At 36.3% G+C, this 72,089-nt stretch overlaps 1 protein-coding gene and 2 pseudogenes across 4 annotated transcripts; 1 reads left to right on the top strand and 2 right to left on the bottom strand.

The window, feature by feature from the left end:
- Positions 1 to 5,647: 5,647 nt before the first annotated feature.
- Positions 5,648 to 6,594, bottom strand: LOC124962311 (serine/threonine-protein kinase Nek3-like; annotated as a pseudogene).
- An 11,862-nt stretch (positions 6,595 to 18,456) lies between these two features.
- Mysm1 (Myb like, SWIRM and MPN domains 1) lies at positions 18,457 to 58,711 on the top strand. 4 transcript variants are annotated; one of them, XM_047549774.1, is made up of 20 exons: positions 18,457 to 18,553; positions 22,498 to 22,576; positions 24,189 to 24,259; positions 26,032 to 26,109; positions 26,200 to 26,223; positions 27,512 to 27,590; positions 30,340 to 30,438; positions 32,401 to 33,155; positions 36,162 to 36,292; positions 37,525 to 37,628; positions 39,042 to 39,119; positions 43,007 to 43,095; positions 45,867 to 45,921; positions 46,259 to 46,309; positions 47,002 to 47,076; positions 47,672 to 47,860; positions 48,518 to 48,650; positions 52,440 to 52,545; positions 52,723 to 52,780; positions 54,133 to 58,711. In XM_047549774.1, the coding sequence occupies exons 1-20, from the start codon at positions 18,480 to 18,482 to the stop codon at positions 54,283 to 54,285; spliced, it is 2,481 nt and encodes an 826-aa protein (XP_047405730.1). In that variant the 5' UTR covers positions 18,457 to 18,479; the 3' UTR covers positions 54,286 to 58,711. The 4 variants fall into 4 exon arrangements, with proteins under 4 accessions (XP_047405730.1, XP_047405725.1, XP_047405734.1 ...); XM_047549769.1 differs by having other exon boundaries at positions 18,480 to 18,553; positions 22,477 to 22,576; XM_047549778.1 differs by lacking the exon at positions 26,200 to 26,223 and having other exon boundaries at positions 18,480 to 18,553; positions 22,477 to 22,576.
- LOC124982914 (S-adenosylmethionine decarboxylase proenzyme 1-like) lies at positions 40,939 to 42,358 on the bottom strand (annotated as a pseudogene).
- Positions 58,712 to 72,089: the final 13,378 nt, after the last annotated feature.

A 72,089-nucleotide genomic window follows, 5' to 3' on the forward strand; every position in this document is an offset into this window, starting at 1 on the left:
AACAGCACCTGCATCCCTCACGTTGCCCAAGCCAAAAACCTAGGAGTTATTCTTGCTGCCTCCCTCTTCCTCACCCCCACAGCCAATCTGTCACCAAATCCTGTTGATTATACCTCAAAAATACATTTCTATTTCATCTGTTTGCTCCAATACCATTAACCATATTCAAACACTATCATTTCCCATCTGGACTCCTTCTCCCCCACTTTCACAACAGTTCCACTAAATCACAGACACACACACACACACACACACACACACACACACACAAACTCCACAATACATTAACCATCCAGAACTCAGAGTAATATTTTAGCAAAGTATACTAGATCATGCCACCATCTTGCTTGAAACCCACAGATGGCTTTCCATTGCTGGCAAAAGAGCCTAGAAATCTTCCCTAATGTTTCCAAGGGCTCCATGATCTGGCCTCAGTCTACTACCTATTGGCTTCATCTGACACCAATCTCTACCTCATTCATTGTATTGAAGCCTCAGTGGCCAGCTTTCAGTTCTTGCCCACCATGGCGCTCCCATCGTCCACCAACCAGGAATATTCCCCCTGCACTGCCTCTCCTCCTTCTCATCTTATTTGACCAGTTTCTACTCATAATTCACATGTCCACGTAAATATCACTTCCTCAGCGAGGTCTTCTATGACTTCCCAGTCCACCTTAGCTTCCTGAGGAAGCTAGGGTTATTTTCCTTCATATATCAGAAACCCAGATCTAGTTGATTTCGTTAAGTAGCTTCTTCATTGAATAAACAAAAGGAAATGTATTGGCTCCTGAAACTGAAAAGTCTAGAATTAGCCTTTCTTTAGACACAATGGATCCAGCACTCAAAAGATTTCAACAAATAGTTATCCTCTATTACACACCAAGTAAGCACTGTTCTAAATGCTGGGGATAATCAGTGAAGAAAAAAAATATATAAAATACTTGCCTTTGAGGGGCTGTCATTTTCGCAAGGGAAGACACACAGACGCAGACACACACATATGCAAATCAATAAAGAGAGTAAATAAGTATACCATATAGAGTTGATCCTCCATATTTGCAGGTTCTACATTCACAGATTCAACCCACCATGATAAAAAACAATAACTGGGATAAAAAGTTGTGTCTGTACTGAATACATGTAGGTGTTGTGTTCTCGTCACCATCCCTACACAACACAGTGCAACAGCTACTTATATAGCATTTACATTGTATTAGGTATTCTAAATCATGTAATGATTAATTAAAGAACACAGAAGGATATTTGTAGGTTATATGCAAATTCTACACCCTTTTATATAAGCGACTTCATCATTCACAGATATTAGTATCCCCCATGGTTACTGAGGGATGACTATATGAGAAAATGTATCTGGCATGAAAATGAGAGATGAGGGGTTAGACTGGCAATTTTAAATAGGGCAGCTGGGGTAGACCTCTATAATAAAGTGATATTTAAGTCAAGATTTGAAGGAAGCAAGGTTAGTGAGACCAGCAACTATCTTGAGATGGAGAATCTTCCAGGCTGATTGGGTGGCAAGTCAAAGGTTTTACATGAATGTGTCCATCATCCTGAGGAGCAAGAGTGACTGACTCCAGGGAGTGAGAGGGGAGAGAAGGAAGGCCCAATCCCAGCGGTCCTCACAGCCACTTTGAGGGCTTTGAGCAGAAAAGGAAAAAAAATCTGACTTCCAACCCAGAAGAACCATTCTACAAGGCGTGTTAAGCAAAGACGTCAAGAGCAAGCGTAGAAGCAGGGGAGCCAGTTAAGTGGCCATTGCAGTCATCCAGGGAAGAGTGACCGTGGCGCTAATGATCATGAAATGAGGAAGGGTGGTGAGAAGGGGCTGGGTTCTGGATGTGTTTTGGCAGACAGAATGTCCATGATAAAGACTTCCTGGCCTTCCCTGAAGTGCAGTCATCTAATTCTAAATTTGGGTTCATAGGACATAAGCAGAAAGAGGGAGACGACTTCTCAAAGTGAAAAAGCATGCCCTCGTCTTTCCCTCTCGCCTCTGTCTTGCAGGCTGATGCCAGGCTGTAACTCTGGCAGCCATTTGAATTATACAGCAGGGCAACACCTAAGGGAGCCACCAAGTGGCCCAAGGAGGAACTGCCACAGCAGCCCTGCTTTGCTAATCCATGGTTTGTTAAAATAAGACACATCTACCATATTTAGGACATGTTCCTTTAGGTCTTTTTAAACGAAGTCAAATGTACATCATACTTAAAATAATGGTTGCATGGTGACATTCATCTCATTAGTTCCAACAGGATTTTATCATGCAACTTAGCAAACTGATCCAACCCAACAAGAACATTTTGATGGCAGAAATTAAGTCATTTCAGAAGTTAGAGAGTCAAAAGAGTTAATATCTTACTTTTCATAATACAACTTTTTTTTCACAAAATGTTTTTACCTGCAATACTTTACTTAATCCTTGAAACAACATTGTGAGCTAAGTACAATTCTCTACTCTTCTCTGACCATCCTGGGAGTGGTGACCATATTTTAACCATCCTTCTATCCACATGTCTGTATCTCTCATTCAGGGTCTGGCAACCAAAAGTCTGATTTGATTAGTAAGTGATAATTCACTTACTAATGCAAGTGATAATTCACTTGCAAATGCTTGGATAAGTGAAAAATACAGTTCTTCACAAAAAGATTCAAAGGAGTTAAGTGACTTGATCCAGTTAACACAGTTACCAGGTAACACAGTTATCCTCTGGGTTGAAACTGTGCTTTTAGAGTTTTCCAAGAGTAAAGGGAAGGAGGAAAAAGATGAAAGATGAGGAGAGAGAACCAAGGGAAATTAAAGCAAAGAACAGCAATAATAAGCAGCAATCCTACCATTTTTCCAGGGTGTATTTGTTGGAGGGGAAGGAAACGTGTGCACACAGAATCTCCTCACCCCTGACTCCCTGGGGTGGAGCATGGTCAACACCGTGCAGCAGGTCTTAGAAGCCCACCCTACTCCACAAGCCAGCACCCAGCAGAGCAGACATCTGAACCGGTGGTTAGCAGTTAACAGATGTTTAAAAATGCTGAATGATAAAATCCAGAAATGAACAATTCATAAGTTTTAAATTACATATAGTTCTGAGTACCATGGTGAGATCTCCTGCCATTCTGCTGTGTTCCTCCTGGAGGAATCACGCCTATGTCCAGAGTATCCACACTGTGTATGGCTACCCACCCATCAGTCACACTTAGTGACTACCTTGATTTTCATGTCAACTGTGGTGGTATTGTAGTGCTTGTGTTCAAATAACCTTTATTTTACTTAGTGATAACCCCTGTTTTAGTCAACTTTTTCACTGCTGGGACTAAACGATCTGACCAGCGCAATTATAGAGGAGGAAGGGTTTATTTGAGGGCTCACGGCTTCAGAGGCCTAATAGAAGGCCAGCTCCATTCCTCAGGGCTTCAAGTGAGGCCAAACATCATGGAGGAAGAAAGTGGCAGAGGGAAGCAGCTTGCAACATCAGGGATCAGAGAGAGAGAGAGAGAGAGAGAGAGAGAGACCTCACTCTCCAGGTACAAAATATATACCCCAAAGTCATGCCCCAATTCCATTCTCCTCCAGTCACACCCTACCACTTCAGTTACCACTTAGTTGATTCCATTAGGGATTAATTCACTGATTAGGTTTAGACTCTCACAACCCAATCATCTCTCCTCTGAACCTTCTTGCATTGTCTCACACATAAGCTTTTGGGGGACTCCTCATATCCAAACCATAACCCCAAAGTCTAAGAACAATGTTCCTGGCAATTCAGATACAGTAAAGGAAAGCTGCAAAGTGCTTCCTTTAAGGAAAAGGGAAGACTTTATCATAGGTATACATACAGGAAAAAACACTGTATATATAGGGTTCAGTGTGATCCATGCTTCCAGCCATCCACTGGGGTTCTTGTAACACATTCCCTGCTGATAGGGAAAGACTACTGTACTTCTAAAGACACCCCAACAGTAAATGGCACAGCCAGATTCTAGACTGTTCACTCCCACTCCACCACCACTCACTGTTCACTCCAGCAAACATCACCTTTTCCATTCTGAGAATCTGCCTAAACTCTAAAGTTAGAACAAGCCCTGAGTAGACAAAACTGAAACAAAGATGACATTCCTGTAGCAGAGTATGAGGAGGTGGTGTGTGTCTAACAGCCTCTCCTGGGAGGCATCTCAGATGACTTTGTGCTGTGTTCCCATGGCCCAAGCAGCCTTGGCCCCAGGCCAGGATGGGAAGACACAGAGACCCAAGGGAAAGGAGGAGGGGGGCCCTGCTCTGGGGCTAATGAGGTGTAACCACTGCACCCCAGGCGCTGGAGCCTTCCACATCTCTGGATCCTTTTATGCCAAGTTCAGACTAAGACTGAAATTTCCTAGTGGTCATAGTATATTTTGAAAGGCTTACTTGGATCAGTAAGAAGAATGCCTCGGAATCTTCACTAATGCAGTATGGGCTGTTTCCAAGACATGGAGCTTAGAAGCCAAGAATCTTACCAAATATCATCTGCTTACTAAGCAGAGGAAAATCACAGCAAGTTCAAGGTGCCGGTGACTCTGATGGAAATGGGCTTCAGTGAGCATGAAATTAAATCAAATAAAGGCATGGAAAACTTTGAAAACTCCCTTCCCATCCTAAATGAATACCACAGACAATGTTTATGAATAATTCCTTGATGTCCAGTGATTTTCTTCCACAGTAAATCCTTTCAAAGGATTAGAACAATGAGGGACATCTTGTGATCTTCCAAACACACCCTCTCATGTAAATAATTAATACAAAATCTATACTTTCAAAACTATCTTTACTACCACATTTACCTCAACAATGATTTTTTCAAAGGAGTCCTTTTCTTATATATGTGATAAGAATACAATCCATGGCATGGAGACAAATGCATATAAAATACATTGTGAAAAATCTTGCACACTTTGAGTTCTCAAGTTGGTATAAACAAAAATAGCAATGTGAGATTTTTTATACTGTAATTAAATGTATTTAGAACTACAAACCTTTCGGAAAAGTAAAAATTGTTACATAGTAATAAACAAAAGTTGTAGCAATAGGAATAAACATATGAGCTATGGTCAGTATTCCTATGGGGTAGGCATCATTATCTTCATATTATAATTAAGAAAATTGGGACTCAAAGAAGTAATTTCCTACAATCAATCACACAACTAGTTAGTGGTCCAACTAATATCCAATCTCTGTTCTATCAGACTGCAAAGTTCATACTCATCTGTTATACCTTCTCACTTGTGCTCACACATAGGAGTTCTAGATTTTTTTAAACTGTGATGCTAGGTAGGAGCAATTTTAAGTATTAGCAGGAATTCATGTTTGGAAATAGAATGAGTATGAACTTTGAAGGGAGGCACAGCTTATGGGTATTATTTTCACTACACTTTATTATAGAACCACCTCTATCATCTCTCTGCAGTTAAATGGAGGTAAGTATGGGTGCATTTCCCAAAGCTCTAAGAGTTGTACTGGGTACATTTTTCTCCCACTGCTGCCTCTGAGGACTTGGTGAACTAGTGTTCATGGAAAGGACTGACAGATTACCTGATTCGTTTTTTCCTCTGGTTACTCTCCTCAATGCCCTTTCACCCAAATTTGTATTAGTGCTTTCTAACCTGGGATGGTCACACTTTCTTTTTCTCCCTTTTGCATCATGCTCATTTTATTTCCCAAAGGTATTATGATTCTGCTGGGGTCCTTTTCTCTTGGTGTATTATGCTTACACATCTTGGTTTCATCTAATATTTGTTCTCCATATTCCATGATGATCTCAAGGGGTAAGTACTTCCGGACTAGCTGAGCTAAACTCCCTCGGGAAAGCAGGGTAGTAGCTGAAGGGCACTATGAAGGATTCCTTTTAAACATCTGCTTGACAAGGTATTAAAATTCAAAAGAATAATGAGATGGCAGTGAGCTGATGGATCTTTGACATATTTGAAGACAAGACTTTTCCAACTGTTTGCCTGAAATGGATGCTTAAAGGTACAGAGTTCATACAGAATGCATCCCAAGGACCAGATGTCACTTTTATTGTTATAAGGCAGGTTTTCCCAAATTTCTGGAGGCACATAATAAGGTGTTCCCACATACGTACAAGCAAATGCCATGAGATTGGAGAGAAGATGCGCAGATTCAAAATCTCCCAATTTTACTTTTCCATTTTGGGTGAGGGAGACATTCTTGGACTTGATATCTCTGTATAGCACATATTTCTTGTGAATATGGTTTACTCCAAGACACATTTGTGTAAACCAATTAAGTATTGTATCTTTAGGAAATGACTGTCCTCTTTGCTGTTTAAGCTTTTGCATTAGCTCTCCTCCATCACAATATACAGATGTCCTTCAACCTCCAAAGATTCTTTAAAGGTGACAATATTGGAGTGTTTCATTTTGGATAACAGGACAGCCTCTTTCCTAGAATTCTGTGTATCAGAGAGAGACTCAGGAAGCCTTTTTCCTTAATGGCAAACATCTGATTGCTGCTTTCCTGCTGAACCAAAGAGCTCTGTCAAAGAAGCCCTGCTTGGTCACTCCCAGGGTGGTGTAGTCATCCATGCTGGGCACCCACAGCTGGGCTCCAGTCATGCAGTAACCACAGGCTCTCCCAAACTGCCGCCCAGGTGACTGGCACACTTCTGCCAGGAGGGCAGTAATGTGAGATTTTTGTTGATTCTGACAATTAATGGGTATATTTCCTTATACTACACATGATTCTGAGATGGGTGACAAAATTCTCATCCTGTGAAATGCCCTCTATGAGGTAAGATATTAGGAGTTATGTCAAAGTGGGTAAAGATAGAGATCTGCTCATTTTAATTCAACAAATATTTGAACACTTGTGAACCATACATGTATCCAAAATTGTACTAAGTATTAGAAAGAGTCAAAGTTAAACAAATTAGATCCCTGCCTTTCAGAATTCATTCAGGTGGGGAAAAAGAAATAGTAGGCATCAACTTTAAGTTTCATATTTTCTCAAATCTCTGAAACCAGGATGCATCTTGCAACTGACACTGTGTGAAAATGTAATCAACAGCTTTTTCTTTTATAGTGGCACATAAATAATAGAATAGCTTAATATCCATTACAACGAAGTTTCTATTTGATTAAACATGGTGGTTATTACATAAAAGAGAATAAAATAAAGAGTTCACCATTCTCTCTCAAACCTACAAGTGTCAACTTTCCTGAGAAGAGTATTTGTAGTGGAAGAACTTAAGTCCTGATGGGAAAATTAAGTAGTAAAATAAGGAATGATTACACAAAAGCACTTATACAATTTTTGTGCATAATGATAAAATGATGGAAATGTGCTGCTATCTTTCATAATTTTAATCGATAATAATAGGTATTATAAATTTCATTTCCATTTTCTTTACTTAAAATATTTGTCACAATAAGACAATCATACATTCATCTACTCTTTTGAAGATAATATGCACACTAATAGCAGTTTTATTCTCTAGCATTTGATCTTTCACCCAAATATTTCATTTTGTCTTGATTGCATGGCCTCAAGCTATTGTTCAGTCCACAGGCCCCTAATTTCCCAGAGGAGAAGAACAATATAGAAGTCTGAGATGAAAATCAAGAAGCAAAACTTTGGGTGAACACTTTCTCAGCATTCTCAGCTCAGTGTTTTTGGTACATCTTTCCAGTGATTCCCTCCTCCTCATGCCTTCCACTTACCCATTCTTCAGTGACAGCAGACATTTAGGGCAGCAGAGCCTGAGACAGAATTTAAGATAGTAATTTACTGGGGAAGTGAACACGAGGATTAGAATGGATAACTGGAAAGTGTGAAAAATAGTGAAGGAGGAAAATATTGCACAATAGTAAGAGAAAATATTGCACGGCTCCTTTCTGTGGGCAACTGGGTCGCATCCTATAGGGACCATTTGAGGATCTGGTGGGATGAATTTCAGAGTTGTTACCCAAAGGATTATGATTTATTCATCACCTCCCGCTCCCTATAGGTCATAGGTTGCCTTGTGGAATGTTAACACTCTCGCTTTTCCAGATTGTGCATGAGTTAAGGATGTCCTAGTATAGAAAATGAAAGATACATAGTGCTGTCAGGTTATACTTATACAACGTGGTTGCCATGGCAATAGTTATAGTAAGAGGTGGACTGAGAGGATGGGAGGCAGTACACAGAGCTTACTTTCCTAACATGCAGAGTTAACCTTGCCTTATCAGACTTCTATGGGGCCAGGCACAGCACTATACTGTGTGGCATCTGTCCTGTTCTTTTGGAATGATTTATAAATTTTATATTGAGTATGAACTTCTTAGCAGTGGTGACAATATCTTGCTCACATCAGTGGCTACTGTGTCCAGCACAGTAATCAGCATCAGCATGTAGTCTTAGGACCTCTCACTGGAGTGAAAACACACACTTTAAATTAATGGATAACTTTATGGCAACCACTCTATTTCTCAAGGAGTTAATTGAATATTCAAGGGAAAACAGATGACAGGAAGAAATGCAGTATGAAAACCAAAGTTGACACAAAGATGTGATCATCTATGATTTGGGGACAAGTTCTCATTGTAACCAAATTATCAGTTATACTTGGTGGGATATTTTTTCCCTAAAGAAACCTGATGAAAATAAACATTGCATGTATCATACTATGACCCTCTCAGTATCACTTATGTGTTTATAAAATAAGTTTTATCTTTCCAGTTTGAAAAAATCCTAGCCATATTGATCCTAGCCTGTTGATTCACACATTTAATGACAATTCTTAAAAGCCAGATATTATGCTAGAGATTGTGGATTCCAAGGAGAGAAGAGGCACGTTCCCCAATCTTAGGATGCTCATAATAGTGGGACAGACAGACATGTCAGCCAGTAAGAACAGTGATACACTACATGTGGTAGAAGAGAAGGAAGTAGGCCAACAGTCAGCAACTATGGGGGATATACAGTCACATAAGCATTTGTTTGATTTAATCTTTTTTATTTTTTCAATCTTGAATTGATTTTTACAGATTAATCTTGATTTCTGGCTTCCCTAAAAAGAAAAATCAGAAAATCTAGCAACTTCAAGCCAGACTTCCAGCATGGTAATAGTGGGTCAGAGTTGAGTCAGAATTCACTGCCCTTTTAGAGATAGGGAGGCAGCCAGAGCCTCTGAGAATGTGGATGGGCTGGGAGTGGGAGACAGGTGTGGACTTCAGGCAGAGGGAATATTTTTATTGTGTTCCATACTTTAAGCTACAAACATATACAAACCTGTGTAAACTCCAACACTCCCCTAGCCATTTATACCCATTACGATGTTCAGTAGGTATCAATGAGGTACATAAGAGTCAAAAGAATTTTACCCTGGGAAAGATTTTTTAAAAAATTTTTTTCATTTTTATTTTCACAGACTGCATTTTGATTCATTGTACACAAATGGGGTACAACTTTTCATTTCTATGGTTGTACATGATGTAGATTCACATCATTCATATACTCATACATGTACATAGGGTAATGATGGTTGTCTCATTACACCATCTTTCCTTCCCCCAGTCCCTCCACTCCTCTCATTTCCCTCTACACAATCCAATGCTCCTCCATTCTTCCCTTACGCCCCCACCCTCCATTATGTATCATCATCCACTTATCAGAGAAAACATTCAAACTTTGGTTTTGGAGGCTTGACTTATTTCACTTTGCATGATATTTTCTGATTCCATCCATTTACCTGCAAATGCCATAATTTTATTCTTCTTTATGGCTGTGGGAGAGATTATTTTATAAGTCATTTAACCATCAACATTTAACCTTACAAATAAAGAAATAGGAGTCTACAGAGGTTGAGTAACACTAAGTGTCTGTCATGGTAAAAGACTGGACCAACGTTTTGGGGCAACAGAGAGGCATAACAACACAGAATAGCATAGTGAGCACCTGTTGTTTTTTAGCCCAAAATTCTTTTTCTGCTTTCTGAAAAATAAATCTTATTTTGCTTGGGGAACCCTGTTCCTCTCTATTCCATATGGTCCTAATGACACAAAGTCCTGCTGGCTTCAAGGTTGGCATGTGACCCAGGTCTGGCCATTCCCATCCACCTGGAACTGTCAGGAAGAAGGTAAAATCCAGCCACCAGGGTTTGCTATAAGAAAAGATTTAAGACTGAATGATGATATTTGTACCTAATTTAAGACAGAATGATGTAATAAAAAGATGATAAGCTACACTTCTTTGGGTAAGTTGCTTAGCTATTCTGAGCCTCAGTTACCACATCTGTAAACAGAAATAGCACTTCCTACCTCAAAGATCTGTTGTCTGGCTGTAAATAAATAATATATGCAAAATTCCTGGCTCACAGTAGGAGCTCATTAATGCTGACATCCTTTTATTTTTCTTCCAAAAAATGTCAGATGGATGTAGCATTATTGTAATTAAAATGTAAGAAGTGCATTGGCAGACTTTCTTTACAACATATTGAGAACAGCTTTTTCAGTAGCTACCTTATGTGATTTCAGGGAATGGGAGAGGAAAAAGAAAATAAAATGCAGCTTGATTTCCTGGAACAATTCAAGCCATATCCAGTGCCTGCCAAGTGAAGACCATAAGTCTATGTCTGCATTCATCTATTATCTCACCTCTATATAGATAAAGTGGTTTTTCTCCCCACTCACTAGCTATTGTATTTTTTAAGTGGGAACTCTTTTGAATCCCTGGCAATCATTTAGCTGACAGTTCAGCTAGTAAGGTAATAATAACTTTGGGAGCAGTTTCATGACACTTCCTGCTTTTAAAGCATTTTACAAATCTGAGCTAATTATCAAGAAGAATAACATGCCAGATTTTTCTAGATTAATATTACAATTATACTTTGCTTTTCCAATAAAAATGCAGTGAAATGTGGAAAAACAAGAAGTAAATAAGCTGTTTTCTCAATGCATTCAAATGCAATGTAGTTGATATATAACACAGGCACCTTATTGGTTGAATGTTCCTCTAACAACATCCACAAGGATTTACAAGTATGGTACTTCCTTCTAACTTTGTTTTAAAATCAACAAAAGAAATAGAGGGTATTGATGATTAGATGAAAAGAATTTGTAAACCCACGACCAGGTTTTAACCCTTCAAATATACTTTCTACTTATCTTTAGACTTAAAAACTTCAAAGAAACAAGAAAATCTTCTACTTCTGATTCATTCTTAAACCAAATGAGAAAATACCAGCTCACATCATATTGCAAACACCCCATTGTTTCTATTATAATATTGTATTAGTCAGCTTTCCATCACTGTGACAAAATACATGAGAAAAACAACTTACAGGAGGAAAGATTTATTTTGGTTATGGTTTCAATCCAAGATCAGCTGGCTCCATTGCTTCTGAGCCTGTGGTGAAGCAGGACATCATGACAGAGGGCATGGTGAAACAAAACTGCTTAACTCATGGCAGCCAGGAAGTTGAGAAAGGGAGGAAGGTGCTGGGAATGAGACACAACCTTCCAGGGCACATTATCAGGAACCCACCTCCTTCAACTGTGTCCACATCCTACAGTTTCCAGTACCTTCCGGTAGGCTACTTAGTTATGAATCTATTAGTGAATTATTCCTTTGAAGAGATTAGAGCCCTCATGATCCAGTCACCTCCCCAAAACCCCATCTCTGAACATTGCTGCATTGAGGAAATGCAAACTTTCAATACATGAGCCTTTTGGGGACATTTCAAATCCAAACTGTAAAAAATATGAAAGTACACTTGAACCAGTATAGAGTCAGATAGTCATGGTTGGTACTTACTAGCTGTGTACTCAAAACTCTCTGAATTTTAAGTTAACCTTAAGTTACCTCTCAAATGGGATAATAATACTTTCTTGGCAGGAATCCTGGGAAGGTCAAAGAAGATTCTACCTTACATGATATCTGGCATATGACACGTGGTCATATTGGCCCCGACACATCCTCTCTACCCATAATTCATGTTTCTCCCCTTCCAATCTAAAATTACCCCAATATTCATTCAGTTTGCAGGAAAACAGAGAACTATAATGAATAAAAATATTCTTTTCTACATAAGTGTTATGCATTTTTAAATATATAATGACATTTTAAGAGGATTAGGAGTAAAAATAAAAGTTAATTTCAAGAATAAAAATCTAAATATATGGTCTCCCTGAAGACTTACTTTTAACATTGTTCAAAGGAAGTAAATTATTAAATTGTAGAGATAATTAGCTTGAATTTGACCATTTTGCTCTCTGTTTTTTTTTGTAAACAAACAAGAATAAATAGTAAAAGTGATGTGACAAGGTCAGATAGTGGAAGGGATGCTTGGAACACACCTGAAGAGCCTACGGACTGGCTTGTTCTCTCCGTGAGCAGAGTGGTCAGACCCCAGTGACTCACACTAGTTGAAAGGCTCACAAGACTGATGTGGCCATCAGCCTGCCAAGTTGCTCTTTGCATTGAGAATTGTAACTGCCAAGTGTCTATAAAGCTCATATCAGTATGATCTATCCATTCTCTTGCTTTGTGAAAAGATAAATCACAATATATGTAAGTTGGTTGCTTTCTGAATCTGGAGTTAGAACAAGGAAAGTTAACCGTGTTTCCATGTAAGGGATCCATGCAGGGGTGAAACCACCCATCCTTGCTTTTCAGAGACTCCAAATGCATCCATACTAGGGGGTGCTTGAACTTGCCTTGCCACTCAGTGATTCTCTATTCATTTTCAAATTTTCAAAATTTCTCTGTATGTTCATTTTAGTTGGTCTCTTTTTTGTTCATTTATTCATAGTGTTAGTTGCTATGAAACTAACACTGATGTAGTCCATAGGAATAAAGCAATAAAAAGAAAAAAATCCATTATGTCATAGAGGTTATCAAAGCATATATGATTAGGCTAAGAGGACAGAAAATATTTGGCTCTTCCTCCATATTCAAACCAGAAACCTGTAACACTCCACCTTCCTTTTTCTTTTTTACTTTTTAAATTGTAGATGGACACAATACTTTTATTTTATTTATTTTTATGTGGTACTGAGGATCAAACCCAGTGCCTTACAAGTGGTAGGCAAGTTCTCTGCCACTGAGCTACAACCCCAGCCCATTCAGCTTCCTTTTCTTAGACATTGTTTGGAAAGGCACTGACAGCATCAATCACTGTGAATTTAGATGTGTAAATTCATTAAGGCCTCAATGTCCTTCCATTTCTTTATATTTACTTGACCATCTCTACACTGATGAGGTGGTCTCCCCACTTAACTGTGAAGATATATATGTGTGTACACAAACACACACACACACACATGAAACAGTCTGGGGTAGAAAAAATAATCTCTTAGTCACTTTGGATTCCTGCCTCATTACTTCCTAGATCTGTGTCTTTTAGCAAGTTAATAATCACCCCCTTTTATTATTTAAAAAATTATGTCATTTATTAATGCATTTTTAAATTTTTAACATTCAAATGTGGTTTTGTTATTTTAGTAATTATGCAAGGGTTTGTACTACAATCTTTAACATATCACAGTAATATCATATTCAAGGGCCATTATGGCACTTCTTATATAGCATAGAACCTTACAATATTGTGCTTGCATTTTTTTCCTGGACTTTTACATTGTTGTCACACATTTTATTTGCATATGCGTTACAAATCTCATACTATATTGGTATTATTTTTAAATAGCTAATATTCTTTTAAAGAGATTTAAATGCTAAGAAAAAATCTTGCATACATACCCATGCAGTTGTTATTTCCTGCTCTCCATTCTTCTATGTAGACCCATATTTCCATCTCATATAATTTCCCTCTGCCCAATTAGGTGTCCTCTAATGTTTCTTGTTCTTTCAGAGTTTGTACCTTATGAAACTCTTTATGTTGCCTTCATTTCTTGAAAAATATTTTTACTCGGTATAGAATTTTACGTTAGCTGATTTCCCCCACTCCTTCTCTACTTTGCTTTTAGGTTTTCTTGCTTTCATTGTTCTCAACAAGAAATTTGGTATCATTCTTTGTCCTTATATAGGTAACATGACTTTTTTCCTTTGGCAAGATTTCCTCTATATCATTGGTTTTGAGTAATTTGATTATAATGGGTTTTAGTATATTTTTTATTTATTTTCTTCTGTTTGGAGTTTCTTCAGTTTCTAGGATCTATGAGTTGAGAGTTTTCCTCAAATTTGGACTTTTTTTTTCAGTTTTTTTTTTTTTCAGATATTTTCTGTGACCCCTCACCCCTGCTTTTTGGAGAATCCAATTGCATACCTACTGGGATGCTTGAAGTTCCCTTACAGCTCAGGGATTCTGTTCATTCTTAATTTTTTTTTATTTCTCTGTGTGTTCCTTTCTGTTGGTCTCTCTTTATTTTGTATTCAATTTTGCTAATCCTTTCTTCGTCAATGTCTGTCGTCAATTTTGACTAGTGTATTTTTCATCTCACACATTGTAGTTTTCATGCCAGAAGTTCAATTTCATCCTTTTACTATTTTCCATGTCTCTGTCAACTTATTGAACATACAGGATACAGTTAAGAGTCTAACAGCCATGTCAGTACTGGAGGATTTCAAATGATTTTTTTTTCCTAATTAAGGCTCATATTTTCTTAATGATTTGCATGCCTAATACTTGGATGCCAAACATTATAAATTTTACCTTTCTAAGGGCTGGATTTTTTTATTTGTATAAATATTCTTGGGATTTTTTCTGGGGAGTGGTGTGGTTAGGTTATCTGGAAACAGTCTGATCATTTCAAGTCTTGTCTTTAAGATTTGCTGACAGCACCAGAGTAATGCTCTACCTAGAGCTAATTATTCTCTACTACTTAGGTAATATCCTTCACATCATCTCTGTAAGGCTCCGTGAACCATAAGGAGTTCCAATCTGATTAATGGAAGTAGGCACTATTCCTGGCTCTGTGTGAGTAGTAGGCACTACAGAATTTCCTCTAATTGTTTCCACTGGCTCTTAAATCTTAAGGTTATAGACAGTCGTCTCTATTTTTATCTCATAGAGTCTAGAGCATTGCTTTCAAGTTTTGACTGATGAGTATTCTCAAAAATATGGTACAAGAAAAGCTTCATTCTGGGCCGAGTGGCCCTCCTTCATGATCTCACATTAGCCTGCCCTATGATTAGACTGTCCCCTCCAAAATTTGTGTTGAAATTTAATTTCCATTGTTCCAGCATTCAGAAGTGGGATCGTCAAGAGATGATTAGGTCATACGTGCTTTGCTGTCACGAAGGAATTACTGTCCTTATGGCAGGAGTGGGTTAGTTATTGTGAGTAGATTTGACCTAAAGGCAAGTCGACTTGACTTCTCTCTCCATCTCATGTGTATTTACTTGCATCTCTGCTATGTTATAACAAAGCACAAAGACCCTCACCAGCTGCTAGTGTCATGTGCTTGTATTTCCCAACCTTCAGGACCATGAACTGAATAAACTTCTGTGTTTATAATTTGCACAGTTGGTGGTGTTCTGTTATAACAGCAGCAAATGGACTAAGACAAGCTGTAAATGCTCCATCATAGAGTTTATTTTGTTGTCTTGATGTCACATGTTCAATTGACTTTATTAGGGAAGTAACTGAGTCAGTATTATTCAATGTCATTTCCCTATTACTGAGCACAGTAGGAACTCTAAAAACTTGTAAAATATTAATTTTGAATTCTTCATTTCACTTTCAGATTACTTGGTAAAAAAACAGATCTCTCACAAAGTCCCAAAGTTGGAAGCCTCTAGAATGGGAAATTTAAAAAAGCAGATCAAGTCTCTGGAGTTCACCTGCATGGGAGGTTGTAGCACAGTACTGGCCGGTGGGGTTGGGATTGAGATCCTTATGGAGCTGGTTTCGTTAAAGCCAGTTAACCCAGCACATAGTGTGGGGTATTTAAGCAGTAGGGTTTCAAACTAAGGATTCTGTTGAGGGAGGCATTGAGATGACTTGGGGTGTGTCTGAATTCTGTGCACCCTTTCCTTCCTTCCATATATATTTCAATGCCTACCATTGTACGATCCTGGAGTAGGAAAGCCTGCAGAGACAATGTTCACACAGTATTCTGCATTATGCTCTGGGAGGTGTCTTTCTAAATTGATACAACGAATATCCAGTGTTGCCAGGATCCTCATTCCTACCTGTGTAAATGTCAGTTAAAGGCAAGGCACATCTATTATTCTCTATTCTACATTTCAGGGTTTTTGTTGTTCTGTTGTTCATTGGCACCAGGATTTGAACTCAGGGGCGCTAAACAACTGAACAACATTTCCAGGTTTTTAAAATATTTTATTTAGAGACAAGATCTCACTGAGTTGCTTAGGGTCTTACTAAGTTTCTGAGGTTGGATTTGAACTCGAGATTTTTCTGCCTTAGTCTCCAGAACTACTGGGATTACAGGTTTGCACCACCACACCCAGATCTATTCTATATTTCTTTTGCTATCTAGCCCATGTACAATAAATCCTAAATCTGCTCTAAATTAAATTCAACCGACACCTTAAAATGCCTACTCTATGCAGACATGGTGTTATCATGGGGGCTGGTCACTGGATAAGCCCTTTGACAACAGAAGGCACCCCCAAGGTGACCTGAGAATGGAACTTCACAGTGTTCAGTACTTTTTAAAATTTTTTTTAATTTGTTCTAACTAGTTATACATGACAGAAGAATGCTTTTCAACTCATTATACACAAATGGAGCACAAGTCTCTTTTCTCTGGCTGTACACAATGCAGAATCACATCATTCATGCAATCAGACATGTACATAGGGTAATAATATCCGTCTCATTCCACCATCCTTTCCCTACCCCCTCCCCTCACTCCCCTCTGCCCAAACCAAAGTTCCTCAATTTTTCCCTGACCACCCCACCCATTATGGACCAGCATTGGAAAAACATTTGACCTTTGATTTTGGGGGATTGCCTTATTTCACTTAGCATGGCATTTTCCATCTCCATCTATTTACCCGCAAATGCCGTAATTTCATTCTTCTTTATGGCTGAGTAATATTCCATTGTGTATATATACCACATTTTATTTATCCATTCATCTGTTTAAGGGCATCTAGGTTGGTTCCATAGTTTAGTTATTGTGAATTGAGCTGCTATAAACATTGATGTGGCTGCATCACTGTAGTATGCTGATTTTAAGTCCGTAGGGTATAGTTGGGTCAAATGGTGATTCCACTCAAGTTTTCTAAGGAACCTCCATACTGCTTTCCAGAGTAGTTGCACCAGTTTGCACTTCCACCAGCAGCGTATGAGTGTATCTTTTTCCCCACATCCTCACCAACACATTGTTGCTTATATTCTTGATAATTGCCATTCTTACTTGAATGGGACGAAATGTTAGAGTAGCTTTTGTGCACTGAGCTCTCATCTTTACAAATCTTTTTCTCCATCTTCTTGCCATCACATTCATAGTGCAGCCCACCTTATGCTCTGAGAACAAACAAAAGTGAGATGAGGCAAATAAAGAATAATGTGGGAAATAAGCTCATTTTGCTGATTCATTCACCTCTTCAATATTTATTGAGTACCTACTACATTTATGACACCATGCTGAATGTTGGCAGTTTAAAGACTACCGGACAGTTTTGGTCCTTCAAATATTCATAACCCTGGTGGGGGGTGGGGCAGTGCACAGACAAATGAGTCAATGATTACAACCATGGGAATCCTTGGTAAAGTAAAGGAATGTGTAAGGTAAATTTCTATGTTCTTGAAAAGTTGTAAGTTTTGGCAGAAATGGTGTCTATCCTCAAGAGCTCCTAATAATGGTGATTTATAGGTAGTGAACACTAAGTGAAGAATCAAAAAGGTCTGAATTCCTAGTGCTGTCCTTATGCAATCATGTTAACTTTCCGACCTTCAGTTCTTCATCTGTGAAGTACAACTGATGATATGGGCTTGCTTGCCTCACTGGGTTATTATAAGGATTAACAGTCATGAGAGTGATTTTAGAGTTGTAGAGATCTCTATAAAAAAGCACAACCGTAAGTTATATTCATATATTTTTTGTTGCATTTTGAAATATAAGTCTTTCTGCACTTCACACAAGTGAAGTTTTCCAGAGAAAGACAGACAGAAATTTAGCCCGCAGATAAGTGTCCTTCATGTTTGCCACCTACATACAGTTCACAAAGTAGGGCCGATTTGACTTTTTCATCTGACTAGAAAGATACTTGCTCTTAACCCCACTGTACATATGAGAGAAGAGAGGCGTCAAAGAATCTGTCCTAGGACACAAGAAGTCCTGCCTGGGTCACCTTCCTAGCTCTTCACACGTCAAAACATTTTAAACCACCCGGCCCCAGCCTTTGGAGGCGCAGTTTCTGTGGTAGCCCCGCCTCCCTAGCTCGGGTGGGGCTGGGCGAGGTTTTAACTCCGCCCCGTGACGCATCGGTCTCGGCCCCGCCCCCGGTGCGCCATCTCTCGCGGTATCTCTCGGGAAGACTGACGGGGTCAGGTGCCGTCATGGCTGCTGAGGAGGCAGAGGTGGATATCGAAGGGGACGTGGTGGCGGCGGCGGCAGCGGCGACACTGTCAGGGTGAGGCGCAGAGACAGGGTCTCACCGGGGTCGGGGCGGGCACAGATGCGAGGAGAGGACCTTGGAAAAGCTGCGGATCCGGCAAGGGACAGGGAAAGAGAAGACTGGGTTGGGCCAGAGTCTACTCTCGTCCCGGAAGTCGACTTGCGGGTTCCGCCCGCTAGCTTATCCTGAGCCTAGCCCAGTGGTACTTGAGCTCAGGTATTCAAGTATCCGCATGGCTCTTTAACTTTTTACAGAGATGCTGTGAGGGAGCAGTTTTCTTTTAGCTTATTGCACTTGCTACAACAATTCGGATGCCTTCTTGCATTCCCTCTGCTTCAGTCTGTCCGACAGTTACTAGAACGAGGGCACCTAGTAGATCTGAGCTCAGGGACCCTTCTTCCATCGCTTGCTATCAGTGCGTCCTTGGTCGAGTCGTTTCGTTCCTTTTTCTGCATAGAGGTAATTGGAAGGCAGCATGACTTAAAGGAAAGCGACCAGATTTTTGAGTTGGACAGTTCTAGGTTTTCCTTCTGCATTTGCTGGTTCATCCAGTAACTAGCATTGTGACCTTGGGCAAGATGCTTAAATTGTCTGAGCTTCAGGCCGCTCATGTGTAAAGTGGGGCTCACGACATGTACCTCATAAGGTTGTTGTGAGGATTAAATAAGTCCTCATCCTCAGGGCTGATATTTTAAGCACCTAGTAAGGAATCATTTAGTACCGATTTCAGCAGAATGGGATGGTGTGGTTTGAAACAACCTCTTTTGTGGCTTTGCTTTCTGAGTAAGAAATGTGCCGCCTTTTAGTAATGGAAAGTGCCTAGACTGGGAAGGAATCAGACCTGTTCTAATTGCATCCAGTTATATTACTTAAAACTGTCTACAACTGTATTAAATTGAACCATATGAAATTACTAGCATTAGGCCATTTTTGAGATATAAGGTGGCAATTTCATGTAATTCCTCTTGATATCAGGACTCAGAATTGAGGAAAAAAGTACCCACCCTGACCATGAGGCACTAAGATTGGGTATTTTAGGTGTGAACTCTGAAGAACTATAAAAATGTGAGAGTAGTTAAATTTATATAGTTATTCTCCTACTGATCTTTAAGGCGGAGCAGTCTAAAACTACACAGATAAGTAGGAAGTCTTTAATAACTATTGTCCACATTTGTGTGGGGTTTAAATCTTAAGTGTTTTTGAGTGTTTGCTGTAATTTATGTTTCATAACAAGTCAGCGAACTAAGTGGACAGGTATACTTATCTGCAGTCCATAAAGAAATGAATTTGCCTTGGAAACCGTAAAGATCATCTGAGGACTTTGGCTTTATGCCTCTTCCATGGTTTTATCTTAATTTTTCTGATTGTGTTTAATTTTTCTCCCTTCCTATTTTTTCAGCCTTAGGTGTAGTGGTGGCTCTTAAATATGTCTCATACAAGCAGAATTATAATGATTAGTTTCTGATGGACTCCAAGGAACCTTATTGACATTATGTTCTTGTGAATGGCGCTAAAATCATCTAGAATTTAGTATGACTGGTGCCCCCCAAAGTGTGTAATAACAGCTGATGATAGCATTTGTGAAACCCTTGGAGATAAATTTAAAGCATACTGCTTTTAACCACTTGCTGAGTGTTAGGTACCAAAGTTAAAAGATGACATTTTAGTTTTCCTTCTACTATTCCCATTCCTTCTTATCTTCCTTTTCTTCTGCTTGTTCTTCAAATCACGATGTTAAAAGGGGTTTTGTCATTGGTCTTCTGCTTCTTCATAATCACTGGTGATACTATCTCTCAAGTCTTAATTTTTGTTAGATTGACCCATTTGAAATATTGCCAGTATTCTTCCATTTTTTTAAAATGGTAGTTTTTTAAGTTGAACCTAATACATTCTAATATTTCCCAAATCTGTCACCAATCCAAATCTTTCTCCTGAGCTTCAGATTAATTTACCCAACTCTCTTAATCTATCAGCACTTGTATGTCCCACAAGTACTTCAATCTTTATAAACTTTCTCCACTAAACCTGCCTCTCTGATGTTCCCTAGTTCACTAAGTGGCAACAACATCCATCCATCCAATCATAAAAGGCACAAATCTAAATTTTATCCCTTTTCCTTACCTCCTTCTACTTCTCCCATTCTATTATTTATTAAGGAACAGTTCATTCTGTCTAAATATCCTCTCAAATGTATTCAATTTTGGTCACATTGTTAGTTCCTTAGGTATAAGTTGCTGACACCTTTCTTTTGTGTTTTTATAATCATTTCTGTGCTGGTCCTTGTCTCCTCGACCCCCTTTATTCTTTCTAAAGTTAGTCTTTCTTACCAAATGTGATCATATTATTCCCTTCAATCCCCAGTTGGTTTTGTGATAAATCTTCATTCCCTAACTGCTAGAGACCTGTGTGATTTGTGACCCATCTACCTTGTTCAATCATTTAACAAATATGGATTGAGCACCTTTTACATGCCAAACCCTGGGTAAATAACAGTTATAAAAACCAAGTCCCTGCTCACACAGAACTAATATTCTTGTTGGATAAGACAGACAGTAAACTGTATATGGTGTCAGATGGAGAAAAGTGAAGAAAGATGAGAGAAGATGAATAGCTTATCAGCTTTGTCTCTTATTCAGGAAAACTGACAGGTCTGAAACTGTGGGATTTCAGAGCTGGATATCAATACAGTGGAAAGACTAGGTTTGAAAAAGGGAGAAACAGTAAAATTGGCAGCAGATTGAATATGATTTTTAAAGAAAGAAGGCAGATTCAGATTTCTGGTTTGGATAACCATGGAGGTGAAGGTGCAATTTACTGGGGTAAAGAACAATGGAAGAATAGCAGATGTGGGAGAAAAAGTGATTTTAGACTTACACATGTTGATTTGTGTTACTTATGGAGATTTGGGTAGTGTCCATATGCATACACCAGAGTGTGGATATTGCTCATCCTTCCTGATAACGAATACTCTCTGAAGAGATTCCTGCAATGAACTTGAAATGATACTAGTCCCACCTCCCACACTCTTGGTACACCTAGTTTTTGAGTAGAGGTTTCCTTTTGCTGATACAAGTGTCAGAATCCTTTATTTAGCCTCTTCCAGATCAGAGTTGGTCCTTGAATTTAAACCTGGGGAAAATTTTGGTCTGGGAAAAAATCAATTACTAGGAAACTTTGTAACTTCAGGTATACAAAAGCAAAACTTTACATTTAATTATATCACAGTTCGTGGTCCTCAGAACTTAGCCTTTTTGCTTATGTGGTATACATTGTAACTTGTTATAACAAAGAAAGGAGTGAGTATTAACGGTTTGATTCCCTGATGGACTCAGGGTTATCCCCCAGATAACCCAAATTAATTTTTAAAAATTATATGAGTTGGACCAGGAGTGTTGGTGCATTACTGTTAATTCCAGTGATTTGGGTCACTGAGGCAGGAGGATTGCAAGTTCTAGGCCAGCCTCAGCAATTTAGTGAGACTCTGTCTTAAAACATAACAAGGGACTGGGGATGTAGTTCATGGTAAGGTGTCCCTTGGTTCAATGCCCAATACAAAAAAGAGAAGGTATATGAGGTGTTATTAAAACTGCATTTACTGCTTTCTATTTTGATTCTTCCATCTAGTTTTTTTTTCTTTCCTTTTGAGGTTGGTGCTATTGATGGAAGTTTTTATGGTTTAGATATAGCTAAACAATTTAACTGCAAAGTTGAGTTCTTGTACACATGAATACTCATGAACCAAAACTGAAGTGAAGTTGATGGCCACAGAACATGTGGTGGTTGCTGTATTTTTTTCCTTATAGGCCAAAGAGCTAGAGTGGGCATTTTTGCCATGTTAAATCTTTTTAAGGGGAGAAGGAAACTATTTGCTTAACATCTACACTTGGCTAGTCCCTGAGCATGTGCTATAACCATTAACTGATACTTCTCTTTTATAGCCGTTTTCTTAATTATTACAGAAATGATGAAAATAAAGCATCACTTTTACAACAAGATCACTATCTGGATTCATCCTGGAGAAATGAGAATGGCCTTATTGTAAGTATTCTATGAAACTGTCAGGTGATTTAAACTGTTATCATTGCCTAGAGTGCATCTTTCTAGTTTTTAACAGAGGATTAGTTTTCATAAATAATACAGGTAATATGTAAAAACATTTTTCTTACTTTAAAAATAGAAGAAACATCATTTTTCTTTTGACTGAAAAATGGCCTATTGAGAAACAACTTTGGAGCTAGGTACAAATTACCACTTCTCAGATTTGTGAACCTTTGTTTCTTCAAGTACACTTTCATTTCTTTGCTTATCAGTTATTTATTGAATACCAGCTATATGCCAGACACTAGGCTGGGTTTGGGAAATACAACCATAATCAAGACAGACATGGTCCTACTCTCAAGGAGCTTATATTCAATAGGAGGTTAGGTGAGAAGTAGAGGAACCATATGTAGATTATGAAGGAAATAAAGTGCTAACTGAGAATACCAGGGTGGGGAGCCTACTTGAGATAAATTGTCAGTGAGGGAAACCAAGGAGGTGACATTTAAGCTGAAAAGTAATGGGAAGAATGGGGAGATAGGTGAAAAGTTGAGAAAAGAATTCTAGGCAAAAGGAACAGCAATTGCAGAAGCTCTGGTAAAAGGAAGGAGCCCTATTCCATATCTGGAATATAGTGGGAAAGAGAGGTGTGACAGTGTTGGAGAAGCGGGTGAGAATTCTTGTCATATAGAGCTGTGAGTTATATGTATGCTAAAGGACTTAAATTTTACTGAATCATCACTGAAACACTTTATATAGATTTTATACAGATGGGTAAGTTCATTTTGATACAATTAATTTGGGGCACTAGGGTGAAGATTAGATTGGAGGGGAAGCAAGAGTGGAAGCAAAGGGACCAGTTAGGAAACACTTGAAGTAATCTAAGCAAGGTTTGATGATGGTGGCTTGGCCCTACTGGTAATAAAAGAAATAGACATGAACAGATTCGAATCATATTTTTGAGGTAGAGCTGTTTGGATATTGAGGAAAAGAAAGAGTCCACAATAATTCCTGGGTTTTTAGATGGAGGAACTTAGTGACTTAGTTTTATGATGTTGGAAAAGCAGTGGAAGAAGCAGGTGGAGATATATGATGGTAAGTTTTGTTTTGAATATGTTAGATTTGAGAAGCCAGTTATATCCAAGAGGAAATCTTGAGTGAACAGTTGGATTTAAGTTTGGAGAATATATATGAGCTGGTAATTTTTAACTTTGGAGTTGAAAATAAGCATTATCATCAACAGAGATTTTGGCTGAGGGGAAAAAAGAATTGTGAGTTTTGGAAATAGGTTAAGTGTCTAGCAATATATCTGATGCCTAATAACTCCTCGTATATAATAGCCATTGTTTTCTCATTGTGGCGAGGAGCATGAGCCTTTGAATTTGACATGGTTTGAGGTCTCTTGTCTTCCATCTAAAAGGCCTCAGTGCTATGGAGGAGCGTAAAGTATTATCTCATAGTTATTGTGAGAATCAAAGATGTCTGCACTCAGTAAATAGTAGCTGTTATTATTTGTAATTATAATATTATGTATTTTTATTTACCAAAGCAAAATAATTTTCAAAACATAATAAAAATACACATATATGGTTGTTTTTTTTTTTTTTAATAGCCTTGGACTCTGGATAGCACCATCAGTGAAGAGAACAGAGCTGTCATTGAGAAAATGTTGTTGGAAGAAGAGTATCCTTTAGTGATTATGAGGGAATTAAAGATTTTTTAAAAAAAAATCAATGTAAAAATGACAAGAGGTCACTCTAATTCCTAGATGGGTATTACTTGGTCATAGACAGATATCATGTAATACCATGTTTCCTAGCTATGAAAAAGCATCATTTTATTCTTCAAGTTCTGTTTTATTGCTTAGTCTGACATCCAACTTCCTATTTTGTCAGCTAACTCTGTGTGGTATGTGAGTATTGAACTGAACTTATACAATATTTAAGTCAATTAAAACCTGAAGTCCAAGTTTCCATTTTCCATTTTACAAAGTTACATAAGCTAAAACTAAGAGATGTTCATTTTTCTAAGGACTCAAAATTAGAATATGTAAAAGTTCTTACTTTTTACTCTATAATTGACAGGTGTTATGTGGGAAGAATCTTAAGTACAAAACACAAAACAAATGCTGTAGAATGAATATTTTCCTCCCAAAGTTGTGGCTTCTTATCCGTGGTCCAGCCACTAGCCTTTTTTCCTCATTGTTTTCATCTGTGTGTGATATTGGTAATTTCACTTTGGGACTCAGTTTTCTTATATGTTAAATGGGAAGGTTAAACAAAATGTTTTCTGATATTATTACTTATAAAGATTATTAAGTTAATAATTATTATTAATTCATCCCAATTACTGCTGTGTTGATTTATCAGGTTAACTTCTTATAGGCTTTCTTATTTTTTAACATTTCCCAAACATTGCAGTTATAGCCTCAATTATTGCAATTCAGTGAGAGGCACATATAATGTAAAATTTCTTAGTAGACTCATTTAAAACTAAAACAGATAAAATTAATTTTGATAATATATCATTTATATATATATATATCTAACTTTAATAATGTATCTCATTTAAAATATTATTTTGAAAACATTAATGAAATGTTTTACTTTCTTTGTTTCATACTCAGTGTTTGAAATCTTGTGCTTTGTATCCTGAGAAAACATTTCAGTTTGTGCTAGGCATGGTTCAAGTACTCAAGAGTCACATGGCTAGTGGCCACTGTATTGAACAGTACAATTCTAGATTAATGAACACTTAAGTAGTTACTTGTTCACTTCCAGATATGGAAACAAATAATGAGAGTAAGAGTTATATATAAGTATTTAGAAGACAGGGATAATGTTTTCTTTTATTTTTTTGTCCTCAACTCATAATACTTCACATAGTATCTCGTATAGTGTATAATCAACAAATATTTGTTAAGTAAAGAATATTTTGGACTTATAACAGTATTGCAATAGGCTACTTTCAAGAACTTGAGGAGGGAGATCCTTGGTAGATTTGATCTTGGTGTTCTTTTTCTTAAGGTAGAGAAGAATGCCAAACTCTTCTCTGTTATCTTTAGAAATATGGAAACAAATATTCCCATATTACCTTAGGCAACCAATTAAATTCATTTATTATATTCTCCATATAATTTAGAAAATATTATGTAAACAGTAAGAATATTTCTTCTCACTTTTAATAGGGAAGATAAGAGAAACTAGTATTTATGTAGCACATTTTGTGCTGGCATTGTATTGTGTGATATTACATGTAACTTACACGGATAACAGCACTGAGGTATGAATATTTTTATCATAATTTTTGCAGACTTGGAAAAAGTCTTTGAGAGGAATTGGTTTTGCCTGAAACCAAGTATGACTTCTATGAATCTATAGATGCCTATTTTATATGTCACACAAAAGTTTTATGATATTAACCTTTTTTAAACAGTGTCCTTAATAATCACTCAGGTATTATTTATCTAAAAAATCATTTCCAGGAAAATTCTGGCTTGATAAAAAGGAAGATAATAAAAAACAAATGAACAGGTAAAATCAATTTATAACTGTTAAACATCTGAATGCATTTTTAGAAATTTCTTCTCAAGCTTCCTTATTTTCTTTTTTCATGTGGTGCAGTCTGCAGAAAACAGCAAAAATCATGTATGTACTTCTTCTTATATTTTTAAAACCTTTTTGATCATTTAAAAAATTATGGGATAGTTTTCAAAAATTACAACTCTCTTGAGGAAAAGCAAAAAATAAAATAAATATTAAAACAGTTTCTTGTACAGATGTAGGAATGCCATAAGTATGTTATTAGCTAGAATTTATTTTATGACCCTATAGAGGCAACTCATCAAATTATGGGAAGGACGAATTCATAGAGATTTATGGGGAAAATTTAAGAAGGCTGTTACCTAATACATTATGAATTAACTTGATTTCTATTGTTGTGTTAGCCAATTTTCAGCAGAAATTTAATTTGAATTTATGGCTTTTAAGCATTATCTAGAAACTTTATCTTACAAATATCTTTTCCTGATAATTGTAAAAAAAAAAAATTGACATTACTTAGCATTTATAAGCTTGTTAAGTGTCTGTAGTTCATTAAAATGTGGATTGATTACTGAGCCCAATGGCACAGACCTGTAATCCCAGCAACTTGGGAGGCTGAGGCAGGAGAATTGCAAGTTTGAAGCCATACTTAGCAACATAGTGAGACCCTCAGCTTAGTGAGACCCTGTCTCAAAATTTAAAAAGCCAAATTAAAAAAAAAAATAAGGACTGGAAATGTGGCTCTGTGGTAAAATGCCCCTGGGTTCAACCCCCAGTATCAAAAAAAAAGTGGATTTACATAGTGGTAATTGTGCAAGAACTTGACCACTGAGCATCCTTTGACTTTTGTATTTTGCTGAATAAACAACAACAAAGTGAAATTAATAGAAGGATTAATGACTTGATTGAATTAGCTTCATTAGCATTTTATTTTTAATTTCTTAAGATGGTTTTAAAAGCAGTAAGTGTAATGTCATGGTTTTGCAACTTCTTTTCTGGCTCAATATTTATATGGTTTTACACAATAATAAACCAGAGATATTTCTGGAACTATTTTAAACTCTCACATACCATTAGAACTGGGGAATGTATTAACACCTGCTGCTTTGTATTGAGTCTAAGAGGCCTGTTTTGTTAGTTATTACATTGACTTCTTTTGATATCTTTAGTTTTATCCTCACTCAGATTCAGGGCTTTTATCTTCTGGGACTCCTATCATCCTTAGTAGAGATAGACAACAGCCCCCCAGGTAGGGGCTGCAGCCTTCTACTTTTGTTTTATTTTTTAATTCTTTTGACTCACTTTAGCCCGTGGCTATCTATAATCTTTAGTTGCATACATATGGAATGTTCCATTTCAGAAATTTTTTTGCAATTCCTCTTTTTCCCCTCAGGGTACACTCTCCTACAAAACCAGCCAGTTACTCAGTAAAGTGGACGATAGAAGAAAAAGAGCTGTTTGAACAAGGGCTGGTAAATAGAGCAATTTTTAATTTATAGTAAAATGATTCTAAAAGCAAATATTGATAGAGTTATAAGATAAATTTGTAGAGATCAGAGTTTTTAACTACATATATAGCAACATGAGTTTTTCTGTAATGATGTTTATAGTGTAGTACAAGAGAATTTCTTTTAACTAACAACTAAAATAGATTCAAATCAGTATTTTGATATAACATTTTTTGGGTATTAGTAAAATCCAGGAAATTATGCTGTTATCTGAATACATGACACCAACTCTGGATTAAAAGGTAAAATATTTAGTTGTCTAATGTTTTCTCTCAAAACAAACAAAGCTTCATATGTGTGAAGCTAGGTGATCAGCTGAGTTTTTTTAATTCAACTATTTGGCATTATGTACACTGTTTAAGTGTTTCACGCATAGATATGAAGACTATTTTTTTTGTATGAATGTTTCACTGAAATATATTTAAATGTGCACAAGTTATGTAATGGGGAAAAGATGTATGCTTGTTTCTATTTCTGAAAACATTCCTTAATATGAAGAAATTTTTAACAAAATGTTCAGGAAATTTGTCTTTAAACTCTCAAGAGTAGGTTATATATTTTCTTTTAAGTTACATGTTACTTTTTTGTACAAATTACTTAAGAAATTAGATATATAGAGAGAATATTTGTGTAATTATGTAATATTTGTAAGTTCAAATTGAAATATTTACGTTTCTGCAGATGATGAGAAATGAAATGTGATTCTGTTTTTCTAGTTAAAGCCATGATGTCTGTAAATTCTGTGAATACTAAACGATGTTGAGGGTTTTTTTCCTGTACTGGTGATTTTTCTTATATTGGGATTTCAGTCTGTTGCATCATAATCTAACTTTAATTAACCAGTAATTTATTTTAGATCACTGACAGCTTTTATGTTTTACCCCTTATAAAGACCAGATATCCATATATATGAAATGGTTTGTTTTCAACCATTTTTTGGGGTCTGCACTTGCATGCTCAAAAGTCAAGTGCAGTCTAGTTATAGGGTGTTCAGGCTCCATCTCACTTCCGAGGTAATCAGCATCATCTCTTTTGTATATCTTTCCTGAGTTATTTTGTCCATTTTAAGCAAATATGTATTCATTTATATAGCAATATGTAGAAACATACCTATTTACATTAAGAGATATTTGAAATTAGAATGTTTTCATAAACAAAAAGCATTGAATTATTGGTTGTGTTCCCTGCCTTTTTAACCCACAGAATTTGAATACACACTGAATTTTCTCAGGCATAGGAAAAGGGAATTATATGATACTGAATGACTAAGGAGGGTTTTTCCTTATTTTTCTCTGGTAACGGACTATCCCTTTATTTTGAAGTTGATGGATGTTTTCTTTGTTACTATTGTTAGTGTCCTTTCTCCAGTTTTTTGGGTGTCCAAATCTCTAATGTCCCCAGTTATTATACTTTTATCTAAATCTCTCCTATCTGCAAAAGTATTCTGTGCTATCAAGTTATTTAATTGCCTTTACCCCCCGTCAAAAGAGAACTAATTCTTCGTTAAGTTAGTCTCAACTAGGTGCTAATCTTTTTTTCTGTTTTTGTACTGGGGAGTGAACCCAGGGGCACTTTACCACCTTAGCCCTTTTTAGGTTTTTATTTTGAGACAGGATCTCACTCAGTTGCTTAGAGCCTTGCTAAATTGTTAAGGCAGACCTTTGAACTTGTGATCCTCCTGCCTCATCCTCCCAAGTTGCTGGGATTACAGGCTTGTGCCACTGCTCCTTGCTAGGTGCTGATTTCAATAATTAATTTATAATTACTAACATTTTTCTCAGAAGTACTTTCAGTTTTAAGAAATTGTTCATATGTCAGATTTTCTAATGAATATCAGAAATAAGTATATAAATTAAGGTTTGCCATTCAGGTCAGATCTTTGAAGATGATTTGTTGCCATAAGATTTAACTGTTTGACTTGTAGATCTTCCCTGGGGTCTGCTTCCCTCAGTTGTGGGTAGTTTTTCTTTTTTTGTTTGTATGTTCTTATAAGCATTCTTGAAAATTGGAATAGTTGAGCTACTTTGAGAAATAGAGTATTTTGTGTTGGTGATATTACAAAGAGGATTTATGTATTGAGAATTAGACTTGATACCTAAAAATCCCTTCTATGTAAAATTGTGTGTGTTCTTTTTCTTACTTCAAAACATGGGAGCTCCCTCAGGTTCCCAGATTTTTCTTAACGCAGCTTCAGTGTTAGCAGGTGCACAACCTTGGCACTAGGAGGGAGGCATTAGTTGCAGGTCTGCTTCATTTGTGATTCAATCTTGTCTGTGTAGAGTAAGTGTCTGTGTGGGGTCCAATGGATGTTCTGAAAACTCTGTGATTAGTGCAGAACATAATCAGTTGATCCTTTAAATGACCAGTGTCACCTACCTCCTTTTTGTGCGCTTCTTTCTTTTTAAAGGACATCTTAGATTTTGGAACATCATAATGTGCAGTGCAAATGCATATAGTTAGATAATACAAGTGATGGATCTTCATATATATTATTATAAGAAAATAATTTTTTAAGTCATTTTGGATTGTTTTCAGAAGTCCAGGTTCAAGGGAGAGCCTGAGTTTTGATTTTAAAAAGCATAGTCTATAGAGGATTTCATTGTGTGGTTTAGAATATAGATAGATAGTTTTACTTGTTTTTCAAATTTACCATTGCTTGAAATGTTAATAAGTAAGCTAATCAAAAGCAATTTTTTTTCCTTTTTAATAACAGGCTAAATTTGGTCGAAGGTGGACCAAAATTGCAAAGCTAATTGGAAGTCGCAGTGTTTTACAAGTGAAGAGTTATGCCAGACAATACTTTAAAAATAAGGTAAGCAGAATGTAAATGTCCTAGTTAATAATAATAATATTCAGAACAAAATTAGTAAGCAGAATTATCTGATGTAAGCATTAAAGTCTTATTGTTTCAAGTTTCATGTTGAAAGTACTTTAACTTCATAAAACACTACACACCTTTGTCTTTAAACACTATAGAGCATATCTCTATTTTTTCAAGTGTTGCTATTAAATAGTATTTAGATATTATACTACTTAATTTCCTGTAGTTGAGGGACAAAATATTAACTACTCAAAAACATTCTATAAAGCAAATTATATTCCTAAGAGAAAAACTTAGAGGTCTTGTTTTCCTCTAAACAGTATCTTTTCTTTTTTAAGCATTTGTATTACATAGACTTTTAATTATTATTACAGGTTAGGGGACATAAATGCTAACATGATTCTGAAATCTGTTTAATAGTAATGAAGTTTTTATAATTCTTATGGAGAATTTTCTGAAAACTTTAATAAATTGTAGTATTCAGAAAGATGTAGTTAGAATTCCTTAATCTTTCAAGTAATGTGTGCTGTATTCAGCTGTTTAGTTTGACAATTAGAATTTTTGAACATGTTGTGCTTGAGCTCTAGCTATGCAAGTATAAAAACTTGGAAATGTCTTAAGTGAAATTTGATGTTTTCTTTTAATGTAACTAATGTGTTCTACCTTGTATACAAGATTTGTCTTAGTGTTAGCTGGGAATAGGTGGTAAGTAATGGAATGGATTCATTATATAGTAATTACCTGCTTCCTCTTTCAGCCTAACCAAAGCAATTTGAAGTAAGTAGTTCATCAACTTTGAGGTAATAAGGAACAGAATAAAAGCTTAACTTGATTATTCTTACACCATGCTTCTCAGACTAGAATATGTGGTGTATGTTGGAGTATAAGTTGTACTTACAATTGTGGCGTGGAAGTATACATTTATATTACAACAGACATTAGAATTTTTTGAACTCTAATGCAAAATTTTATCTGAAATTTTGAGATTAAGAACAGGAGGCTGGAGGCTAGGAATCAAGTTGTAAAGTTCAGTCTAGCATGCATGAGGTCCTATGTTTGATCCCCAGAATTGCAAAACAAATAGAAAACCCCAAAATATAGGCTGCAAATAAATAAGAAGATTGTTAATGGTATTTGAGGTTATATATCCAAATCTCTTCTTCCCCCTGCTACCCTTTTGTTCTCCACATAGTAAGCCAGTTAACTTTAAATACAGGATCCTGGGATTCTTTTGTGGAGCTATAAATAATCTCTTACTTAGAGCTATCATATCTCTTTGATATGTTAGTCATTTACAGGATTTTTAAAAAATATATAAATTTATGTTTCAGTTCACATTTACTCATTGACTCATCCTTTTCTTATGTTATCAGGTATTAGCAGGTATAGAAGATAATACCATGGCTTAACATATAAACTCTGTAATATTGAAGCTGCATTAAGCTAACTTGCAAAAAAATAGTTTCTGTAGTAAAATGAAAGATTGATTTAATTTATTGAGTGAAAATATGTGATATAAATTCCCAATAAAGGATTATTTTAGCATTGTAAGAAATGATCAGCAGAGGTTATCAGATATTTTTGAAAATAAGCTTTTATAAATATTTTTACTATCTTATAGAACACCTTAATGTGGAAGTTATTGTTTTTTTTCCTCTGGTTAGTCCAAACCAGACACCTATTTTAAGCTTATTATGGGAAAATAAATAAGTGGTAGTTCTATATAGATCATGATTATTTTAAAAGTACCAGATCATGAGTTGTATATGGGAATTTAAAATGGTGATGTTTTATATTTAAAAAGCAACTTTAAACCCATTAAGGAGAAGCACAGGGAAGGTCTAATGTACCATTAACATGTATGAAGTTTAATAATATTATATCTTATTTATTGTATCAGTTGATTAAATTTTAAAACCTTAATATGAGTATCTTACTCTGGTTTTTAATAAGGTAAAGTGGAGTCCGGAGAAAGAACCTCCAAATCAGAAGAGCAGCAGTGATCATCAGGTTAAAACTGAAGATAAAGGGACAAAGGCATGGACACAATCCTTTTTAAGGGGACGTGCTGATCCCAACCTGAATGCCGTAAAAATTGAAAAGTTATCTGATGACGAAGAAGTAGACATCACAGATGAGTTGGATGAGTGGGCTTCTCAGACATCACATAAGAATTGTAGCAGTGGTACCTCATTAGACATTCCTAATAATAAAACACATGAATTCAGTCAAGAAGTCAGAAGCCAGGAAGTTCCCTTTTGTAATTCTTCCAGGGAATATCTTCAGAATATAAAACAAGAAGAGATGAAAACACTTTCAAGCTCAGAAATTACATTATGGACCAAAAAACAGAGCAACATTGACAATAACTCAGCTGACATAAATGATCAGAAATGCAATGAACTGATTAAAAATTGTGACAAGCAAGGTGGAAATGGAATAGATGATGCCAGGCAGTGTGCTTTTCCAGAGCCTTGTGAAATTCAGAAAGATTTTAGTGATAATGATACGCTTTTTCATTCTTCTTGCCAAATGGCAGAGGAAAACCATGAGGAAGAAGAGCTTAAGCCACCAGAACAAGAAGTAGAAATAGATAGAAATGTCATACAGGAAGAAGAAAAACAAGCAATTCCTGAGTTTTTTGAGGGGCGCCAAGCTAAAACACCAGAACGCTATTTGAAAATTAGAAATTACATTTTGGATCAGTGGTAAGAATTACATTTTAGATGCTGCTTTGAAAACCTGATACTCTGTGAAGTATTTTAGTTAGACCTATGTAGAATTTAAAATTGTGCTAGTGATCCAAAGAGTGTTCACATGTGTTATCATTTCAGGAGGCAAGACTGAACATTTCTCATAGTGAATCTTTTTAAAAGCATTGCTAAACACTAACCTATGGCTCTCATGACCCATCTGTTCTTCAGAGTGTTGGAGCCTGGAAAGAAAGGGACTGATGATTCCTTTAAGAAGCAGCTTCTTGGTGCAGTCTTGGGAAGATGTACATAGAGAATTTCTTTCCAGAAATCTTATGTACCTTGAGTATAAAGAAGGAAAAATTAGGTGACAGAGGAATATAGTGTCATTAAATTGTAGCTAGATAGCATAAACTGTTCTCCTAAATAGCAGTCCTAAATGTTTCCAGCTTGAACTTGTGACATAAAATGGTAAAGCTTTCTTCATCCACCTTCATTAGGATATAGGAATTTTCTAACATGGAGTTACCTTCTAAATTGTCAGTATATTTTAATTGAATTACTTTATGTGGAATAGGGAACAAGCCAAAATACTTACCTTATTAGCCTAAATACCGAAAAATATTTTGAATTTTTGTTAGTGGCTTATCAGTTAAGTCATCACTAAATATTCAAAATTACTATTATTGTTTCAAGAACTCTGAATTGTATAGGGCAAGCTTCACAGAGAACACCCCACTTAGGTTCCTTGGGTGGGGATTTGGCTGTGTCCCTTGTTTTTCTCCTCCATTTTATCAGGTCTTTCCATCCTGTTGCAGTAATTTTCTTCTGTAACCTGGGAATGTTATCAAAAGAAAACAAATAACTTGAATCAGATATCTTCATTTTACTCAGACAGTATTACATTTTTTTGGCTTGTAAAGACAGACATATTCCAACAGGAGGATTTTTGTTCTTGTTCTTGCCTCATGATTATCTTCCATTTGTTAAAGTGTTAAAAGTACAACTTCTGGATAAGATTGCTATTATAGTAAAGAATACTTTGAAGAATAACTCCTGGCATTTATGTGGTGCTTTGCATTTTACAGAAAGCTTTCCTACATCATTTCATTTGATTTCATCAGAGTAATACTTTGAAACAGACAGATGGTATAATCTTACTTGATAGAGAACAATTCTGAGATCAGGAGAGCATTAAGGGGCTTGTCTTTGATTATATAACCAATCAGTGACTAGGAAAGATGTCAGTGAAGTCTTAACTCTAAATCACTCTTTTTGTTATTCTACATTACCTAATTGACACTATTTTTTTAAATGAATTTACTTATTGAGTTATTTCTGCAGTATTAGGGATTGAACTCAGGGCTACATACTAAGCAAGCATTCTACCACTGAGCTACATTTCTGCCCTTATATTTTAAAAGACCAATGAAATTAGTTTTCTGTTGGTCTCTACCTTTGTTTTTTGGAAATAAGAGGATGGATAACCAAAATTGAAGGACTTCAGAACAATAATTACCTCAAATGTCCATATGAAAGATCAATATATACTTAATATTAGTTTAATCAAATTGTTACTTTGAATTTTAGATTCTAAATAAGGCAGAATAATTTATGTAGATATATAAATGATATGACAATAGTTTGCTAAGTCATTTACCTTAGTTCTTGAAACCAATTTGGTAATGCTGTTTAAATATGGTAATTTAGCAGTACAGTGTGTAAGCTAAATGAATTGTTTTCAGAGAACTGAAATTTTGGTTAGTGACTGGAGGTGGTGCTAAAAAAAAAAAAAAAGAGGACTTAATGTTTTCAAAATAAAAAGAAATCTGCCAAATTTGTTTTAGATAAATCCTTTCCATAAAAGTAGATTTAATTGACTCTCTCCCTGCTTACAGGATTGTTTTTATTAAAATAGTAATCAATATAGTTACTGAATTTCTACCAAATGCCAGGCATTATATTTAAGCCCTCTGTAGTCCTCTTGACAGCTTTGTCCTTATTTTGCATATGAGAACAATTAGGTTTACAAAGGACAAGGAACTTGTTCCAGGTCCAACTAGGGGAAGATGATTTCAGTGTCTGGAGTCTTGACTCACATTTTCCATAGTTCCGGCTCAGAACCTGACCACTCTGTCTTAGATCTTACTTTCCTCCAGCTCATGGAGTTTCTTGCTTTCTCATCTCAGTTCAGGTCTGCATGGGAAATGAGAGGCTTCTGACCACCCAGATATGTCTTTGCCTGTTACTCTTCATTCTCTTACCTTGTGTTTTATTTACTTTATAGAACTTAACACAGATAAATACACAAATTTAAGATAAATTCTGTGAAGTTCAGGGAAGGGAGTTTGGAGTTTGGGGATCATCTTGATTCCTTTGGAATCCCCTATAATATCTATTTCTGTTTCCACTGAGAGTAAGAACCTAATACTTATTGCATTCATTATTAAAAATGAATATAAAAAATATAAATATTTATAAGATAGCTAATAGTGAAAAGATCTAACAAAAAGGTGAAGTTAAGTAATATGTTAAGTTAAAAATTGGAAAAAGTGTAGGGGAAGATATAACTCAGTAGTAAAATGTTTGCCTAGCATGTATGAGAGTTTAGTTCATTCTCTAGCACTGAAAAAAGGGGGTAGGGTTAATGCTAAATCTTTTTAATATATTGTCAAAGTGCCCTTTTATTTAAAGATTTATATTTGAATTTGGATCAGTACATAAATAAGCTTCTAAATTAAAGGTCCTGGGTAACTGGAATCTATTGACTTTTTTATTGGGAAAAGAATAGTACTTGTAAAGCTCACACAGTACAGGTACCTGTAAATTATTGTATCATTTAAAGATTTTTAAAGATTTCAGAAAAAAGTGCACTTGGGTTATGTATTATATTTGCTATACACATTTATACATTGAGACGGGTAAAATTTTAAGATATTTCATATAATAAAAGTTTTCCCCAGAAATCTTTTTTCATGTTTTTATTTATCCAAAATAATTGTACTTCCATCTCTTAATTAGGGAGATATGCAAACCGAAATACTTAAATAAGACCTCAGTACGTCCTGGCCTGAAGAACTGTGGGGATGTTAATTGTATTGGACGGATTCATACATACCTCGAGTTGATAGGAGCAATCAATTTTGGATGTGGTAAAAATAAAAACCCAACAACATCTTTTACTCAACATTTTTTTATCCTTATAGTACCCATTAATTTCTATGATGATTAGAATTCAAGTAGATTTAAGTATATAGAATTCAAAGAGATAACGTTATGGAATAGATATATAATTAAGATTTTGCTGTAAAACAAATTTTTTTGTTGATTAAACTGTGTTTCTTTTTGATCTACAATGAACACTGAAGGTATAATTTTAGAAGAAAAATAATCTAATAGAAATAATTTAAGAATATTGTCCTTTGTCACACAAAAGTAAAAGAATTTTACGAAAAGTCTATTAATGGTTCACTAAATTTATACATACAGGTTGAGGCCAACATGGTGCTTAAAAATTAAAGACATTGGGAACATTTCTATGCAAATATTCCAAAATCTGAAAAAAGTATGAAATCTAAAGTACTTCTGGCCTTGAGCATTTGGATTAGGGTTGGATTAGGGTTATTCCAGCTGTACTGCATTATGATAGTAATGATTAAATAAAGGAAATAATTTAAGAGCCTCCATCCTTAAATGTATTAAAAGTGCCAAAATATTTTAATGGAAGAAAGTTCTTTTGCCCAGTTTTTTTTTTTTTTTAATATTTAAAGTTGAGTTCTATGTGTATTTCAAAATGTATTCCATCCTTTCATTGAGCTGACACAACAAAACTTTCTGAAGAAAGCTTATAGCCACAGTTGCATAAGGTAACTAGACTCTTAAAACCCATGGTTTATTTAAGAGGAGTATATTCTGTTTCTTATCTGTGAAAGTGAGACAACTCACCAGAAAACTCATAGTGATTTTATTTCATTTTATATAGGCAGAGAATTTACAGTCTGTTTGGGGATCTGTTTTTCATTGCAGTAGCTTGATTTGCCCCAAAGCCCTATATTTAGAAATCAGCTTTTCAGGAAAATGAAGACATTTTAGCTTCCTTAGCTATTAAAAGAAAAATGATCTGTATTAGACTGCCAAAGTGAGCAAAGTGAGTTCAGGAATCAAAAATTAAACAGATTACTGATTTCCTAAATCTGTTTTACTGAAATTCCCTTTTAATAATTAGCATTACTTTTATCTGGGAACTACAGCATAGTACATCAAATGTATGATTATGGAATAAAAATCATAGTGCTCAGCTAAAGTCTTTATAGATGTGTCTTCCTCTTTAACGAGTGGATTTCACAAAATAATATATTGTTTTATCTTTCCTGAACTCCAATAGAACAGGCTGTATATAATAGACCACAACCAGTTGATAAAGTACGAATCAGAGACAGAAAAGATGCAGTAGAAGCATACCAGCTTGCCCAGCGTCTGCAGTCTATGGTAAACAACCATTTTTCTAAATGATTCCTCTACATTACTCCTTACCAGTTTAGTAAAGTATGCCTACTTCTCTAACTCTTAACAAATGGCCATTTAATGGAAGCACATGTTTTCTCTTGCACTTTACCTTAGCTATATATTTTTTTAGCTTCTGTTCAATTTCATAGTGATTTATGAGTCAAAACAAACTATAAAAGCCTTAAAATGCATTGATAAACATTATGCAAAACCATAATGTTTTGTTAAAGTGGTTTGGGACTATTTAATTTTGATTTAGAAATGTGTCTTTTTAAAACTTCACAGTCCAGGGGGCTACTGATGTGACTCAGTAGTAGAGTACTTGCCTAGTATGCAGGAGACTATGGGCTCAATCCCTAGCACCACCAAAAACAACAACAAAAAACTACAGTTCTACTTTTCTCTTTCATTTTGTTATTTTTGTGTCTTTAAAAATTCTTACCTTAAGAATCAGCTTTTTGAAATAACCTTTTTTTTTTTAATTCTTAGAATCAGTGAATTTTATAATATGTAAAAGTTTGTGAATCTTGATTTAAAAACAAGTTTTCCAAAAAGTATCCTATAAGACAGTAGGTAAAGTTGGTAATAGGTAAAATAAATGGGAAAAAAAATATTATTCAGTGCTATTTTTCTCAGTATTGAGGCTGCAAACTACTTCTACCTAGGTTCATTCTTAAGATAGAATGTTTTCTTTCTGGAAATATGTGTCATACTGCCCTTTCATAGCTGATCCATCTTAAAGGTCTCAGTGTTGAGGTTTGAAAACTGGATATTAGTAACGTCAAATTCTGTAATTTTTCACTGTATTAACTTCATAGTCTCTTCTAAAGCCGCAATACAAAGGGAAGCCATTTCCTGGGTGGTTCTTTCTGGTCTTAAAAGTATTTTCATTCTAGGTTTTTAGCTTCTAAATGGTGAACGGAAATGAAAATTAAGAAATACACGGGGCTGGGGTTGTGGCTCAGTGGTAGAGCACTTGCCTAGCATGTGTGAGGCACTGGGTTCGATCCTCAGCACCACATAAAAATAAATAAACAAAATAAAGGTATGGTGTTCATCTACAATTAAAAATTTTAAAAAAAAGAAATACAAGTAAAGAACAGAAAATCATCACTATTTTTTTTTTAAACAATGCCTCTGCCTCATCACTTAGCCCACACTCTCCTCACCTGCTGCCAGTGCTTTCACCTTTAGCTCACAATTACTGATGTATCTCTAAGTACAGTACCAACTGAACATAAATAAAGTTTAGTGAGTCATTGGTGATCAGAGATTATAATATTTAAATTGATAAATTAAGTTTTGATATTTATTGTTTTGGTTTTGTGTATTAATGTGCAGTAATTTCTCCAAGTTAATCTGGTTACCTTTTGCTTTATTGTATTCTCATCATAGCGTACAAGGAGACGAAGGGTTCGAGATCCATGGGGAAACTGGTGTGATGCGAAGGACTTAGAAGGACAAACATTTGAGGTAATTTTGACCTTTTACATGGCTTATCCCTGAACACTTTTTGTCAATATACATTTGTATATTTTAATGTCATATGTATTACAATTGTTTCATGTGTTTACACATAGACATCTTTAGTCACATGTTAATTTGTTTGTCTAGAAGTTTTCAGGAAGCCACAAAAATGTAAAGCTTTGTTTGTGCAGTTAGTTAGGAGTTTGACTTATTTTCAGCACTTCGGTTTTCTCTCTGTACATGTCTTGTCTCTAGCTCAAAAATATATGCCAAGCCAAAGAGTTGGTATGCCTATTTCATTAAATACTTATTGAATGATGTTCTGATTTAAAATGTTAAAATGTTGTTCTAAACGTTACACATTGAAATACAAATATTGAAATGTTTTTCTACTAATTCTTTTTTTTTTTTTTTTTTCTACTAATTCTTGAAAGAAAATGCAGGCAATGAATGTGTTTGTGTGTACACACATGCACACACCTGTTCTAAATATATACTTTGTTGTAAATAGCCAGTACAATAGAATGGAAAGAATGCAGGAATGTGTTTTCAATGGCTTTGTTACCTTGAGCAACTATTTAACCTCACTAAATCTTGTGTTTTTTTAATTTATGAAACTCGATTAAAAGTACTTCCCTGAAAGGATTTTTATAAGAAATACATGAGATGAAATATATAAAGATCTTACTATTAGGTACTCACTAAGATGACATGCATAAGATACTAGATAAATGTTGTCCCTTTCCATTTCCTGCCCCCAACCTTAGCACCTGAACACTCTTGTAGGCATAATAATAAGTAATACATGGTTTCTTACCATAAGGAACTTATATTTCTGTTAGGAAAGACAAAACCTATGCCAAGTTCCATAGGGTTGGTCCAAAAATTTTAAGACTCACAAACATGACCAGTCTACTGGGATACTGCTCCAAAACAAAATCACCTTGATATTGGTCCTCACAGAGAAGTCAAAGCATTAGGTGCTGTGCTCAATACAGAATCAAACAGATCAAGGTGATTGAAAGCTTCCTCAATGAAACATTCCATCATCAGCATGCTTGAGATGTAAGTCAAACAGTGTTCCAACCACTTGATTTCAAACCAAGTAGATTTTATGTTTAGTAACACTGAAAAATGTGTTTTGTTTATAATTACGCAAGGAACAAGCTTCACTGCATCAATCCAGAAATTATCAAGAAATATTTGAAGTTCAAGAGACACAAAATGTGGTCACTTTTGCTGTTCTCTCAGTTGCTTAACTACCACAGTATTCGCAAATAAAGCTAAAAGATCCCAACTCTTGAAAGCCTATATTACTTGTCATTTCCCACTGAATATTTGTAGAATTTTAATGCTTTTTAAATCTGTCCATACATTCTGCTACATAATAATATTTGAATAACCTGGACAGTTTTCCTTCTGGGCAGTCATTCATTTGATCCTGTGAATACCTTGGTGGAAGGAAGATGATAATAGGAATATATGAAGTCTGAACATGCATGTATCACTGAATCATAGAACTTCTCAAGTCTTAAAGTGGACAACCACTGATTCTGCTTTGAACCAAAATTTACAGTACACTATTAAAAGAAATTAGTGGCAATGGCTACTAAAAGTAAAAGTTAAAGTGGATGATCCAAGCTGATAGGACTTAATGAATCTAGGACAACCTATATGCTAAATCTTCCTACTTATCTACTTAGTGATAAAAATCCTTTTATACCACTACTTAGCAAGTTAGTAAATACAGGGTACTCCATTAGAAGCTAATCTTATTTATTAAAGAGCACAGCATAGCATAGGGTATACAAGTCAGTCAGCACACACTAATCTCAGTCTATAACCATGTGTCCTCCCTGCCAGTAAACATTGGAGATGCTTAAAATTCTTTTGTGGGAAACATTTAATTTTGTCATTTAATCGCTCTTGCAAAAAAACATTATATGAAGTAGAAACTGGTAGAGAATATGTTCTAGACAGTGAAAGAACTGAATATAAAATTCTGGCAGCAGTTTTATAGAACCGTTCCAGATGGTTATGCTGATGCCAACACCTAATGAGGATGAAGTCCTTGTCTGTGGGAAGTTTTGGACAATACCTGCGGAACTATTACACTGTGCATAAACCAAATTGAATGTTTTCACAAGTGTTGTAAAGTTTTGTATAGTAAGAGTTTTTTTTTACGTGCACTTCAATTTGACAGCAAGAGTGGAATAGAATACCTAAACACAGAAGAGAGCATTCATGCAAGATATCTGACTCCTTAGTATAATAATGCATACACTTCACAATGATTACACTATCATTACATCTAGGGCTTTCTGTAGCTACAGGGTGGTGGTTATGGAAAGCATGGCTCCCAGTATCAAAACCTAGAAAACAGGCACCATCTTCTATGTGTGTTCTTTTTTGTGTATTTTTTTCTTCATTTTCCTTAATAAAATCAACTCTACTGTTGCTGTTGCCTCTTGGCAAAACTGGTAAAAACAAAATTGTAATCATTGAGCATAGCACTCTTGGAATCAAGATGTTTAAAACCTTCCATCTTCTGGGGTGAAGAAAGCACTGTGTGACATTTAGAACTCTAAACGAACAAGGTGGTCGCAGATTTTCCTGGTTTGAATACTTCCACAACTTTGTTGATCAGGTCATCATAAGAGGTCTGACTTAAATTTGTTTCAAAGCCAACGTAAGAAAATTCTGGTTATGGAGTGATAGGAATACTCAGTAAATTCCATCTGATTTAATTCCATTCATTCAATACTCCAAAGGATTGAACAGTGTGGCATCAATGACAGAACCTGGTATCAGGTTACAAGTTCCACTCTGATGAGTGACATCCTTCATCTTTCATCTTTCATATAGAACTGGTCCATAACTGTTGGGTCAAGTTCACTCATCAAAATTTCCAGGGTTTGAGCTGGCTGACTTATTACCTGACTTTCTGGGAAATTCAGAGTCTTCTAGTACCAATAGTCAGAATTTGTACATCCCATACAATATGCTGCTCCATTTGGAAAAATGCATTAAGAAATCGTTTCTTCCTGGAAATTCTGGTGTGGGTATCCTTGATGAGAAGGCTTCATGAAATTCTTAAGAGAATAAAAGAAGCTTTGAATTGAGTCAGACCCACTCTAAGCCCTAGCATGCTTCAACAGGGGAACCAGTGCTTTCAGCAAGAGGGTGGTACCACAGGTATTCAAAATGAAACATCTCTTGGAGATAAGCATGCTGCTCTTACTGAGTACATAAACTTCCTACTTGTCAGTTTTTGTCACACTTAAGATTGAGCATTGCACATCCTTCAAAAGAACATCCCACTCAGATCTCGGGGTAGTGTGAAGATCCTCAGACCCTTGGTTTGTGTCGTTTGCTGCCTGGAGAACCAAACCTCCAACAGCTTCTCAGTCCCTTCAAAAAAAAATGTGCAGCTTCCATTACTGTGAGACTGTGAACAACCATCCACCACAGAAAATCAACTAAATTAAATCTCTTCTCCTGCTGCTGCCACTTCTGCAGATTGTTCCAGATTGTTACTAAAATTCAGGTTCCCTTTTTTTTTTTTATTTGTTGTAATTTTATGTTACATTTTTTTTAAAAAAGTATTAATAAAAATTTCCCAGCTTCGTGTGTGTGTGTGTGTGTGTGTGTGTGTGTGTGTGTATGTGTGTGTTTGTGGGCAAAAGTTGAATGTGCGTCTGTTGGAAATAGAGGCAGTTACAGTTCAGTCTCTTGTAGTATGCTGCTTTCCCATTACAGAGAATAGAGTGAGTGCTAGCTAATGTCACTGGCCATACTGTATAAGCTTGAATTTGGTTTTAAAGGACCTTTTTTTGTTACTTCTCCATCTGTGTAGTTGGTGGACTCTGATAACAACTGGTGTTTTGTTTTAGCATCTCTCTGCTGAAGAGTTGGCAAAAAGAAGAGAAGAGGAAAAGGGCAAACCTGTTAAATCTTCAAAAGTGTCAAGATCAACAAAAAGGTACAGTATTATGTAATTGTAATTGTTTTAACTTACCACACAGAAAATGTTTGGGCAAATGTCTAATACCCGCATTATGCTATTCACTAAGATTGATCAGTTAAAAAAATTTTAATTAAAAGAATCATAAAATTTTAGAATTTTTTTTTCTACTGATAATCAAATTTTTTAACCTTCAGGTTGAGTGAACATGGGATCCAACACATGTTACAAAAGGACCTTGTTTTTGACATGAGGTCTTTCAACTCCTCCAGATATGAACAAGTAACCTCAGGAAGTGACTAGTTCTCTCAAAATACACATGAACTGACTGGGTGCAGTAGTGCATACCTGTAATCCCAGTAGCTCAGGAGGCTGAGTCAGGAAGATCTAAAGTTCAGAGCCAGACTTAGTAACTTAGCAAGGCCATAAGCAATTCAGCAAGAACCTGTCTCAAAATAAAAAATAAAAAAGGCCAGGGATGTGGTTTAGTGGTTAAGTGCCCCTGGGTTCAATCTTCAGTGCACCCTCCCCCACACCAAAAAAAAAAAAAAATATATATATATGTATATATATATGTACATACATATATAGAGAGACTAATTTGTAAAATTTAAGGGTCTCCAAGTAAGTTAAATGCCTTGATTTTCTAGAAGACCTCTCACTTCCTACAGATACCCCACTGAATAAACCATAGTTTTGTCACTGTCCCTTTTAAAACAAGATATCCAGGCATGCTACTAGGTTTTTTTTTTGCAAGTTATATGCCCTTGGGTAGACCTCATCTCCTCATTTATGAAGTAATAATTAATAGCTAACAGGGTTAGCAGTGTTTTAAGCTGTTCACATATATTAAACCATTTAATCCTTATAATAACCTCTGTAATAGTTAATATTATCACTCATATTACAGATCAACACTGAGAGACAAAGGGCAATTTAGTAACTTGCTGATGCTTAGTGTTGGAACTGTGGATTTAAGTCCAGACAGTAAGGCTTAAAAATCCATATCCTGGGGCTGGGACTGTGGCTCAGTGGCAGGGCACTCACCTAGCCTAGCACATGTGAGGCACTGGGTTTGATCCTCAGCACCACATAAAAATAAATAAATAAAGGTTTTTGTCCATCTGCAACTAAAAAAATCTATATATATATTAAAAAAAAAGAATCCATATTTCTGATAATATATAATTCACTACATTATATATTGCTTTTGTGAAGTAGAAATTAAAACTTACACTGTTATGAACATATATTAGGCTATGTAAAAAAGATACAGTCATCTGTAAGCCAGGCCTCTTCACTGAGTTTCAAACATTTGATTTTCTGAATCTATGAAACTTAACGCTTATTTTGATTTTCAAGTCATTCTAGTGTGTCAGGACTTTTTCAAATTCAGATCTACTTTTCACATTTTAGTGTTTGTGCCACTGAATCATCAACATTTCAATAAGTTTGCCTTTTCTGGTGTTAATTGCCACATAAAATGTTTAAATGGAATACAAATAAATGTCAGACATCATTGTTCAGTCAGATACATCTATTACCATAATTAACCCATATTTCTTCATCTTATTCAGAAAAGTAGTGATAGCATGTGTCTTGCTTAAATTTGGATAAAATAATTTGAACCTTTATGTAGTCTGCTGGTTTCTACTCAGTTATCCCTATCAGACACATCAATGAAAAATCTCTTTATCATGACTTCAGTTTTCCTAAACCCATTAATTTACCTCTTCATGCAGTAAAGTCTCACAAATCAGCTGTTTAAAAATCATTTCTAGAGTTTTCCCAGTAGTCAGCATCTAATTCTCAATTCCGATGTCTGCTTTCTAATATTTTAGCCCAATGCCAATCTATAGTCCTCTAATCATCAAGAAGCATTGACAGAGGCTCCATATTCAAGGTTCTTAAGTGTTCTGCATTCTTCCTCTGTTCTTTTTATTTTTCTCATCTGTCTTGTCCTTGAGTTCCTTTTTATTCAGTTAAAGTTCTTATTTATTCAACAAATATTTTTGAATGCCTTCTGTGTTTCAGGCACTGTCCTAGGCCCTTGGGATACAGTATTAAGCAATATACAATGTCCTTTTGATACTAATAGTCTCGTTGGTGGAATGGAAACATAATAGTCTAAATCTTTTTCATCATGAACATATTCCTGTTTGTCTTTCTTTCTGTGAGCATAGCCTAAAATAACCTTGTAATGTGTTCAGTTTTTTTCTCAAATCTCAAATTTTTTACTGGTCAAAGTAGTTTTGACATGTCCTTCAGGTTCACACATGGCTTTTTATTTAGATTTGCTTAGGTTCCCCCTTTTCATCTCTTTATATCATAAAATAAGAGCTTATTATAGAACTTCCTATGCACGTTAATTTCTTTAACAGAACCATTTGTTAACTCATTTATTTTAAAAATATTCTTTGAATTTGCTCTGTGGCAGGCACACTGTACTGAGAGAAGTGTTTTTGAGAAACATCCACAAACTTTGATGTCTTAATGTCAGGAAATTAGTTACCTTTCATGGAACTTTTAAAATTCTGCTTTCAGTATAGGAAACATTTTTGACCTTTTATCCTGTTCTCTTTGGGTATTAGAAAATTAAGTTGCTTATGATTTCTTTAAAAAGGGTTGTATGGAATGTCCTAAGAAATTTTTCTAGTTTAATATTTTTCTCAGACAGAATTCAAGTTTAGATTATTGATATACATTTTCAAATTTGTAAATAATTTTATGATAATTTTCCTAATCTTGTTGAGATTACTTTAAAAAATGAATATTTTTTTTCTTTTCAGCTCATTTGATCCCTTCCAGCTGATACCTTGTAATTTTTTCAGTGAAGAAAAGCAGGTACTATTTATTTATCACTGACTAACCATAGGTAATGCCCCGGTCTGACAAGAAATGTTTTTTCTTATTCTGTATACACAAGGAATGTGTATATAAAAGATCAGACAAGGTGAGATATATTAAGGTCAGATGATTGGTACAGATGGAAAATGAGAGGGAATATCTTCCTGCTGGAGTTTTGAAGGGTAATTTTCTTAAAAAGTCTAGTTTGCATTGAGCTTTGATTAGTGGTGAGAATTTGGTGGGAGAGGTAAAGGAGAAAGGGTGGACATTTCAGTTGGGGAGAACACAGTCTCTTATTTTTATGCCCCCCCCCTTTTTTTTTTTTATATTTCAGGAGCCATTTCAGGTGAAAGTGGCTTCAGAAGCACTTTTAATAATGGATTTGGTAAGGATAATCTATTGTCTTGACTTATTCTGATTTCTATTCTTGTTGTATTTTTATTGCAGGCCTAAGAGAGAGTATGGAAGACGTGTATTTTGGATCTTAACTATCCTCTTTTAAGACAAGGAATCTAAAAATAAGTCTTTTCTTTTGAAGAAAAGCCAGACAATTGCATGTTTCCCTATTTTAGAGAAAATAAATTAATGTGAGTTTTGCAGACTGTTTGCCATCATTAACCCTATTTTCATTTCCTAATATCTCATGTCTGCTGCCTTTTGGATTACTGAAACAAAGCACAACTTCTGTAATTTGGAGGTTCCTTGTTTGCACTAAACTACCAATACCTCTAACAGTTGTGTAAGTTTGTTGTGTTTTTCTATAGAAGGACCCAGAGTAAATTTTACTTTGTATCCTTGTAATGCTTTTCTTGAATAGGGAGAACAAATAATGTCTTCATTTTTAAGTGAAAAAGTGGCATCTTGGGATGTTAAATTGTTTGCTTCAAAACTTCTCAGTCAGCAGTGAAGAGTGAGCTGAAATCTCTGCTGGGCCTCACATCTAGTTAATCTGTGTGACTTTATTTTAGAAAAGCATAGTAATACTTACAAGTGACTATCCTATAATAGTGAGTTTAATTCTGATTTTCATCAAATGGTTTGTGTGTTTGAATTAAGTCTATGTTGTATTTCTTTTAGCATGCTCATGTTTCTATGGCAGAAGTAATTGGTCTGTTAGGAGGAAGATACTCAGAAGTTGATAAGATAGTTGAAGTAAGTTCTTTCTTTTTTAAAAAAAATGTTCTGTCATGTGCAACTAATTAGAACAAATTTTTAAAAATTTCAAATGTTTTAATTACTATTTAATCTTGCTGCCACATTAAATATTTTTATGGAATATTTATCTTAAAATAGACTTTCTTTATTGTATTGTGAGATTATGCAAATGTAGAAGTTATTTATTCCCAGAAGTGACTTACAGTTCATATACTGAGCACCTGTTTGTTTTTTTCATTAAGAAAGAGTACTGCCAAACCTTGGCCTCTCACTACCTTTATCAATAAAAAGCTATAACTTCTAAGAGGCCAAAAATATGTATTGATACTTTTAGTTCAAAGTCAATATACATTACTCTGTTGCATATCAAGTTGAAATTGTTATCATAAATAACAGGCACTGTTGAAAGAATACCTTTGCACAGGTATTATATGGTGTGATCTGGAAAACTAGCTGTTATCATGACCTTGTTACAATAGAAAAATGCATGGTAAGTTTGTAGTGTACAATCACACTTTGGGAGTGTAATTCATTTGCAAGTAATAGAATTAAGATGATTTCAGTAAATCATATGAAGCTCAATCTTTTATAGGTCTGTGCAGCAGAACCATGTAACAGTCTGAGTACAGGACTGCAGTGTGAGATGGATCCTGTATCACAAACACAGGCCTCAGAAACCTTGGCTGTTAGAGGTTACAGTGTTATTGGGTGGTATCATTCTCATCCTGCATTTGATCCTAATCCTTCCTTACGAGATATTGACACACAAGCCAAATACCAGGTGTGTTTATAGGTATTGTATATTTGTCTGCTGTACATGATTACACATCCCCCCATTGTTTTTTATTTAAATAAATATATTGTTTTTATAGTCTTTACATCTGGGATTTTGAAGTAACTTGGATTTTTTTTCTCTGATTGTTAGAGTAATACTTGTTCGTATAAGCATTTGGAAAGTCAGCAATTTTCTTTAGTATAGACAAGACACAAAAGTAACACTGATATTCCCAGAGCCTTCTAAACACAATAGGAACAACTAGAAACATTCATATAATTTACCCATCTGAAGAAAACAAGTTTTTTTTTCTGTAATTTTATGTTTGTTGCATGAGTGTTTTAGCTGTGGACAGTTATTTGTAGATTAAAGTTGAAAAATAGTCATTATAATTAGTAAACATATTCATGGCCAATGTAAATTTTTGTAGACTACGTGATTTTTTTTTTTTTAAAAAGGGTCATTTCAGATTGGGTTCAACACATTTTAGCCTAAAAATTTTACAGTGTGAAATGAATACATATAGCATTTCATTTAGTCGATGTTTGGATATGAGGTTCGTAATATACCTTTTTGTTCCCTTCCCCCCATTAGATGTTAGTGTGGATAAATACTGACTTTTTAAAATTTATGTAGTTGAAACAAATTTTACTTTTTTTATAGAGTTACTTCTCCAGAGGAGGTGCAAAGTTCATTGGGATGATTATTAGTCCCTATAATCGAAATAATCCTTTACCATATTCCCAGATTACCTGCCTGGTTATAAGTGAGGAAATTAGTCCAGATGGCTCATATCGTAAGTTTTCAACAATAACAGCTTCCTACTATTTCTGTTCTCATTTCTTTGAATTCTGCAAATCAAATAATTTACAGCTATGCAAAACTATCTTATGGAAAAGTTTGTCCATTAACTAGGGAATCACTGTTTTTGTCCCATCTAGTGTAACCACTTTCTTCTTTATATAAAGCCCCTTGTGTTACCATGACAACTGGGTACAAGGTTTAAAATGTGGAGAAAAGTTATGGGCAAGCAGTATATATGGTAGGAGAAATGCTATATATGCTGGAGAAACTGCAATCAATACAACAGACAAAGTCCCTCATCTCATGACAGTATGTTTATAAATGTGGACTGGCTTTCTCTGCATCGGAAATGGAAAAGGGGGGAAAAAAAACCCTCGCTCTCCATCATCTTGTAGTGATACAGCTTTACCAATGACTAACTCTTTTAATATCTCTTAATTCCCATTCTGTCTCATGAAAGAATTTTGTTGGCTTATCCCATCAGACATCTAGTTTCCTCTGGATTTTATGTCTAATTGTGATCTAGTCATCCTTAGCTGGATAGGGAAATAGTATACCAGACTAGAAAAGGAAGGGAACATATATGGAAATGAAATGGTTGAAGGAAGCAGTTGGCTCTTCTAGGATGTTTTTGTCTCTTTGTTCTTACTACCACTGTTCAAGTTCAGGTTTTCTCTGAATACTGAGATTAAATCATGAGTATCATTATGGGTATGTAGTATATTGTGCTCATTTTTCTATCCTGTTAGTAGTACAAGACCTGGCATTTAAACTAAATGAATATTAATTGAATCGTTTCATTTTTAATCATCTCACTTGGATGTCCTATATTTTGTAGACTTCCCAGCACTATCCCCATGTCATTTACCATTAGATACTCTCTGTTTTGTGAGTCTTGTTAAAATTTTACTTTCTTTAAAGAGCCGGGACTATTGTCTTAATTGTCTTTGCATCCCCAGTAGCACCTAATCAATTGTCTTGCATCTAGGAGGTGGGCAACACTGTTGGGTTTTATTGAATGGATAACATTGATTTTAACTTTAGTCTAAAATGCCCATTTGAACAAAACACATGATATATGTCATTCTTTGGCTTAGTATAATTTCACAGAGTTACAAAAGAAACACCTTCAACTTGTTCTCAATTTAAACCACTTCCTATTATAATTGGCTAGATTTTGCTTAAGAGCCTTTATTCTGATGCCATTTAATACAATAAATATTGGATACATGTGACTTTAAAATTCATTAGAATTAAATGAAGTTTAAAATTCACTTCATGTAATTCTGCTTCTAGCCAAAATGAAGTAAGAGAGACCTGTCTGAAACAACCAAAACACTAGACAAATATATCAAACAGTGGTATTTAGGACGCAACTTCAGGCACCAAAGAAAGATGATTCCTAGAGATAGGAAAGGAAGGAATTGAGCCCCAATTACCATGACTTACTGACTTAAAAGAGTTTCTAGATATGGCACAGGAGTAGAAAGCCACCAGAACTTAGCTCACTGAGTTGAGGTGATGGAGGTTAGAAGTCCAAGGCAGCTAAGTTCCTAGAGAACAAACAGAAAGCCAAATAATTTGAGAGTGAATTTTGAAGATTTATGGAAGGGCCCCTCAGGTATTTAGCAAAATACAGATCAGTGTGTGTGAAGGAACTAGCTCAGGCAGGGCAGGAACCACTTGATAAACTCTCCTTGGATAGCATACAAATTCAGCACTCATCATTACAGAAAGTTCTGTTGAATAGAGCTGCCTGGTTAGTGACTTGTCCATTGTTAGAACTGCATGCAAGATTAATCTTACGTTCTTTGCTTTGTTTCTCTTGGAAATCCTTTGGTACAAGAATTAAGGTTTTACAGAAGTCATGGGATACCTTGTGCTACAGTGCTTTTAACTCTGTTCCTATCTTTAAAATCTCTACTGGTTAAGTGTTTTCTGTACTTGTATCAATCAGGAAATATATCCACTGATTAGTTTTTTTCTAATATTTCAGTGGATAAAAATATTCTATACAAAAGGAAATTTTTATGTTAGTGCCTTTAACTTAGAAAAATTTTCTTGATGCCAAATAGATCTCTGCATAGTTTGTGTGTATGTGTGTGTGTGTGTGTGTGTATTTTTCCATCAGCCCTGATTGGAAATTCATTATTTACCTTTCTTTATTCCCGTTTTCAATTTTCATTAGGAGTAGACATCACTCATCTATAATCAGATATCAGCTTTTGACACTTACTTGTTATTTTTCCTTGGGCAGATTACTTAGGCCCTCTCATTCTTTTTTGCCACTTCTGTCAAATGAGAAAAAAATATTACCTTGCTTACAGGGTAGATAGCTGTGAGGATTGTTGGTAATATATGTGAAGTGTTTAGCAAATAATAGGTTTTCAATAAGTGGTTACAATTATAGCTGGTATCTGCTTAGTTGGTAATCAGAACATGTCAGTAAACTGTTGTTATCACCAGAAGAATTTGCTTAGTAACTCCTATACTATAACATATCAGTCTTCTTAAGTTTCTGCAGGGGAGAAACAAAATGGAGGGTAGGACAATTGAGAAATGGAAAAGGGAAAAAATAAAAGTCATCAATAGACTTGCTGTCCTCTTCCTTCTTTCCAAACTCAGCTGGGGGTGGTGTTGGAGGAGCCTTTTTTGGAGCGTCTTTTGTTTCATTGTGAAGAATATCATTTTTTTTTTTTCTTTCGCCTCTCATTCTTTTGCCTTCTGATTTGCTGGATTTTTGTTAACTTGAAAAGCCTTGTTATAGCAAAAAACCTCAATTGAGAGACCATGCAATGTAAAAGTTAGAAACATAAATCATCAAGCCTGACTACCTGGGGGTTCAAGTCCTTCTTATAGATGACCATGAATAAGTTTATAACCTTTTCCTGGCTCAGTGTCCTCATTGAAAAATGGGGACAATAATAGTAACTACTTCATTTCAGTGACTTCACATATTTGAAGCACCTAATGCCTGGCACATGGTAAACCTTTGGTAATAAATAACTATAGCTGTTCTTTCAGTATACTGTAGATAGATTTACATGACAGTCTTGAAGGACATGTGACAGATTGCTTAGATGGCTCACCATGTGGTGATATCCACCCTTTGGGCTCCCCTCCTCCAGAGTTTGGTGTGATAACTGTGACTCATCTGCAGTTGCTGCCTCCCCAAGGTTGATCCCATTCCATGTCTAGTCTTAGACTAGCACCTATATGGAGGTGATTTGAAATCTAAGTTCCAACATTGCTGACCTGAAGACTGTATTTAACCTATCTTAACTTCATTTTTCTCCTCTGATAAATAGGAATAATGCTGCCTAACTTATAGCATTGTTGTAAGCTTGATAACTTGTGTAAAAAAAGAAAAAACAAATTATCACTAGGATGGCCATATGTCTTGGCTTGCCTAGGACAGTCCCAATTTAAGCCTGTGGTTCAGGCATAGTTATTACTTTTGTCCCCTTTCATTATAATAGTCTTTTGATTTGGATGATAAATTATGTGATCACTCCACTTCTCACAGTGCCTTGTGTAGAATTGTCAAGAAAGTGTCACTTTTACTTTTCTTCATTATTATTAATAGCTTGGCATTAATATGCTTGGTGGACCAAGTACAGTTAGGCAACAAATATTTAATGACTGTCCTTTATGTTTAAAATGCTGTTCAGCTGGTCTGCCAAGCTGTGGTTGTTAAAACACTGAAGGGAATTTTAAGTAATTAAAAGGAGACTGGAGATTTAAGAAATAGTTAAAAATATGCTTCTTTATGGTTTTCTAGGTTTACCTTACAAATTTGAAGTACAGCAGATGTTAGAAGAACCTCGGTGGGGATTAGTGTTTGAAAAGACAAGATGGATAATAGAAAAATACAGGCTCTCCCATAGGTATGTGCTATGGTTTGAGATGGTTGCACATCTGCAGTATTTCTCATTAAATTATATTTTAGAGAAAACCCAAGTTAAATATAAAATTGTGATGTATGGTATCAGTGATAGTTTATTACACAACTGATTACCTTATAGTATTTGTTTCATCAGTTTGTTTTCGTATTTCTTCTACAGCAGTGTCCCCATGGATAAAATCTTTCGCCGGGATTCTGACCTGACTTGTTTGCAGAAAGTAAGCTGCCTTTGTTTTAATTGATTCTGTTGTTCACAGATTCCAAAGCTATTCATCTAGATGTGTTTTCCCTTGATGCCTAATGCTTTGTGGATACATTTTCTATGTAGTTTCTTTATTGCTTTTTCCTTTCTAAAATTAATTTCTAGAAGATAATTAGTCATGTGTTTTGTTGCCCAAACTTGCACATAGAAATAATACTATTTTAGAATAAATTTGTCATTGTTGACTGATGAATTTCTTAGCAGATTATTATTGTGCACAATGGAGAATATTTTTATTAAATTCAAAAGCACCATGTTTTCCCTCTAGCCTTAACAATTGACCATTTTTAAGAATGATAGTATAAACCTAACAAATTTAAATGATCTTTTTATTTAAATTTCTAGTAGGAAATAAGAGCCTTGAATTATTTTATCTCACTTCTAATTTTGCTTTTATAATGAATATAATGACTGGCAACCTTTGTCTTGGAATCTTTTTTGGTAGCAATTTGGGAATAGAAAATTTTTAAGCATTAATTTTCAATATCTTTTTACTTCTTAATTTTATATCCACATTTTTCCACATGCTACTGAAAGACTAATATACACATTTCCCAGAAAATAGATCCTAACATTCTAAAATTTTGAAAAGTAGAGACTTAAACATTTTTATCTACATGATTTTTTGTTTTGCTTTGTTTTGTTTCTTTGTGGTGCTGGGGATTGAACCTGGGGCCTTGCACATTAACCCATTAAGTCCCAAGTTTTCAATTCTGCAAATCTTTCAATGAAATTGGTACATAAGCATTAAGATAAATTGAAAGGTATAATCTAGAGCTTAGATATCCTTTCTTTGTGTGTGTGTGAAAATGTTTTTTCAAACACTAATCATTCACCTATTTTATCAAAAGAATAGACCCTAAAATGTAATTATTTCAAAGTTATCTTAGTTTATTTGTTGTTCAATTTAAGTTTTCTTAAGTGTTCTACATTTGAGACAAAATGGATTAATCAGGCACTTTACCAAATCACTAGATCCATAGCTTTTCTTTTAATATTCCAGTATTATTTTACTCTGTAAATGTAACAACTAAAAAATGTAGCAAAAATCACGAATTTTTCCAAAGTAGAGACCATCACATATACAATCATGAATTTGTCTTAGGTAAAGTTGCAAGGGAACCAAACTAAGCATTCCTCACTGGTTTCTAGTACTTCAGCAGGCAGTTGAACACAAGTCAGTCTTCAGCCATACTTAGGAGAGTTTCTCATTTGATCATTAAGAAATGTGAGGTTTGGAAAGAGATAAAATAGTGATATTTAAGGTAGATCCTCTTCTTAACTTGTTAAATTTTTTTTTTCAACTAGCTTTTGGAGTGTCTGAGGAAAACTCTGAGCAAAGTAACTAATTGCTTCATTGCTGAGGAATTCTTGACTCAAATAGAAAATTTGTTCCTTTCCAATTACAAAAGCAAGCAAGAAAATGGAGTGACTGAAGAGACTGTGCAAAGCAATTTTTAATGTAATTATTAAAGTAAGACATTTTAATCGCTACAAAATAGGTCCTACTTTTAAAGTTATAACCTTGACATGACTGTAATTTAACTGTGGCATGACTTTGATATTTTTCTCTAGTGGACAAAAATCTACACTTTTCCACATAAATTTATGAAAAGGAAGAGATATGGACTTGTTTTCATATAGTGGTTATTAGAGTATTGCGTAAACCAGGGCCTACCACAGTGTTCCTGTCCTTTATCAAGCAGTGCAGTAGACTATGAAAACTTATGCAGGTGGTCTGCTTTACTGTTAAATATTCATATTGATAAGTGGAATATCCCTACTTTTTGCTTTTTCCCTGAACTAGTCACTTTTTTTCACTTGGGCATTTCATATCTCATTAGAAGCACTTCCATTCTTTGCATATGTTCTGGTGAGATTTGAGTATTTGTTATTGGGATTGCAAATGAGATATGGATGGGTGGTCACTGAGATAATTAACATAGTGGAGAATTATGATTAATAAATAACAGCATGCTGTAAGGGAACCAGGAGAGGCATGAGGAGAAAACCTTAAAAACCAACAGAAGAAACCAGAGAAAGAGAATTAAATTACCAGGGTTTGGTTTTGGTATTTTGTTTTGTTTTGTTCAATTTTTCCCTCCCTTTGGTACTAGGGATCAAACCCAAGGCTAAATGCATGTTAGGTCAGTGCTCTACCACTGTGCTGTATCCTCAGTCCTAAATTGCGGTTTTTAATCATAGATATTTGATTCCATTGTGTTTTGTAAAAGCCAATCATACTTTAGAATATACAGTTTTCTCAATTTTCTGAAATGTTTATGGATTTCACATGCATAAAATAATTAACTCCAATTATATGTTCACTTTCCATTAGTCTGTGATAAAACATCTTACTAGATCTGGTCATTTTAATAACCCTCAAACAAGACTTTTTTCCTCCACTGTGTACTGTCAGAAGAAAGAGATAAATTACAATAAAGTCTAAATAGAGATTTAACTTTTAGAAGCAAAACAAGCAAAAAAACCTTCAAGTATCTTTACATATTCCACCCCAGTTTCATGTCCTTTCTGAATGGAGGCCAGCAGACCTTTGTCTTTTCTTTTTTATGAATTTATAGGCAAAGCTTTAATTGAAAAGAAAAGAGGGGGAGAAGGGTCTTCACTTCAAGGTGAAAGAGATAGCCCTGACTCAGAGAACAGTCAAAATTCAGCAAACTTTTATAATGTAAAGGACTAGTTAGTATATAATTTCAGCTCTTTGGCTACGTGTGGTCTCTGTGAGACTTTCTTCATATTTTTTAATAACATTTTTAAAATGTAAAACCATTCTTAGGTCATATCTTTCACACAAAACAGGCTGCAGATCTAGAAAACTGCAAACTTTCAAATTTAGTGTTAGATTCTTGAGTCTAAGACACCATTCAATCTGCTTCATCTTTGAACAACCACAAAACTTAGAATTTTTATCCACTTAAGTTTTCAAATGAAACAAGCATTATGCTGCCTCATTTATTGAAATTTAATAGATTTTAGTTTATTTCCATTGAGCAGAGAATTGATTTATAGCTATTTTCCAGGCATATTATTAACAGTTATTATATCTAGAGTGGATGTGATTCCGTATTTTTGCTTTATTTGGTTGTAATCATTAGCCAAGGAATAATAAGGCAGTATTGAAAGAAGCAGCTTTGCAGTTTTAGGTTGTCTGAATCTTGTCTCAACCTTGTGATTTTAGGGAAGTATAGTTAATCTTCTCTTGGCCTAACTTCTTATGTGTAGCCAAGGTCCAAATTAACTTCCTGGTATCCTTCCAGGTCTAAAATTTTATGATTTATTTTATTTGTTGGACTACTTATTTTAAATTTTATATTTTGAAATTGTGCAGTTTTCAAATTAACATTTTAAAAGAAGAGTGGTAGTTTTTCTCTGTGGATTTAGGATAAATGATAAGACAAAACTTATAAAGATAAATACCTTAAGGGTTAGAAATGTAAGAATGCTAGACTAAAAATCACAAAATCTGATTCTTACCCTAATTCTGCTAGCAGATTTGCCATGTGACTTAAATCACATCCCTTTCTGAGCCCCAGTCTCTTCAGTTGTAAATTAAGGGTATGAATTTTAAATGACTTTGGTTTTCCCTTCAAGCACAAGAAGTATATGATTCTATGAAAGGCAATAATTAGTTTGTGCTCATCTTCCTTTGGATCTGTTTCCCCATTACACATGGAGGAATGGACACTAGAAAGTGGTAATTTTTAGCTCCCTTGATTGATATATATCCCTATAATACTGATGAACTTGGATGATAGAAAATGTTAAAAGTACTGTTCTCAATTCTGGGCCTCCTAAATGTCAATGATTAACCATATTTACTAATCAAGCCATACTATAAGGAACTCAAGGGTGGTAATTGGTTTAGAGCCTTGAAAGAACAATTTAAAAAATAATTTTAAAACAGTATTTATAGCATTAGTATTTATGTTGAGTACTTTTATCTTATAAAATATTTTTTAAATACAGAGAAATATACAGAAAATTTACTGTTTTTCTCCTCTCCTTTGCTAGTCATTCTGCTTGCTTCTTTATTCTCTTCTCATATTCTTAACACACTGCCAACTTTAGGCAGTTGCAGCCATGGATTTGGAGAAGCAAAGAGGAAATCTAGAATTGAGAGAGCATGTAATATAGGAAATTCAGGAGACAGACTCCAAAAGAAAAACCTGCCCCTAATAATGTTTGCAGAAGTGGAGACAGAACTCAAAAATATCCCAGTCTCTTCATCCTGAGTCTGTTATTTAATATTATTGCACATGATTATAACATAATGAGCTTAACTTTGTTTCTTGTTCTAGCTTGGCTGTAAATACTTCTATTAGACAACTTTCTTTAAAAATTTAATTCCAAAGAAATAGTCAAAACAAGAAAAATCAGTGAAAGATCAGGAAGATCAAACTCTCTTTCTCTTCTCCCCTCCATTATTTTAACCTTAAACCATTCGTCTCTAATCTTTTTAAATGATCTTCAGTTTCCATTTCTACAGTTGGTTAGATCCTATAATCAGAGCTATCTGGTGATTTTTCTTGGCCCCAGGTACTTTGCCTTCTTGCATCCCTTCTTCCATACAAAATTTAAAACTATTTTAAAGCTATGTTTGTATAAAATGAATTTATTTATATTTAGGTTTAAAATGTTTCTTTTAGTCTTAAAGCTCCGCTTTTTTTTTTCTCATGAAGTTAAAAAAATATTAAAACATTTTTGTGGGCTTTTCAAAATATTGTGAACCTGAGGCATTGCATTGGCTGGGTTGACCCTGTCTGTGTTCTGAAGGTATCACTGGGCTAGAGTAGTCATTGCCACCCCACCCAAGAGCACTGCAGTTCCCACTGTTAAAGGTTGATAGACTTGAACTTCATAGGAATGGAGTTGGGTTATGAAGAATCCCAATCTAACCAAAACTCAGCAGTACTGCTTGAGAACACTCATCTTCAAAAAAGAGATAGAAGGCAAGTAGTTAATTTTAGTCATTAGATCGGTGGTTTTATGTTGGTCCTTAATCTAGTTTTAAGACTTGTGCCACACCTAAGGAGAGCATCCTACTGCCTTTTTTTCCGCCTCACTTTTCCCAAGTCCTTTCCTTTATCCTCGCTTCCTCTACCAATTACCTCTTATATGAACAAGATCTTTTATTGAAAGCTACTCCTATACAATAAAGATGAATAGACGTATTCATATTTCCCTGAAATTGTTTTAGTGCTGCCTCAACCTTCTCTCCAGAATGTTCTTCCTTCCCCAGCCACAGGAATGTCTGTGACACGCACTCTAAGCCCCATCAGAATCTCTGCAGCTCTTTGGGCAGCAGAGGAGACTATGGCCTCAACATATCAAGCTGAGCCAGCCTCTTGTTCTTTAACTTCTTCCCACTTACCTTGCTGGGTCCTAAAAAGGGAGCTAAAGGATGAGTTGCTACAGTCAGAAAACCTAGAATCGGTGCTCTGTCCTGTGCCCAAAAAAGAGCTGTGCCCAAAAAAGAGCCATGTCATCTGGCCTAATTTGTAGCTTCCTATCCTCAAGTCATCAGCGGCATCGAGCTGATGGCCTTCTCAGTGGGAATGAATCAAGGCAGTGTACCCACATTTTGTTTTTCACCAACATTCTCCTCTACCAATAATAACTAGAGACTAAATCTAGTGTCACACAGTATGGCAGTAAGAAAAACTTCTTTCAGTGAAGCACCCAATGCAGCACACACATTTTGATAATCATGTGCTCCATCAAGATTAACAAAACCTGGGCTGGGGATACAGCTCAGTTGGTAGAGTGCTTGCCTTGCAAGCATGAGGCCCTGGGTTCGATCCTCAGCACCGCAAAAAAAAAAAAAAAAAAAGATTTACAAAACCTGAACGAAGAGATTTGATCCACATCTCTAATTCACCAGTACTTTGTTTTCTCCCAAATTAATTTTTAATATATCTAGAAAATCACTGTGGGAATACATAGAATAACATACTTTTTAGGTTATTTCCTGACCTTTTCTTAAATGTTTTTATGTGTGCCATTCCCCCAAACTCTGTTTTTGTTTTTTTTTTTAACGTATAATTATACTTTTTGGTATTTCTGGATCTGTCTTCTACCTTAAATTCTTCCTGGAACAGGGGAGGTAATAAATATGTTCCTGCTAAATCAGGAGAAAAGGAAAATTCCCAGAGAAGCTGTGATTATGATTAGGGCTCTATGTGGAACTAAATTTAAATAGGTAAAATTAGTTCATAAAACCTGAGTTTGTTTTTATTTTCTTCTGTTAGTGTTTATGAATGTACTCCTAAAAACTTTAACTTCAGGAGGAAATGCCTGATTTGCTATCATTGAGGTTTCCTAGGATAGTCTTTTTGGAATTATGAAGTCTGTTCAAATGCTTTCAGTTTGTATTCCTGTTTCATAGGTTACCACAAAGCACTTGTTTCAGTCTATGAGTTATACACTTGTATTTGGATTCTAGCATGATTTAAATCATATACTTTTAAATTTCTGAATTTGACATGTATAATATGTATTGTGTGTAAGTTTACTAGATGTATTGCATGACTTGACAAATCTTTTGGTATCATTTTTTCAAAATGTTATCAGTGTCATTGGATTCTTTTCATTAGTTTGAATTTTGGAATGTTCTGTAACAAAATTAATGATTTAAAATATTTTATAAATTAAAATATGATGACATATTGTACATATCTATATTAAAGAATATTGTAAATATCAGTGTTTGTAGAATTACTAAAGATTTTCTTCAAAAATGATCGAACTGTTCTTTCCATACTCATTTGTGACATACTATAAGATATCTTATAAGCTTTGGATTTTAAGCTTTGGAATTTTATGTTCTGATAAAAAAAATTAAGGGAAGATACTGAGGATTCAGTGTAAATAAAATTTTGAAAACAATGTGGTAGTCATTTGGTCTCTAAATTTTTAGCAATATTATGCATCGTGAATTACAAAAAGAAAAACATTAATTCAGTAACCATTTGTTGAGCATCTGGTAGGTTGAACTCTGCAAGGAACTCAAAGATGAGTAAATCTTGGTTTCTTCCCATAAGAAGTCTATTGCCTAACAAGGGAGAGAACGGGTAAAAGAACACCAGTAGCTAAGAGCTCAGATACAAGCTGGAACTGATTATAAATGCCTGTGAGAAACCTTGAGGGTATTGGGTGGTTAGACAAGAGAGTGCTGTAGAATGTGAGCAGTGAGATCAGTCTCCTGGAAGAGGTACCTGGCAGGATTTGGTTAAATGGCATTTGAGGGATGATGTTACTGAGAGGCTTGACCTTATCTTAGTGTAGGTGTGCACATGTTAGAACAGGAAAATGTTCTGATCAGAATAGGATATATGAAAGCAGCACATGCAACCAATTAAATTAAGCTATAGAAAGTACAAAGGACAGACCTCACCTTAAAATCAACATTAACTCTGATTTTGAACTTTCAGTCTTTATTTCTAGTTTATAAGAAATATATAAAAAACAAGATCACATCTTTAACATCAATATTTCTCTCATCAGGCTGGGTGTGGTGGCACATGCCTGTAATCCCAACATCTAAGGAGGCTGAGGCAGGAGGGTCATGAGTTCAAAGCCAGCCTCAACAAAAAGTGAGGTGCTAAGCAACTCAGTGAGACCCTGTCTCTAAATAAAGATAAAAAAAAATAGGGCTGGGGATGTGGCTCAGTGGTCAAGTACCCTGAGTTCAATACCTAGTTCCCCAAAAAATAAATAAAAATAAATATTTCTCTCATCAGGAACATCTTTCCATGTGCACACAAAGATCTATTCATTCTTTGTAGTAGGTGCATAGCATTCTACAGTACAAATTTGTCATAATTGACTTGATCAGTTTACAAAAGAACTTAAGGTGGTTCTATTTTTCTATTAAAAAAAAAAAGTTTTACCCACTATCAGTACTTTGTAAATAGATTCCTGGAAGCTTAGTTGCTGGATCAAGAGCTTGGTACCCTTTGTTAATATCAGAAAAAGTCTTATTTCCTATAAACTGATTTTTCTCATAGTAGTATAGACATTTCATCTTACTTACAGAACCAATTTAAACTCAGGTACCTAACTAAAAATAATAAATTAGGTTGCAAATTACAGTGAAACCCTGAGAGTTTAAATTCCATGAGGCATCTATTTCATTAGAAGTTCATTCCTCTGTGGAGTTGTGGGTTCTCGCTCATTAAGCATTTGTTGTAATTTTCTGATTGTGGCCAGCATTGTACTCAGCCTATGACATCAGAGGTCAGTATTGTCCTGAGTCAGGGACCATCATGGGGACAAAAGGGAGGTGTACTCCCAGGCCTTAACTCATGACCTATTACCCATTAAAAGTATGGAATGTGTTCTTTCTTGCCAACTCACTCTCCCAAACAATTTTATCACCCACAGGGACCAGGTACATCATAAAAGATAGGATGTCTTTGCTGTAACACCTCCAAAAAAGCCACATGGGAGAATGAGACCGCTGACGATCACTACAAAGGGCAAACAAACTCCTGGGCCCTTAACCTCTCTGTCGTTAAAAACACCGACACCTGTGTGCTTCTAACAGCTACAAAAGCCCAACCTTACCACAAAGCCAGGACGTTTGTGCAGGCTGGCAACACCAATAGAGGAAATACAGCAATTCCAGGAATAAACTGACCGCCCATTCCTTTTGGCCAAGATGTTTGACCAGGGAAAAAGTTCTAATGCTAGCTCACCTCTGCAACCCCCTCCAAATGATTGAAAGTTTGCCCCGATTCCTCTGTTACGTGAGCAACCTGATCTCTTATCAGTGCTGTGGCCCTTCTCCTTAAGGCAAAGCTGCCAACTAAAGCTTTTTATGTTCCTGCTTTTTGGTTTCATTTCTGCAGCTGGGTCAGATATTCCCATCTCCTAGCATCAGTTGCAAGTCCTGTTTATACTATGATGGTTTTTTTTTACTCTTGCTTATGTTTACATCACTGATTCTCAAAACAATCTTTCCATTGAATGCTATATATACTTATTTAGTGTCTTCCATTTTCAGAAAGATGCAACTAAATAAAATACTCATTTTTTGTCCTCCATATTTCCATATTTTTCCTGTTGTCAAAAATGAGACATCAGTTATCTAGTATCTGTTACTGGGTGTAATCAATGATTCTCCCATCCACCCCCGCCCCATTAACAGGGTCACCCCCAAATGCGGAAGAATTGGAAATTTGGAAAACAAGTTAACTGCTTAGCTTGTGTTATCTGGATAGTGATTATTGAAATTTCTTCTATCATTCCTGGTATAATCAGCAATAGTTGTGCCTTCTACACTCACTGGTAACTAAGTAGAAGGTGGTGTATGTCAGACTCCCTTTGTATAACTGTTACAGTTTGGATCTAAAGATGTCTCCCCAAAACCTCATATTTTTAAATTATGATCCCCAGTGTAGAAAGGAGGTAGAGTTTGTAGGCAATGACAAGAACTGTAACCTCATCAGTGGATGAATCCGTTTAAAACTTGGAATAAAGCGTTGAGTGGTTAACTGTAGGCAGATGGAAGTATCTTGGAGGTTTGGCTTTGGGAATGATTGTCCTTGGCCCCATGCTCTCTCTCTGCTTCCCACCTGCCATCAACTGAGCAGTTTTCCTCTGCCACATCCTTCTGCCATTATGTTCTGCCTCACCCAGAGCAGTGGAGTCAGCTGACCATAAAACCATGAGCCCCAAACAAATAATAAACTTTGCTCCTCTAAGTTCTTCTTGTTGGATATTTTGGTCACAGTAATGCAAAGCTGTAATGAAAAAAAAATTAATCTTTTGACAAGACCTTTCTCAGAACAGAGCTATTTCCCTAATCACAAAATAAAGACCAGACTAATCTTTCCCTACTTTCATTTTTTTCCCAGTTCTCCCTCACTTTTCTCCTCCTCAGAATTTGCTTTAATGCAATCAGTCGAGAGATCTGATTGCTTTTATACTGGGCCTTAAACTGGACTCCAGTATCATGAAGTTGGACAGTGTCTCATGGCAGTTTCAACTGGCTGCTGTAACACACCACCCCGATGTTTGGTGCCATCACTCACAAAATCCAGTGCAGGTGCTCCTGATTGGGTGGCTCTCATGGACAGCTCATCTCCCTTTCATGAATAAGTAATGCAAGTGTCCCCATTTAAGGACAAGTTAAAAGAAGAACAGAAAATCACAAACCTGATACTCTAGTTTGGAAATGCCACCTCTACTCCAGATGGCCTTTGTTGATTTTATAAAATGTTAAAACACTTCTCTAAAAGGCCTTAAATTACTATAATTGGATCTCATTGTTCAAAAAGGAAAGTTGACACCAACTTTCTTGAAAGCCTGAACCCTAATATTTAAACAGATTAACATTCCCCTCGAATCAAAGAAATGTTAAAGCTAGGAATGACCTTAGAGATGTTTGGGTTTAGAGTTCTACATTTTAATGTGAGACGGTTGAGGTCCATGGAAATGAAGTCACTTGACCAAAGTCACGTAGTCAAGTTTGTTGCAGGATCACCTCTGGAACAAGACCCGAGTTCCTCCATTTAACCCAAATGCTATTGCATGGTCCTTTTGGGTGATTCCAAATTATTTTCAATTTCATGACAAAAGAACTACCCTAAAAATTTTATGTGCAATTCAAATGTTCAAGATAATTTTACATTTTAATTTAAAATGTAATTTTTCTCTTTTAGAACTGCAATATTTTTCTTATAAAAGTGAAGAACATGTCTTTTTATGGAAAAGTTGACTAAGGAATTAGAAGTGATATAATTAATGAGACTTTACTAGCTTTTTCTAAGATTAGCTTTATTAGCTTTATCTAAGATTAAAGAGCCCCTAAATTCTCCCTGTTTTCCTATATGTCCACAAAACCACACTTGTTCAATCATTTTAATGAAAATGTTAATGTCTACATGTAGCCACTAGAAGGCGCCCCATCACAGTGTTAGCATGGTAGTCTTAGGCCCTGAATGTTGGTCTGTCTGAGTCAGAAAAGATTGCACATGTGTGTGGCTGAATTTGTAAATGGTATTATATATTCACTTCTCTAATTCCTTGTCATCCCGTGATCTAGGAGTGCATTTCCTTGTTCCCTAGTCTCTTTAGGTTAGCCAACTTCATTTTATAAGCTCATTTATTATAATACCCACCCATTTATACATACAGTGCTAAGAACTTTCCATGCAGTATCATATCTAATTTACCACAGCAAACTTGCAAGAATAGTTTTTTTATCACCATTTTAAACTTAGCCTTAGAGGATTTAAGTAACTGATCCAAGTCATGCAGCCAGAAGGCAGAGGCAGAATTCAAACTGAGAGTCACATGATTCTAAAACCAGCTGACTAAACCATCATGTTACTGATTTCAGAGCTGGAAGGAACCTAAGGAATGATTTAGTTCAATCTCCTCATTTTGCAATGGAAGAAATGATACCCAGAGACGAGAAGTAACTTGTCCAAGTCACAGACCCAGTCAAGTCCAGGTTGTGAAGCTGAGGTCTCCTGGATCATACCTCATAGCAATCCCTGCCTTCCCTGAACAACCAAAGAAATCCTGTGATTGTAAATTCTGTGCCATGTTTTACCCCAATGTGACGTGAAACCTTGTCTCTTACCTTGACGATAGAAGAAATGGATGTATGGATGGAAATTTTGCTCCAAATGGTTTATCTTGCTCATTATGGCCAAGCCTGGGAGAACTGGATTAATATAAGGAGAACATCTTGCATTTTCAAAAGTAATTCATCTCCTTGCCTCCATCTCTTCTACATGGCAGCCAAGGTGGAATTTTCTTTTTTTGGGGATGAAGCACACAGATCTGGGTGTTCAGCTTCTCTACTTAAAATGTCAGTGACTTGCCCAGCTTTCTGCACCACAGGCAACATGGAAGTATAGAACACCCTTAGATGTGCCCTTTCCTCCTCTCTAGTCTCCAATCTTGCCACTCCCCCTCTGCCTTCCAAAGCACACAGGCCTTACACTCTTAGCTCCAGGCATTCTGAGCCATTTGCCAACCCAGATGTGCAGCCTCTGTAGGCTTTCACACTCCTCTCCCCATGCTCTAAACATCTTGCTGATCCCACCATTTTTATCTTTCTATGCAACTTTCAAAATTCGTCTCAAGCATCACTTTCACCAGAAGCCTGTCTGGACTCTTACCCTTAATCCCAGTGAAGGGCCTTTTGGCTGGGTTCCTCTGACACCCAGTGCTTAACTCTCTCGTGGCTCCAGTCACATTATTTTTAACTTGCTCTTTACTTTTCTGCTACTCACTAGACTGGACCCTGCCTTTTTAAACTTTATAACTCCAGATCCTAAAATGATGCCTACCATTAATTTAGAAGGCACTTAATAGCAGTTTGATGAATAAATAAATAATTGGGAGAAATCAAAAAGAAAGAATGGAGGGCTGGGGAGATTGCGCATTTGTTAAGAGTATTTGCCTTGCAAGCACAAGGACCTGGGTTCAATCCCCAGCACTGGGGGGGTGGCGGGGGGAGAAAAAATGGAAGGTAGATCTTTCCCTTTGATGGTGGATGGGTTCTGTTACATTCAGATACCAGATTTTCTTGTTTCCTCTCTTAGCTGCAGTTTCTCTTTCTGTGATCCAAAAATATTAAATAGAAATTTCCAGAAAAAAGTTCTTGTTTAAATACCTTATTACCATAAATCATAATAGTTCTATTTTATTATTAAGTACTATTAGTTATTGTTGTCAATCTCTGTGCCCTTTTTATTAACTTTATCGTATGTATGTATGTTTAGGTAAAAACAGCATAGATAGGGATCAGTACTAACCTCGTTTTCAAGCATACAGCAGGACCTTGGAACGTGGTTGAGAAGGTACTATGATATAAAGAGAAGATAAGAATTGAGGCAGGACCATTTGTTCTGAAAAATGAGCCCCTGAGTGGGGGTGGGAGTTGGATACCTGCTATCATTTGGATCTTGAATGTCCCCCAAAGACCATGTGTTGAAGGTGTGGTCTCCCAGCCCATGGCATTATTTGAAGGTGGTGGAACCTTTAAGAGGTGGGGCCTAGTGGAAGGAAGTTTAGTCATTGAAGCCATGACCCTGAAGGGGATGTTGGGACCTCAGCCCCTTCTTGTCACTCTTTTTGCTTCCTGGCTGCCATGCAGTGAAAAGCTCACTTTGCCATGTGCTCCCACCATGATGTTCTGCCTCACCACAGACCCAAAGCTCCAGGCCAAGTGACTGTGGATTGGAACCTCTGGAACTGTGAGCCAAAATCAGTGCTTCCTCTTGTTGATTATCTCAGTGACAGAAAGCTAGCCAATACAGTGTCTCCAAGAGGCAACTGCCTTCATTAGTTCAAGAGCAATGAGAGCCCAGGAGGCTTGAATCAACTGATTAGCCAGGGCAGCCTGCTCCAGAAGACCTGTTCTCTTGGCAATTTCCTCAAAAACACAAAGGTAGGTGAGATTATCAACACTATACATAATTGCATTTGCTAATCAAAAGTGAAACAATGTGGGTAATTGTGAGGTGGCGAGGAGGAGGCCTGGGTGGCTTTACAACACTTACAGCCTGAGTATTTTTATTACTGCAGAGGAGACTGCAGGGGGAGCTGCTCAAGCACTTCCGTCATCACCTTGTGTGCTGTTCTGCAGCATCCATCTATGAGAAAGCGATTCGAAAGGGAAAAACGGGTTGGGGAGATAGCTCAGCTGGTAGAGTGCTTGCCTTGCAAGTATAAGGCCCTGAGTTCGATCCCCAGTACCACACACACACACACCAAAAAAAAACAAGCGAAACGGAAAAACAGGCAGTGGGATGGCATCCCTCTTAAGATGGCACAGGTGCCTAGGTGACTTGAGTTTGAACAAATAAAAAGCAGACTTTGCATTCTTGGGGCAAGGTGTGTTTATGGGGGGCATGTGAGGACTAGAAAGAGCATCTGCCTCGGACCTGGTTGAGCACAGAAGGGGGAGTAGCTGTAGGTCCAGCTCAGGCCCCACCCTTTCTCCATCTGGAAAGAGCCCTTCCGACTGCACTTCCTTTTCACCCAGGGCCTGTCTGCCTTCAGCCAATGGGGTTCAATAGCCATCTAAAGGGCAGATCTAGCTCTCTGTACCCAGAATGGAGTTTCCCCTCCTCCCTAGGAGAGAGAACAATAAAATAACAACATAAAAACAAGGCTGAAAGGATGGGGACTTTTTTACTGCTGCAGAAGAAAAAGAAATCTGCCATGCCTGTGGTTTAGGAGTACAGCAGCCCCACCTCTGGCTCTGTGCACCCAGAGTCCAACCAGGAGTCTTGCAAGGAGCATGTACTTTTCTTTTGGTCTTGCAGAGAGGCAGGGCCATGCAGCGGGAGCCCTGGATTTCTAGCCAGAATCTCAGAAAAATGGAAAACAGGATCTGGACAAGCAGAGCGAGGAAGGGGCGTACTAGGCCAAAGGTCCAGTGGAGCAATGGCAGCCAAGAAACCAAGATTCCCATGAGGTGGTACGTAGTGCGTGACTTAATCAGGAGCCACAGAACGAGATGCAGAAGTGGGGTAAGATCCTCGAGGGTGTCAGGTGCCACTTTAAAGATGGGTGTATTTGTGTTTCTTGTGAAAAGCCATTCAGGCAATCAACAGCTAAAAATGGGAGGGTCCTCTAAGCAAGTGCTGCTTAGACATTAATTTAGCCAGAGATGTCTGGTTAAATTAAAGAAAATCATGCATAAGAAAACAAGCATATAATTGACTGTCAACTGATATATGGATACATAAAATACCGTATATCCATACAATGGAATACTGTTCAGCCACCAAAAGCAGTGAAATTCTGACTCACACAACTACACAGATGAACCTGGAAAGCACAGTGCTCAGTGAAGAAGCCCAAAGTGAAAGGCCCCTTGGTATCACTTGGTTCGCATGGAATATCCACAATAGGCAAATCCCAAGAAATACAAAAGTAGATTAATGGTTTCCAGGACCTGGGGCGGGGAGGAAGGAATGGGAGGATGACTAATGGATATGACGATGTTCTGGAATTAGGTGGTGGTGATGGCGATGGTTGTACAACCCTGCAAATACACTAAAAATCACTGGACACACTAAAAAACAGAGTTTAAAATGGTGACTTTGATGGTATTATGTCTTAGAAGAAAGAAAAAAAGAAAGAGGAGGAAGGGAGGGAGGGAGTGTAGCAGGAAGGCACAGGGAGGCTCTTGGCCCCTGCAGCTCATGCCTCCCAGCCTCCCATGCCTCCCAGCCTCCCATGCCTCCCAGTCTCCCATCTATAAGTCTGGTTTCCCAAACCCCAGGGAGCCTGAGTCTCCAGAGTGACCAAGTTAGCATGCAGTGTCACCAAGGGCCTAGCCTAATCCCCCAGGTGTCCCTGGCCTTGAAACCTGGAACCACTTGACACCTCCCACTGTCCTCCCTCCCCAGGTTCTGGCCTTCCCTATCATTTGGGGATCAGTTTTGAGTTTAGTGAGGAAGGAGTAAGACACAGGACATCTTAGCCTCTGGAAGATTTAGCATTGTCAGCAAGTCACAGATTCCTCTCTGATTCACACTCCAGCCCTCATAACCATCCCGTGGATAAGGCACCATTTCTACACTGGCCTCCTCAGACACGCTGCTAAGTCCATCTGTTGTCCTCTGCCTCTGAGCTTTCCACTAGGACCTGAAATCCAAGCCAGAATCCCAGACTTTCTCTATTGCTACTGCCAGTCCCCTTTGATATGCCCTTTCGAGTTTCTCTAGATACGAACCATCCAGAACCAAAGCCCTGCAATACACAGAACATTGTTGATCCACAGAGGCAGTTAAAATAGTCAACATTGTCTTCACCCCTGAAAATTTGTGGTATTGATTCAGGAGCAAGAGAAAGAAAGATCATTCTACTGAGACAACTGCTCCAGAGTCACCCACAATTAAGCCCAGGTCTTGTCTTTCTGGAAACTTCTAGAGCACTTAAAGTCTGATGATTTTTCCTAATGTCCACAAATTTTCCTGTTGCCCAATTTAGACTTGATGCATGGAAGGCCCTGTCTAGAGCTTGCTGACTGGGTTTTGCAGTACATATTGAGAAGAGACTGAGTGTATGCATAATCACGGGATTGTACTTTTTATGGTCAGATCTTACTGGTGTTTTTTGTTTGGTTGGTTGTTTTTGTTTTTGTTTTTTGTACTGGGGATTGAATCCAGGGGTGCTCAACCACTAAGCCACATCTTCAGCCTTTTTTTATATTTTATTAAAAGACAGGGTCTCACTGAGTTGCTAAGTACCGTGCTAATTTGCTGAGGCTAGCTTTGAATTTGCGATCCTTCTGCTTCAGCCTCCCAAATCTCTGGGATTACAGGCATGTGCCACTGCACCCAGCTTCTGGTTCTTCATTAGTAGCTAATAAAGCACTTTCAGAATGCTAAAGATAGTGAGGGGCCATGGACTTCTGGGTCTGGTGGGAGAAACAGAGGAGACATCTAAGAAATACACCTTCCTAGACATTGTTATTTTGTGGTATAAATGTCAGTATGGCCCAGGTTTAAACCACCTCCACTTCTGCCTAAGTGTATGACCTTGGGAAAGATTTCTGTGTCTCAGTTTCTTCATATATAAATGAGTATCTAAGTTGAAGGTTATATAAGAACTAAGTTAAAGCATGCAAGGCACTTCAAACAGTTTGTAGGATGGAGCCCTCAGTAAAATGTTTGCTGTCATTATCACTGTTTTTATCATTGTTACTATCTTTATTAGTGTTACTATATTCACTAGTATATTCTTATTTAGATTTCCTATCAGTAAAGTTTCACTATGGGAAACAGAGACCACTGCAGGTATTTCATATTCACTAGTATATTCTTATTTAGATTTCCTATCAGTAAAGTTTCACTATGGGAAACAGAGACCACTGCAGGTATTTCATGCAGGAAGGGATTTAATACAGAAAATTAGATACAAAACCATTGGGAAGACAGAAAGGTCTTGGTTCTGGTTGAGACTGGCAAGAATGACCACCGGGGGAAATAAGAACCTCTGAGCTCACCAACAAGGTCAGCTGGAAATAAGGATTTACCACTATTGCAATGAACAATCTCCATCTGCTGCCCCTGGGAAGCTGTGGCTGACCACCCACGGATCAGAAAGCAAGCAAGCAACCCTCATTACCAGTGAATGGACTCCGGAAGGCAGTTATACAGAACACACAGCTTCACAGTTCCACCTGCCAGCAGCACCCCGAGGGAGGCAGAAAGAAGGCTTCTTTTCACTCCCATCTAACTGATATTACAGAGGAACATCTAAGGGGCAGAACCTAATTAGCATGCGGAACTGATAGTGTAAGAAGCAAAATTGTTAGTTGTCCAACCATTGCAATTAAAAGGAGCAACTTATAATGCAGGTGGAAATGGTTGAGGCACACTGCAGTGCAGGCAGCTATGTATGAAGGTCTACTAAGCAGAAAGCTTGCCCTCCGTATAAAAAGTAATTCACCTAAAGGGGAATGTCAGTCCTAATTTCACTACCCTGGGGAAGAGACTAGCATCTTAGATCATATGAGAATAGCAAGGATCTGAGCACAGATCTCACCATGAAGTTGGGCCTGATGTGAGTTGAAACATTCTTTTAATGCTTGCTTTTAAGCGAGGCACAAACATCAGAAGTTACAAGAAAAAGTTGACACATTTAGCATAATATAAAACTAAAATTTCATAAAGCAAAATAAAACTACAAGCAACAGTTGAGAGAAAATATTTGCAATTCAAATAAACAATTAATAAAGAGCTCCTTGAAGACAATAAGATTAAAAATTCAACTGTAGTAGGTCATCTAAGTGCTTTTTCGTAGAGTGATGAATTATACTTGCAGTAGCCTCTGTCAAAAGATCCTTTCTCCCCTGGCCCACCTGAAAAGCCCCTATTAATATTTTAAGATGCTTAGTAATAGCTCTTCTCCTTAAAGCATCGCCCACTCCTCTTCCTATGGAGGATACTGTGGTGCAGGGTCAGATTACCCTTCAGGAGGAGAAGCTCCAATCTCCTCAGTGGCCGGAAGAACTGAGTGTCACACTGGAATTTGCCCTCTGCAGAAAGAAGTTGCCTTTCCAAGGTTATGCCACTTTCCTGGGGGCAGCCTGTGCCCAATGACTGCTAAAACAAGAGGTCCAAGCGCCATCAGCCCTTATCTCAAAAAGGACAACTCAGCAGAGCCATCTCAGTTCCAAAGAGGCCCATTAAATTGGCTGTGGCCTCCGTTGAGCTTTTCCTGTTCCGGTCAATCCTGTCTCCCTCAGTCCTTACAATATTGGTCCTTTGAGCTCTTCATGCCAATCTCAGAGTATCCTGGGAACCTGAGCTATAACACTCTCCTAGTAATGACTTATAGATTATTTTTCATAGTGATATGTGTCAGTTGTTCATCCATCTTAATAGCATCTTAAGTATAAACATTGCACAATTAGTTTTTATTCTCCTTTAACGGGCACAGAGGTCATTTCTGATGTTTTTGATATTACAGGCAGTGCTGCTGTTTATATTTTCTAATTTCTCTCCATGAACACATGTGAGTTTCTCCAAGTTGTATCCCTAGAGGTGGAACTACTGAGTCAAAAGGTTATGCAATTCCGAGTTTAAAGAGATATCAAAATTTCTCTTCAGAGCTGTATTAGCCATCAAGTCTTGTGTGAGTGCCAGTTGGTACTGTCAGGCTTTTAAACATTTGCCAATCCAAAGGGACGGAAATGGTATTTCAGTATTTGAGTTGCAACTTTTTTGGTGACTATAAGTTTGAGCAAACTTTTGTTTTTGTGGAGGGTGGTGATATAACCCTCTCCTGGGAATTGCTTATTCATTTATCTTGCCTTTTTTGGTGTGTATGTGTGTGTGGTACTGAAAATTGAGCCCAAGACCTTGGGTTGGTCACAACATTGAAAAATTATCTGCCTCTCTGTTGCTTCTCTGTTAATTTACTGACACTTATATATTTAAAAGCTAAGGATTCCTAATCCCAAACTCAGAAACCTCAAATGCTCCAAAATCTGAAATTTTTTGAGCCCTGACACCAGGCCTCAAGTGGGAAAATTCACACTTGACCTTAAAGGAGAGGTCACAGTCAAAACACAGGCACCCTATATAAAATTATGTTCAGATTATGTGTATCAGGTGTATAAGAAACATAAACATACATATTGTGTTTAGACGTGGGCCCCAACCCCAAGATATTGCATTATACAATCTACCTCAAAAAATTAGAAATCTGAAACACTTCTGGTCCTAAGCATTTCAGATAAGGGATACTCAACCAATATAAAT

Source organism: Sciurus carolinensis, chromosome 1, assembly GCF_902686445.1.
Source record: "Sciurus carolinensis chromosome 1, mSciCar1.2, whole genome shotgun sequence".
In the NCBI taxonomy this organism is placed as follows: domain Eukaryota; kingdom Metazoa; phylum Chordata; class Mammalia; order Rodentia; family Sciuridae; genus Sciurus; species Sciurus carolinensis.

What these genes read in the sequence shown, in the direction of transcription:
- Mysm1 (XM_047549769.1), top strand. Translation starts at nt 18,480, where the DNA reads ATGGCTGCTGAGGAGGCAGAGGTGGATATCGAAGGGGACGTGGTGGCG. An exon ending in GCAGCGGCGACACTGTCAGG is followed by an intron (nt 18,554 to 22,476) that starts GTGAGGCGCAGA and finishes TCTCTTTTATAG; the next exon opens with CCGTTTTCTTAATTATTACA. An exon ending in AAAATGTTGTTGGAAGAAGA is followed by an intron (nt 24,260 to 26,031) that starts GTATCCTTTAGT and finishes ATAATCACTCAG; the next exon opens with GTATTATTTATCTAAAAAAT.